This window comes from Oppia nitens, unplaced genomic scaffold, assembly GCF_028296485.1.
Source record: "Oppia nitens isolate AA-2021 unplaced genomic scaffold, nextdenovo-longstitch-racon4-pilon3 scaffold20_pilon_pilon_pilon, whole genome shotgun sequence".
NCBI classification, from domain to species: domain Eukaryota; kingdom Metazoa; phylum Arthropoda; class Arachnida; order Sarcoptiformes; family Oppiidae; genus Oppia; species Oppia nitens.
The window spans coordinates 1,598,913-1,671,001 of record NW_026533200.1 but is presented as its reverse complement, the minus strand read 5'-3'; the positions used below and the strand labels follow the sequence as shown (position 1 = coordinate 1,671,001).

The following is a 72,089-nucleotide window of genomic DNA, read 5'->3' as shown; positions in this document are numbered from 1 at the left end:
CAAATATATATAAAGTTTTAACCAAATATCTAAATTTTTTAAAAATCAATGTCTATAGAATGTAGTTATATACGACTTGTCCAATTTAACTAAGGCTATAACGTATCGCATGTATGAGTGATATCGTCTGCACCTAACATGACATCACATTTTAATTGTAAAATTTATTTTGTATTTTAAATAATTTCAAGTAATCAATTTCAATAATGCTAATGTCGATAAATTGGCTATTCCTAATGAAATAGTTAAATATATTATCAATTGCAACAAAATGGAAAATCATGTAAAAACTTATGAATGCGCAAAATTTATCAATGAGTTGACAATAAAAACAAAATTTAAAAAAACATTTGGAATAAAGTTACTAATATTATTCTACTAACTAATATCATTAAGGATATTTTTATAATTAATTATTTTTATACCTACTTTTTAATTATGCAATTAATAATATTGTTATAACTAATTATTAAAAATTTATATATTTTTAGTCTGCTTAATTTCGATGATGAGATGATGATGGTGGTGGTGATGATGGCTGCCATTTTGGTTTTATTGTCCATAGCTAATCTAAAGATCGGAAAATATCATGTTCTAAATCATAACTTTATATACTTATCAAACTGTAAGGATATTATTATAATTAGTTTAAAAACAAATTTAAATAAAAATTAATTTATTAGTTTTAAATAACTAATTTCAAATTTCAAAGCCTAACTGTCTAGCAGTAATTGTAGTCATCTTAAAAGTATTTTTTTTTAATTTATTTATAAACAAGTTATTTAATAAAGTTTTTTTTAACAATTATTAATATTTGATATTATATTATTTTATCTTAAAAAAATCGATATAAATAATATTTAAAATCATATCCGCTAAAAAATTGATGTCATGTTAGGTGCAGACTATATCTATGTATTTATATATTATTTATTTGAACTAGCTAAAAAATATAATTAATCTATAAACGGTTGAAACAATCTCAATGAAAAGTCTCATAAAATGGTTACTAAAAAAACTAATTCTCATTAAATTTTTTATTCAATTAACATTATTATTCATATAATTTTAATCTATTATTTTTTTAGATAATATTGTTAAAAAAATTTAAAATAAAATAACATTGCATTAAAAAAATAATAAATGTAAAAAAACATATTTAATAAAGATTATAAATTATAAAAATTATAATAATAAAAAAATTAATTAGTCGTGGATGTCATTCATAAAACTTTTATTTTTTGGGTCAGATATTAAGTTAAAAATCAAAATATGTGTGACAACCGTTTGGGTGGTAAACGTTTTTTTAATAAAAAATTAAAATATTATTTAAATATTATAGAACAAATATTAGATGATGATAATGCAACCTAGACATTTTACCATATAAGCTAAAATTTTAATAAAACAAATGTCAATATATCTATATTATTTTTTATTTGAACTAGCTAAAAATATTTTTGTATTAGAAAAAATTATTCTATTAAAGTCGATACAGTCTATCACCAAAACAACAAATAAAAGTAAATGATTTACATTTTCATTATTTTTTAAAAATATTTTAATAATAATTAGTAATATCTATAATAATAATAATTGTTGTTAATAATAATTACTCAATTTATCTCAATACAATTTAATCAAATATAAGATTATTTTATAGTAAACGTAAAAAAACCTATTTAATAAAGATTTTTAACAATTAATATTTAAATTGATATTATATTAGATTTTTATATTAAAAAAATGATATATTAAATTATATCCGATAAAAAAAATTGATGTCATGTTAGGTGCAAACTATATCTTAATAAATATATATTGTTATAGGTAGTCACTGCCATTTCAATGCTATACTGATTGGTGTTTTAATGCTATAATTATTTCAATACAAAAGTGATTTTTGTTTGTGTTTAAATTTACTAAAGTGAATTTAACACAACGCTGTTTTATTTTTATTTAAATAATTATATTTGCTTAATACTAAATTCTAGAATTCACTTTTAAAAATGCATTGAAATGTTACACAGAGAAGTGAATAGTAAACACCTACTTTTAAGTAAAGTTTTATTTTATTTTTACTTAGTATTTCTCTATTAAAATAATGATTTGAAATGTTATACAAAACAGTGAATAGTATACTCCTACATTTTAGCAAAGTTTTATTTTATTTTTACTCTATATTTCACAGTTAAAATAATGTATTAAAATGTTATACAGAAAAGTGAATAGTTTACGCCTAGGGATTAAAGCTGACTCAATACGACCTAATTATTTCTCACGTACACTTTAGTATAAATAGTGGTGTCTCTCAGACATCAAAATCAGTTCTCTTCGGAGTTCTCTTTGGAGATCTCTTTCGAGAGTTCTCTCCCGAGAGTTCTCTTGGAGTGCTACAGTGTATAACTGACTCTAAGAAGAAATAAAGTATTTGCATATTACTTTGTGTCTATTACTTACTCGTCGCGGCTGGTGGACTTGGATTGCATCATGAATTACATTATAGATGTTATACTGATGGAAGCTGACCACGATTACATCATGGATAAAATTATGGATTGAGTCATGGAAATAAACCATGGATTACGTCGCGGATGACATTATGGATCACATATGGGTTCACTACAGGCCCAACGGTTCTACAGGCTACAGTTAACATAATGGACAGCTATCGAACGCCGCGCCGATGGAAGTCGACCACTAATTACGTAAGCGAATACTATTTAGAGGGGAACTCCGGTACTGTGTCCGCTACACGGTAGGATCTGACCGGTCCGACCAAAGACTAGTGTTGACACGTGACGACGTTGAGTAAACATTATTATTGGGTAACCTATTATATGGTATGCAAAAGTAAGCGCAATGATAGGTTAGCTCAGATATAGTAATAAGTGACTAGACACATTAGTCTACTGTCACACTGACCTACTGGCCTACAACTGGCCTACAACTGGTCTACTACTGGCCTACAACTGGCCTACAACTGGCCTACAACTGGCCTACAACTGGCCTACAACTGACCTACAACTGGTCTACTACTGGCCTACAACTGGCCTACAACTGGCCTACAACTGGCCTACTGACCCTAGGTCAAGGTCACATGTCCAAGGTCAAGGTCACATGTTCAAAGTCAAGGTCACATTTCCAAGGTCAAGGTCACCTATACAAGGTCAAGGTCATCGAGAACTGGAAATCGGGTTTTATGTACTGATGTCAATGGTACTTGTTGGAGATCAGTAGGACAAATGGTTATGGAGATATCAAGGAAAACATGTTTACCAAAACAGACCTTAAACTAGACTGTACCAATCAGTTGGATATCCGTACGGTAGTATTATACGGATAGTTTATGCAAGGAACAGCATAAACTAAAACAGTCGGTCGACTAAATACTACACAAAACAACACATAGCTTTGTACACAACCAGTGATAGGAGATCCGCTCGCTCCTTAAGCCACACACCGATAGAGATGATAATGCTGGTACGTACAAGGCACAGTAAGGGCTTAGTCTTAAGCAATAGTAGGGTTTACATCACGGGTTGATGAACACTCATAGAGTGTTCACAAGTAAAAATATACCCGTGATAACCCCACTTCCCTTACATTTGGTGGCAGCGTTGGAGGATTTCGAATACCCAAAAGAAACTTAATACGTATATACCAAATTTGGTGGAAGCAGTGGAAGATACGAAATTTTAAAAATAAACTAAAATTGAATAAACCAAATGTGCCTTACATTCGGTGGAAATGTGGAGGATACGATATTCCTCAAAAAACATAACACGCATAACCAACTGTCCCTTACATTTGGTGGCAGCGATGGTGGATACGAATCACCACAAAAATAAACCAAATGACTTACATTTGTTGGCAACGTTGAAGGATACGAATTTCATTAAACTAAAGACGTATAAACCAAATGTTCCTTACATTTGGTGGCACAGTGGAGGATACGATATTCCACAAAAAACAACACGCTTAACCACATATTCCTTACACTTGGTTACATCGTTGGAGGATACGAAATCCTAAAAGAAACAAAATACGTTTTAACCTAATGTTGCTTACATTTGGTGGAAGCTGTGGAGGATGCAGATTTCCACAAAATACAAATTGATGGATTCACCGATATGTTATACAAACTACTGAAATGAACTAACCAAATATCCGAATAATACGTAATTACTAGATACGTATAAACCAAAAGCCACTCGCATTTGGTGACAGTACTAAAGTATTTGATTAAAAGAGATTAACATAACCAGACTGGCGCTGAGTCCGAGCCATATGGCTTTGGGCGTAGCTGGTATATACATACATTGAACTTCAACCTTTCGTCGTGGATCGAATATACTGATTAAAGCACATTGGTAATTTTTAAACCGTTTACATAATTTGGTTAAATCAGTATAGCTATACATTTGGTATATCGGTTATACATTCACGTATGTTATCGGACACATAGTTTATGACAAAACGCTAGTCTATGGGACGTGAGGCATAGTTCTATTGCACTCCCAATATACAAAGCAAAGTAATCATAAACTATAGAACTCTATTGTAGTGGCCGATAGCGCTGTGTAAACATGTATCACTGCTTATATTCAATACATTATACTGAACTGATAAACCATTTTATGTACTCAATGCTCATTTAAACGCATGAGCATCAAGATGAAGCCATAACCTATCAACCACATTACGTTAAAACATAAGTAATTATTTTAATAATGGCTGACGATAACGATACCATACAACTTGTCATGAGAATAGTAAATGTAAACACGAATGCTACGAAGCCATTTACTGGTACATCAACGCAAACTACATTTCCCGTACTAGTTAATTTGGACCTGCTCTTATTTGGACTTGATGTTGGTATACGACTTGGTTTAACTGTAAACTTCAGCAGTCGTAACGTTACCGCTCGCATTATGTAAACATAGACGTGTTTTCACACAGCACGACACAGACATTTGAAGAATTCTAATTGTTAAGCACAAGATTATTACGGTTTCGCAATTTGACTCAGTCCTTACCGACGACATTAAAATGAATACGACGTGATTGTAAAAATGATTCGAGAGAAGGCAAAGAACGTAAAATTAAGAATAGCCAGTATGCTTTCCTGGTTATTATGGTATCAAAGAAAGACGGTGGAGAATAATTAAGCATAAATTATAGAAGACAACGATATTGCTATAGATGACAAATTGCGGATAACGAATCACTGAAGTGTTAGACCGCCTTAAGGTGCTCGTTATTTTAAAACATTTGATGTGACTTGGGATTACTGGCATATCGAAATGGTTCATACGACTTAACAGATTTTGGCACACATGAAAACCATAATGAATATCTGCTGACATATTAGATACTAAGATACGTGAAGAAAAACTAACATTAAACAAAAAAGCTAAACATTTTACAGCATTAACAAAGAAAGGTATTACAATTCTTTGCGTAGCAAAACACGAAAAAACATTCAAAATACAATGAATGGGATTCAAAAGAGAAATAAAAGAAGCTTCATCAGACGAGATTTAATAGAAGAAGATAATCATGATTATTAAGAGATTTTAAAAGACAAATCCTAAAAGATTAACATGACAATGAGTAATCCGGAACTCAATTAGGATTTTATGACATGGAAAATTAAAAAGTTTTGAACTCACTGTGTAGTCAATCATAAGATATTAAATAACTGAGTCATGTCAGTTAAATGAAGAACTGCTGCAGCTGATGGATACCACTTATTATTTGAAATAATCGGAGCTGACATATTGGGCCGTCCCTCCGAAATAGAATTTCAAAATAAAAGATTTTAATGATTGACCTAATTTATAAAAATGAAGACATAGTGAGAAAGAGTGCAAACCTAGTAAAGTAAAATGGTTTGTTGATGAAGTTCTGACGTGATATGGCGCCATAACGAAATAAAGTTGGTCAGATACTTCATTGAAGATTTCATAAGAAATCTTAGTTCCTCCATTTGCATACACCATATAATCAACAGTAAAATAAATTTGCGGAAAAAAATTTGAAACTGTACATCGCAATTTTATCGATATATGGATGTGAAACTAGTACTAATAGACGTATTTTAATAAAGTCCGTTTGTATTTGCTTTTGGTATTATTATTTGGAGGATGGAAGATAATTGGTTCAAAGAAATATAATGAATGCGTTTAACGATGATAAATCCCGTTATAGCGCTGACATCGCGATGTTACACACAAGGAGTAGATTTGGTGTCTCTACACAATCCTTCGGAGTAGGGTCTTAATACCCATTTATGGAACCAATTGGTAGGCCCATACATGATTAAGAAGCGGCAAATTTATACACCATCGAGATGACAATTAAGAAAAAATGTAATTGTGTCGATCGACGAGTTTTACAATGCAATTACAAATCATTGAGAAAAATAGATCGCCGATAGAGGCAATTCAATGAGATTTAACTTTCACGTGATAAAAATGACAATTGTAAAAATAATTGTGTTGTTCGACGAGACTTGAAATGGAATAACAAAACAGTGAGAAAATAGATCGCCGATAGAGGCAATTCAATAAGATATAGATTTCACATGGCTTAGAGACCATGATGATGATTAAGAAAATAAGTTAATTTCACTCGTCGAGTTTTGCAATGAAATTACATAACATTGAGAGAATAGATCGCCGATAGAGGCAATTCAATGAGATATAATGAGAATAAACAAGTGATCACTATTTAGAATTCTAAGTTATATAAGATGAGTTAAAAATGTTATGAAAATGAATTTGTTATAGGAATCATTTGTTAGAGAAGTCAGTACATTAATACATTTCTAGGCCTAGTAAAATGTATAATCGTACACAACTTTAAACTATTTGATTTGTTAAAACTATAACGTGATCAGTAAAAATTAAATTTAGATTATTAATAATTAAATTTAAAGTTAGAGATAAAGAGATAATTGTTAACATTAGTTGTTAATTAAAAAATGTTATTAAGAAATAATAAAAAATAATAATGGTCAACCAAACGACACCTTTGGCAAATATGGGTCAAGAATCAAGCACAAGAAGCCAACGCTTAATTCAAAATCGTATTACAGATGATTTCTGTTATTTGGCTAAACCATTTAAAGCAACTAAAATGAAGTTTAATAATCCAAGAATATATGTTAATGGATATTTGAAAATTGAAAATTCGTAAAATAATTGGATTAGGATTTTATAATTATAATAAATTCTGAAAAATAAACTGGTGAATATTTAATAATCACTGACTTGAAGATGACTGCAATATTATTTCAAGACATTCGCAATTGAAAGAAATTGGTATTAAATACCGAATATAGAGTCAATTTATTATGAATAACGATACGAAGACAACTACAAAATAATTTATCAACATAGTCCACTTTTATAAACTGATTGAAGGATAATTTAAGGAATCAAATGAAAAACAAGTTTATTATAATTAAGAAAAAGAAAGATGATATTGGTGAATTTATCAAATATAGTTGGTTTATTATAAAATGAATAAACCGATACGAAGCTGAGTAAGAAATCGAATATTATATTGGTTGGTAATGGGTATGAAGATGTTGACTAGAAATTATAAATAAAATGAATAATGAAAGAGGCAACGATAACAAACAAACGGACAGCATGTACGTCATTAAATAAAATAGCTTAAATTTATTTATGTAATGCTTGAAATTTTGAAATTTGTAATTAGTTGATAAAAATTAATTGTAAACTATTGTGTACATGAGGGGTAGTTATGAACCAGACGTAATTTCTTAATTACGCATCTGAGGACAGATGCAGACTTGAAGGGGTGGAAGTGTTATAGGTAGTCACTGCCATTTCAATGCTATACTGATTGGTGTTTTAATGCTATAATTATTTCAATACAAAAGTGATTTTTGTTTGTGTTTAAATTTACTAAAGTGAATTTAACACAACGCTGTTTTATTTTTATTTAAATAATTATATTTGCTTAATACTAAATTCTAGAATTCACTTTTAAAAATGCATTGAAATGTTACACAGAGAAGTGAATAGTAAACACCTACTTTTAAGTAAAGTTTTATTTTATTTTTACTTAGTATTTCTCTATTAAAATAATGATTTGAAATGTTATACAAAACAGTGAATAGTATACTCCTACATTTTAGCAAAGTTTTATTTTATTTTTACTCTATATTTCACAGTTAAAATAATGTATTAAAATGTTATACAGAAAAGTGAATAGTTTACGCCTAGGGATTAAAGCTGACTCAATACGACCTAATTATTTCTCACGTACACTTTAGTATAAATAGTGGTGTCTCTCAGACATCAAAATCAGTTCTCTTCGGAGTTCTCTTTGGAGATCTCTTTCGAGAGTTCTCTCCCGAGAGTTCTCTTGGAGTGCTACAGTGTATAACTGACTCTAAGAAGAAATAAAGTATTTGCATATTACTTTGTGTCTATTACTTACTCGTCGCGGCTGGTGGACTTGGATTGCATCATGAATTACATTATAGATGTTATACTGATGGAAGCTGACCACGATTACATCATGGATAAAATTATGGATTGAGTCATGGAAATAAACCATGGATTACGTCGCGGATGACATTATGGATCACATATGGGTTCACTACAGGCCCAACGGTTCTACAGGCTACAGTTAACATAATGGACAGCTATCGAACGCCGCGCCGATGGAAGTCGACCACTAATTACGTAAGCGAATACTATTTAGAGGGGAACTCCGGTACTGTGTCCGCTACACGGTAGGATCTGACCGGTCCGACCAAAGACTAGTGTTGACACGTGACGACGTTGAGTAAACCTTATTATTGGGTAACCTATTATATGGTATGCAAAAGTAAGCGCAATGATAGGTTAGCTCAGATATAGTAATAAGTGACTAGACACATTAGTCTACTGTCACACTGACCTACTGGCCTACAACTGGCCTACAACTGGTCTACTACTGGCCTACAACTGGCCTACAACTGGCCTACAACTGGCCTACAACTGGCCTACAACTGSCCTACAACTGGTCTACTACTGGCCTACAACTGGCCTACAACTGGCCTACAACTGGCCTACTGACCCTAGGTCAAGGTCACATGTCCAAGGTCAAGGTCACATGTTCAAAGTCAAGGTCACACGTCCAAGGTCAAGGTCACATGTCCAAGGTCAAGGTCACATGTCAAAAGTCAAGGTCACACGTCCAAGGTCAAGGTCACACGTCCAAGGTCAAGGTCACACGTCCAAGGTCAAGGTCACATTTCCAAGGTCAAGGTCACCTATACAAGGTCAAGGTCATCGAGAACTGGAAATCGGGTTTTATGTACTGATGTCAATGGTACTTGTTGGAGATCAGTAGGACAAATGGTTATGGAGATATCAAGGAAAACATGTTTACCAAAACAGACCTTAAACTAGACTTTGTACCAATCAGTTGGATATCCGTACGGTAGTATTATACGGATAGTTTATGCAAGGAACAGCATAAACTAAAACAGTCGGTCGACTAAATACTACACAAAACAACACATAGCTTTGTACACAACCAGTGATAGGAGATCCGCTCGCTCCTTAAGCCACACACCGATAGAGATGATAATGCTGGTACGTACAAGGCACAGTAAGGGCTTAGTCTTAAGCAATAGTAGGGTTTACATCACGGGTTGATGAACACTCATAGAGTGTTCACAAGTAAAAATATACCCGTGATAACCCCACTTCCCTTACAATATCTATTATTATTTAATTAAATTAATTTAAAAAATATAATTAATGTAAAAATGGTTAAAAACTCCTAAAAAGGATACTAAAAAAACTATTTCTCATTAAATTTTTATTTAATTATTATTAATATATTCGCCGCCGCCGTTATTTTAGTATATACTTTTTTACACATTTTTTTTAATTTTTTTAATTTAAATAACTGAATTTTTTATTTTTAAATAAATTATAATAATTATTATAAATAAATAAATTTAAAAAAAAATGTGTAACATGCCGTGGATTCGATCCTATATACTGGACAGTTTCATATACAAAAAAAAATTGTATTGCAGTTAGAAATAATATATATAAAAAAAATAATTAATTAAAACTTAATGACAAACAAAAGGGTTAAAAAAATATTTTTTTTGTTTCCAATGTCATTTGGTAAACTACTTATTCAAAGGTAAGTACACATTTTTTATAATAAAAAAAATAATTTTTTCTATTAATTTTTTTTTTAAAAAACAAAGCCTAACCGTTTTAAGGAAGCCTAACCATCCCGTTGATTGAAAAAGTAAGTTTTTATTTGTTATTTTAGTAACATTACATATAAAATAAAATTATAATATTTAAATATAGATCATTTAAATCTATTCAATGCAATGTGTGTGCGATAACTTGATTTTTTAAAAAAAATTTGTTTAAGTAAAATATTCAAAAAAATTATTGTTATATAATATGATAATGATATCATCAGATCATGGATATTAAAATTAAAATCATAACACATATGTTATGATTAATAAAGCTATATTATTTTAACTTATATATATAGTGCTAAATATTACATAAGTAATTAATAACTATTTACTATTTTATATTATATATATTAAAGCTGGGCATTTGTAAGTAAGAAACACATTAAATAATTAAGTAAATATATACAGATAAACGGATTATTATTTACATACAAAGATTTTATATCAAATAACTTTTATTTAAATTTATAACAAAAAAATTGCATTAATACTACACTAATAAATTATTAGTAATAATACAATATGTGGATAAAATTTTCACACTTCTATGCTAAATCCCCTGATTAGTAATAGTACTAATAGTACTAATAGTAAAAATAATAATTATGGCAATTATTATCATAAAATTACAAATATAACAAATTTTTGTATACTTAAAATCTACTTATATTGTATATATGAAATAAATAATTTTTGTCATAACTTTCTTACTTTGCCTAGCTGTAATATATATGTTTGATATTTAATATGAATTTAACCTCAAAAAATATGTTTATTGAAAAAATAAATAATAATAATGTTGTTGTAATTTACAAATCACTACTTAATATATTTATACTACAGTATAACTTATTATAAGCACCAGTATTTTAATCAAAACTAAAACATGACTGTGTGCTATTGTAATTATTAATTTTTGAAAAAAAAATTATTTAAATATAATAATAATTTTTATATATTGTAATTTTTATTCTATTAGGATATAGGATAGATATTACATAAGTAGAAAAAAATAATAAAACAAACATTTGTTCACAAAAACAATTAATTATTTTTACATTTAACTGAAAGATTAAAATTATATAATATACAGTTGTTTTATATGTTTGCAAAATAAAAAAAAAATACAGTAATTGATTTGTACAAATATTTGAACAAATATATATATATATAATTATAATATTATGCACACACACACATACACACACACACATACATACACACACACTCAAATTTTATTTTTTATTTAATTATTAATATATTTTATAAATGTGTTTAAATCTCCTGTTTATATATAACATTTCAATACAGTGTGTGTGTGTGTGTGTGTATTACATTCTAACTGCAATACATTTTTTTTGTATATGTAACTCCAGTAAATAGGTTAAAAGTTATATAGGATTGAAATCCAGGGCATGTTACACATTTTTTTTTGATTTTGATTTTTTTGATTTTTTTTAATTCTTAAAAATTATAATAATTAATATATTTTATTTATAATTATTATAATTTATTAAAATTTATAATTATATCTAATTAAGTATATACTAAAATTACGGCGGCGTCGAATATATTAATAATTAATTATGTTAGGTTAGGTTAGGTTAGGTTAGGTTAGGTTAGGTTAGGTTAGGTTAGGTTAGGTTAGGTTAGGTTAGGTTAGGTTAGGTTAGGTTAGGTTAGGTTGTGTTAGGTTAGGTTAGGTTGTGTCAGGTTAGGTTAGGTTAGGTTATGTTAGGTTAGGTTAGGTTAGTTTGTGTTAGGTTAGGTTAGGTTAGGTTAGGTTAGGTTAGGTTATGTTAGGTTAGGTTAGGTTAGGTTAGGTTAGGTTATGTTAGATTAGGTTAGGTTAGGTTAGGTTAGGTTAGGTTAGTTTGTGTTAGGTTAGGTTAGGTTAGGTTAGGTTAGGTTAGGTTAGGTTAGGTTATGTTAGGTTAGGCTAGGTTAGGTTAGGTTAGGTTAGGTTAGGTTGTGTTAGGTTTTGTTAGGTTAGGTTAGGTTTAAAAAATTTACTTACGTAATATGTCAATGACCGGCCATAAACGATCAGTCAAATCGATCAATGTATGTCATAACCGGTCATTAACCTCGGTAGTGACCGGATTTGATCTTACATAAAAATTAGGTCACATAAACTCCTCCCCTTTAACTCCTTCCACCTCTAAGCCCCTCCCTCTTAAACTCCTCCGTTTTATAGCTCCAGCGGACCATGTACTACTACTAATTCTAATTTTTTTATATTTAAAAAAATAAGTATTACAAACTGTTAGTCTATAATAAATAATTAAAGTATTGTTATAATAATTTATTTTATTAGCTATATAATTAGAACAACATCAAAGTAATCAATTTTTAGTATTTATTATATAAAAATTTCATTTTTTTAAATTAGCTATTTTCAAATGTAAACTTATTAATTAATTTTAAGTATATATTCTGTATAGAAAACTATAATAGAGTATTAGAGTATTAGTTTTTTTTGTTATTTTATTTATAATATAATGTAATTATTATACTATATATAAAATTACTTAAAAAAATTAAAATGGCAAATATTATTTTAGATCAAATTTTTTATATTTTTAAATTAATTAATTAATATTTATTAATTTGTTAGTAAATAAGTAAATAAATAAATAAAATTTAAGTTTTCTAACGTTTAATCATATTATTTAAAAATATTAGCTTTTGAAATTATTATTATTATTTTTGTTAATAGAATAACAAATAATTTAAGAGACTGTAAATTTTTAATATAAATTAACTAATATATTAAATTTATAAATTATATATTTTATACTATTAGGATATCGCATAACGCATATATATATATTTAGTTTTTATACAAATTTTTAAGCAAACAAACTATTACTAGTATTTAATAATTTTGATATTAAAATTTTAAAATCATTTTTTTGATCGCAATTTCTAAACTATTAATTTTAAACAAATAGAATAATTAGTTAATATATATGTAAAAAACTGTAATTTTTATAAATAATATAATTTTAATAATATTTAACTTAATAATTTTATAAATTATAATTAGATAGTATGTCGCTTATAATTTAATAATTTAATTTTTAAAAACAATTATTGTATTATATTTAGCTATTTATTTAAAATGAATGTTTGCAATAAAACTGTAATTTTTAATTTTTACTAAAAATTAGAAGATTTATATAAAATTAAGCTATTTTTAATTAGTAGCAAACGTTTCGATTATTTAATAAATTTATTTCTATTTTTTAAAATTATTATTTAATTAAAATAAAATTTTAATAATATATTTTTGTAAACTAGAATATAACTTGTTTTTTTATATTATATTTGTTAATAATTTGATTTTATATAAAAATATTTTTTTAATTTTTCAGTAATAATAACCGTGCTAATAATTAATTACAATAATGTAGATAATTAAAATAAAACTAAATTTATCTAGATATTTCTACAGTAACAATAAACATTTATAATTTTATTAATAATTTAAATATATTGAATAAAATGTTAATTTTTGAAAACTTAAAATATTTTGTTTTAGTGATAGTATTGACATATATATAAAAGTAATTTTATAAATATAGCTAAAAAATATTATGGATTTTTAATATTATTATAATTTTATTTTCTAGATTAAAATAAATTATTAAATAAATCTAATTTTTGTTGTTTTAAATTATAATAAATTAAGTGTAAAATATAATAATAATTGAGTATAAAAAAGTAATTTACTTTAAAATATTAGTTTATTATTATCTATAACTTATATCTATAATAATAAAAAAAATAATATAATAGACAGTATTATAAACTTTTATTTATAAGTTAATTTTTTTAAAAAAATTTTATTGTGGATTTTAAAATATTGATTTTTAGGAATAAATCTTAAGTTATTAATGTTTTTAAATAAATATTTAAACTTTAATATGTAAGCTAAATAATTTTTTTCATAATAAAATTAAAAATATATTTAAACAATAAACTATTTTTTATAAACTGTATATTTATAATAAATAATTATTTTATTAATTAATTTACAATTTGTATTATTGAACTAATTAGTAATCTAATCAATTTTTGATTACTTTTTTTAATAATAATTTTATAAAAAATTGTTTAGCAATTATTAATATAATATTTTCTAATTATATTTTTATCATAATATTTATTAATATATATTTATAATATTTTTTTATCAATTAAAATTAATTATAAATTATTATTATTTGTTGTTAAAAATTATCAAATAATTTATGTATTTACAATTTTTTTAAAAACTGAAGTTTTAATAATTATTTTTAATAATGTTATTTATAAAATGTAATATATTTATAATTACTAGCAATTCGTCTATTGATGCAAAAATTATTATATAATTTTATTTTTGAATATTTTATTTTAAGTTTGTTATATATATATATATATATATATATATATATATATATATATATATATATATATATATATATATATATATATATATATATATATATATAGATTATTAAAACAAACATAAAAAACCCGTTTTCTTATCATTAATACTATTGATTATATAAAATAATTTAAAATTAAATCATCTATTATTGGCAATAATTTAGTTTTTTAAGTATAAAAATTTTACAAAAACTGTAAATTATTATCAAAATTTTTATAATATAAGATATATAGTTATTTTTGTAATAATATATATAGCCTGTATAAAATGCATAATAATTTTAATATTATTAAAATTTTCCCATTAAATAATATTATACAATAATTAAGGCTTATTTTACTAAAAAAACTTTTAAATTTATATTATAATTAATTTATGATTTATTAACGTATTTAATTAGATAACTTAGTGTATAATAAAATTTTATTATTATTAATTATTTTGTCAGTTTATAGATATTAAAAGTAATTATTTATTAAACATTATATTTGATATAAATAATTATTATTATTTAAGTTTTAGAATTTGTAAAATTTTAACGTCTACTAACTAGTATGTTATTTAGTTAATAACTATAATGTTTAAAATTTTTGTTATTGTTTAAACTGTATAGTTTTATTAATGTAAATTCTCATAATAAACATATATAAAGTTACAAACATTATTTTTTTTTTAGATATTATGTGTATTAATAATTACTTTAAAAAATTAAAACTAAAAGCAAAATATTATTACTTTAAAATTTTTTTATTATAATAATCATAATAAGATTTATATTAATAAATAATTATATTAATAACTTATATTTTAAAATGCTACTTGTAAATTATAATAACAAAATAATATTAAATTAACATAAACTATACTAAAAAAGTGTTAAAATTTTCATTTTTATTTAAAAACATTATTTAAAAAAAAAATTAGTATAAATTTTAAATTAATAAATTATTTTAATTTGCTATTAAAATTTTAACTAAATTATATTATTTAAAAATTTTATAATTTTGTTGTTGTTGTTTAAACTGTATATTTTTACTATTGCTGATTCTCATAGTATATACTGTATATATAAAGTTAGAAAAAATAATTAATTGATCTAATAATTAATTTTTTAAAATTATAAATAATAACTAAATAATAATCACATTATAACTTAACTCATAAAACTTATATTATTTTAAATGCTACTTGGTAAAATATAATAATAATATTAATATTATACTAATTGTTAAAAAAAATTGATTTTTATTTTATTTATAAACATTATTTAAAAAATACATTATTATAATATGTTATTTATATGTGCATTGATTTAGTTATTTAATCGATTATTATTATTGTTAAGAAAATCTGTAAATTTTTAATACATAATAATTAATATAACAATTTTAGAAAATTATATACGTTTTACTATTAGTCATTAAAATGAAATTCATATCTAATTTATGTATTTTTTTAGGTTTCAATTTATTTTTTATGCATTATTTTAAAATTTTTAGACAAACAATCAATTAACTAGTAATTAATATTTTGATATAATATAAAATTTTAAAAATCATTGCAATTGCTATCAGTTTTAATTTGAAACAAATAGAATAATTAGTTAAAATATTTGTAATAAACTGTAAATTTTTAATTGTATACTTTTAATATAATTATTTTTAAAAATTATTTTACTAATAATAATTATATGTCGTCACCTGTTTATTTATTTTTTTTTTAATTATTAATAACTAATATTATTTAAATTGTTTAATATTAAATTAATATTGTTAAAAAAAACACTGTTATTGACACTGTATATAAATTAATTACTTAACAAGTGTGTATGTGTATATTATACTAATAATATTAATTAAATAAATAAAAAAAATATAAAATTAGATTAATAAGATATTCAATTACAAAAAAAATATCCACATTTTTCTAAAATAAATAAATAAATAAATAAATAACTTAAATACTTGATATTGTTTTTAAAAAAATATTTAATAATAATATTTAATAAATTGTTTGTAAAAATATGTGTTTAATTTTTTTTCTGATTCCATTAGGAGATAATAGATAGGATATCAATAACAATATAAATATTTTTAAAAAAAAAATATCTGTAGTCTAAAATAACTAATCAAATATATACTTTTAAATATAATATATCAATAGTAAGATATATGATATTTTATTTAACAATAATTTTTATTTAAACTGTAAGCAAATTATTTGGTTAAACATAATGTAATTTAAATAATTATATATTAAAATTAGCATTAGATGGCTATTAACGAGATTTTTTTTTAAAAATAATAATAATATACTCATTTTATAATATATATATTTATAATTGTTTGTTTTATATTAAAATATTTGTTTTACATACTTAGATAATTTTTTTGAACATAGAATAATAATAATAATTTTTTTATAATTTACTAATCTATATAATTAGATTATTTAAAATATGATAAAATTTTTGTTATTTAATTATTTTATTACTTTATAGATATTAATAGTAATTATTTACTAAAATTTCCTAATTATTAAGCATTATATTTGATATAAATTATTATTTTTTAAATCTTTAAAAGTTTTAGAAAATGTAAAATTTTAACATCTACTAACATTATGTTAGTGACATTAAATTAATTATGAAAAATTTTTAAAATAATTCTTATTTTTTTAATTTATATAATTAAAATTTTATAATAACTTAGCTAATAGAAAATAAAATTGACATAGTAATTATTTAATCATAATATTTTTATTTTAATTATCATTATTTAAAAATAAAATAATAATTATAACTAATTTTTTTTTAAAAATTATTAACTATTATAGTTATTTTTTATTATTAGTTATTATTATTTCAAATTTTTAATTATTAAATGTTATTATATAAATATAATTTTAAAAATTAACTACATAAGTAAAAACATAAATAATGGATATAATTTTTTTTTATAGACACCATTAAAAAAATATGTAAACTATTTTTTAATAATTAAATTAGTAAATTAGTATAATAAACTAACAAAGTAATTATTATTATAATTAAAATTTTTATTCATATCACAATTAAATTATATGAGTTATAATAGAAATATTTATTTCATATCTTGAATATATTATTATTATTAAAGCAAATTAAATTATATCATATATTAAAACTATTTAAAAAATATAATACGAAAAAAAATAATAAAACTTAATCTTATTAAATAACATTTATAATAATTATTTATATTCGTTTAAATTGTTTATATAAATAGTGTTAATATTTGTTTAATTTTTTAAAATTAATATAATAAACATTATGTAAGCTGTAATTTTACAATAGTTATGTATGCTATTAATATATTTAAAAATATTTTTATATAATTAGCTAGTACATTACTCAAACAATTTGCTAATATTTAACTAAAAAGTAATTTATTATATTTTACTAAAACTGTAAACATTTATTATAAGCTAATAAATAATTTATTTAGATATAATTAATAATCAATTTATTAGATTCGCAAACACAATCATAATTTTATTTTTAATTTATAATAGCAATAGTTTTTTATTTGTTAAATTATTTTTGCAATTAAAGCTAACTATTGTAATTGACTAAATATATTTTCACCATGCTAATTTATGATAATACAATTTTGCTGTCAAATTAAAAACTGTTATTTAGTTATAAATTCCTATATTATTAAGTTAAAATAAAATTCTAAAAATTTATTTATAAAATAAATTTAAAAAACTGTATATTTAAATTACATGCTTTTATATTTTTAAAATTTTCTTAACACTTTAACACTATTGATAACTAAAACTAATCTAAACTATCAAATATAATATAATAATATATTTTTTGTTTTTAATAATTTTTATCAAATTTTATTGGACATAGAAGTTAGTATGTGTTAGATTTTGTCAGATTATCTAAATTTAAAAAAAAATATATTTTTATGCAAACTGTTAATTATGAATTTATACTAATTTTTAATGTGAGTTATAAATGTAATATATTAGTTAATATATTATTATTTTAATAAAAATGCTTAATTTTCAAATAATCTATGTATTAATTTTTTATTATTATAGTTTTAAAATTTTTTAAATGAAACGTATCTTATTTTATATATTAGTATGTTATATATTTTATTTTAACAATTATTTTATTTAGACTGTAAGCTATTATTTTGTTAAACTTTATTCAATTTAAATAATTATTTATTAATACTAGTATTAGAAGAAAATAATCAAGATATTTAAAAAATATTTTTAAAAATTATATACCTATTTAATAATAGATTTTTAAAAGATTAATATATTATATTTCTATTAATATTTCTAATTGTTATATAAAAAATAAAGTTAAAATAAATATTATAATTGTATTTATAAAATTATAATTTAAGAACAATTTTGAATTTTAATTTTAAAAAATAGAAATAAATAAATTTATATACATTTATAGATTTTGTTTATAATTTATATCTATTATTATTATTATTAATTGTTGTTGTTATTATTAATTTATTTAGTTTGGTTTTATGGTCTACTATTTAATAAACTTTTCAATATTTGATCATGGTCAATCTTTAAATGTTTTGTTTGATTTGTTAATATGGATTATATTTTTTGGCCAATAGTTGTCCAATCTCATTATATTAAAATATATTGTTATTAAAAATTTTTTAAAAATAAATAAATAATTTATTTATTATTACATTATTTAACAATTTTGAACATTTAAATTATTTTTAGTTTTTTTCAAAATAAAATAATATAAATAAATAAGATTTAATAAACTTACCTTTAATAAACTTACTTAAATATATTAATTAATTATATTATTAATACTGTATGAAATAAATGGTACAATAAATTCATTATCATTATCATAGGAAACTATATGATAAAGTAATTTTAATCATAAATGAATAAAATGTATATTTTTTCATATTTATCATAATTATTAAAAAAAATGTTATGTCTAATAAAAAATATTAGTTATTAACTAAAATAATATAATGTTAGTTATTTATAAATTTTTTATTTATTTTATATATTTGAAAATTTGTTTGTATTTTGTTTACCAAAACATTTGAGAGAATTGGTACTATCAGATTTGCACGGATCTCTTACATCTGGACATATGGGAAGGGATCGTACTATGAGTGAAGTTTACAGGCGATTCTACTGGCCAGAGAGAAAGAAAGATGTGGATAAATTCGTCAGAAGCTGCAATTGTTGTCAACGACGAAAAAATGAGACGACATACCCAAGAGGTCTATTACATTCAATCTCGATTGAACACCCTATGGATCTCATTGGTATGGATCTGGTTGGACCGTTACCCCGTAGTAACGACTACCGATATCTCGTGGTTGCCGTCGACTATGCTACACGATTTGTAATTTTGGGAAAAATCAAAGACAGACAGCCGCAAGGAATAGCTGAATTCTTTATAAAACGAATTTGTCTAAGATTTGGTTGTCCGACACGAATATTGACTGACCAGGCAAGAGAACTAATATCGCAAGCAATGGAAGTTGTATTTCAAAGCTTTCAAACACAACACAGTCTTTGCGCTCCTTACAAGCCATCAACACAGGGACTAGTAGAGAGAACAAACAGAACGATAATAAACTCTCTCTCATTATACTGTCATAGCAATCAAGATAATTGGTCAGCAGTTATACCTTATATTGAGTTTGCCATCAATGCGTCCGTCCAATCCTCTACAGGAAAATCACCATTTTATCTGATGCATGGTTTTCATGCCCGTAAACCTATAGATGTTGCATTCTGTCTACCATTCGACAGTCCAAAACAAACAACTGGCGATTATTTAGCTGACGCCAGGGAAGTAGCCCGAGAATTTCTAAAGTCAGCACAGGACAAACAAAAATTCTATTACGATCAAAAACGAAGTCAACAATTTTTCACTATTGGAGACATTGTCGGAAGTTACAAACTTTTACGACAAAAAGGGGTTAACACTCAAATGCAATTAAGATATTTTGGACCATATAAAGTGGTCAAAATACACGGTGACCCCCCAAATAACTATACAATTGAAAGCCTCTCAGACCCAAGAGATAGGACTAAAGTGCCAATAGAGCAATTAAAACAATGGTATTTAAGAGACCCTATCGAAACAGAATATTTAGATGAGAATAGCAGCCCAAAGATCAACGATATCTCGAATGAAACAAATGATGTTTCACGTATACATGTCAGTCTGCGAACTGATATTAATGATATAGAGGAAGATTATAAGACCCCTGATGAAAAAGTGGTCGTCTGCGAGCTTCCACAACCTGTTAACCATCTGGCAGCAACAAATGAAGACATCATTTCGTCGGCTGCTGTATCGACGTCACCTATCCAATGAAGAAAAGATGTTCTACATTGGCGGTTCTGAATTACTACACGTAGAAAATTTGGTTTCGCGTTGGTTACCCATTTGGTGGTCAATTCGACTTCAAATATTAAATCTAAGTATAGCTTAAACTATTTATCCGCTTTAGATATTGTAACAATTTAAGCAATTGATGTTATTTTATTATAGTTAGAATTTAGATGTTGTAATAAGCATTATAAAATACCAAAAAAAAATTTGTAAAATGAAATATAAGACTTATGTAAACTCAGCTCGAGGGTCCGAACTGTCGGTCAGGATGCCGATAAAATAGATTTGTTTATACAAAATTTAGTTGATATAACCAGATGGTTATATCAACTAAATATAACTTAAAATAAACACCGCATACCATTCCTATAAGGAATGGTATGCATAAACAAAACATTTTTCTGTATCGCATCCAATGGGATGCGATACAATCGGCGACTTTAGCTCGCACCCCACCCAAAACCGCACACACAAAACTAGTTGTGTGTGCGATCCCCGAGCAGAGTGCGAAAAAGACTATGTATTAATAGAGTTGAAAATAATTGAAAATAAAGTAAAGAAAGAAAAGTATATGAAAAGTAATGAAATAATTTATAAGATAGTGATTGAAATAATAATAAGTGATAAAATAAAAGTAATATAAGAAACAGTGAAAAGAGAGGAAAGAGGACAACACTCGGGAGGACAACAACACACACTCGGGAGGAGAACAACACACTCGGGAGGAGGACAACACACTCGGGAGGAGGACAACACACTCGGGAGGAGGACGACACACTCGGGAGGACAACGCACACACCCACACACTCACAACACACACTCGGGAGGAGAACAACACACTCGGGAGGAGGACAACACACTCGAGAGGAGAACAACACACTCGGGAGGAGGACAACACACTCGAGAGGAGAACAACACACTCGGGAGGAGAACAACACACTCGGGAGGAGGACAACACACTCGAGAGGAGAACAACACACTCGGGAGGAGGACAACACACTCGGGAGGAGAACAACACACTCGGGAGGAGAACAACACACTCGAGAGGAGAACAACACACTCGGGAGGAGGACAACACACTCGGGAGGAGAACAACACACTCGGGAGGAGAACAACACACTCGGGAGGAGAACAACACACTCGGGAGGAGAACAACACACTCGAGAGGAGAACAACACACTCGGGAGGAGAACAACACACTCGAGAGGAGAACAACACACTCGGGAGGAGAACAACACACTCGAGAGGAGAACAACACACTCGGGAGGAGGACAACACACTCGGGAGGAGGACAACACACTCGGGAGGAGAACAACACACTCGAGAGGAGAACAACACACTCGGGAGGAGAACAACACACTCGAGAGGAGAACAACACACTCGGGAGGAGGACAACACACTCGGGAGGAGGACAACACACTCGGGAGGAGAACAACACACTCGAGAGGAGAACAACACACTCGGGAGGAGAACAACACACTCGGGAGGAGAACAACACACTCGAGAGGAGAACAACACACTCGGGAGGAGGACAACACACTCGTGAGGAGAACAACACACTCGGGAGGAGGACAACACACTCGGGAGGAGAACAACACACTCGAGAGGAGAACAACACACTCGGGAGGAGAACAACACACTCGGGAGGAGAACAACACACTCGAGAGGAGAACAACACACTCGGGAGGAGGACAACACACTCGGGAGGAGAACAACACACTCGGGAGGAGGACAACACACTCGGGAGGAGAACAACACACTCGAGAGGAGAACAACACACTCGGGAGGAGAACAACACACTCGAGAGGAGAACAACACACTCGGGAGGAGAACAACACACTCGAGAGGAGAACAACACACTCGGGAGGAGAACAACACACTCGGGAGGAGAACAACACACTCGAGAGGAGAACAACACACTCGGGAGGAGAACAACACACTCGGGAGGAGAACAACACACTCGAGAGGAGAACAACACACTCGGGAGGAGAACAACACACTCGAGAGGAGAACAACACACTCGGGAGGAGGACAACACACTCGAGAGGAGAACAACACACTCGGGAGGAGAACAACACACTCGGGAGGAGGACAACACACTCGAGAGGAGAACAACACACTCGGGAGGAGAACAACACACTCGGGAGGAGGACAACACACTCGGGAGGAGAACAACACACTCGAGAGGAGAACAACACACTCGGGAGGAGAACAACACACTCGGGAGGAGGACAACACACTCGAGAGGAGAACAACACACTCGGGAGGAGAACAACACACTCGGGAGGAGGACAACACACTCGAGAGGAGGACAACACACTCGGGAGGAGAACAACACACTCGGGAGGAGAACAACACACTCGGGAGGAGAACAACACACTCGGGAGGAGAACAACACACTCGGGAGGAGAACAACACACTCGGGAGGAGAACAACACACTCGGGAGGAGAACAACACACTCGGGAGGAGAACAACACACTCGGGAGGAGAACAACACACTCGAGAGGAGAACAACACACTCGGGAGGAGGACAACACACTCGGGAGGAGGACAACACACTCGGGAGGAGGACGACGCACTCGGGAGGACAACGCACACACCCACACACTCACAACACACACTCGGGAGGAGGACAACACACTCGGGAGGAGRACAACACACTCGGGAGGAGGACAACACACTCGGGAGGAGAACAACACACTCGAGAGGAGAACAACACACTCGGGAGGAGAACAACACACTCGGGAGGAGGACAACACACTCGAGAGGAGAACAACACACTCGGGAGGAGAACAACACACTCGGGAGGAGGACAACACACTCGGGAGGAGAACAACACACTCGAGAGGAGAACAACACACTCGGGAGGAGAACAACACACTCGGGAGGAGGACAACACACTCGAGAGGAGAACAACACACTCGGGAGGAGAACAACACACTCGGGAGGAGGACAACACACTCGAGAGGAGGACAACACACTCGGGAGGAGAACAACACACTCGGGAGGAGAACAACACACTCGGGAGGAGAACAACACACTCGGGAGGAGAACAACACACTCGGGAGGAGAACAACACACTCGGGAGGAGAACAACACACTCGGGAGGAGAACAACACACTCGGGAGGAGAACAACACACTCGGGAGGAGAACAACACACTCGAGAGGAGAACAACACACTCGGGAGGAGGACAACACACTCGGGAGGAGGACGACGCACTCGGGAGGACAACGCACACACCCACACACTCACAACACACACTCGGGAGGAGGACAACACACACACACCCACACACTTACAACAACACACACTCGGGAGGATACACACACACACTCAGAAGGACACAAATTCATTCGGGGGGACAACACACACTCGGAGGACAACACACTCACTCACAACACACACACTCGGGAGGACACATTCGTTCGGGAGGACACACATTCACTCAGGAGAACACTCACACACACACGGTGATTATGATTATAAAACACTTAGTATTTTATATGTAGTAGCACGCTTGAAGGTGCACCACCCAATCTATAATTATTATTTTATGTAGTGTCTCACTATAAGTTTCAGTAGCCAATCAATAATTATTTTTCGTAGTAGCACACTATTAGTTTCAGACGCCAATCAATAATTACATTTAAGTAGTATCTTACTATAGGTTTCAGTAACCAATCAATAATTATTTTTTTTTGTAGTTGTACGCTAGAAATTTCTGAAATTACTTAATAATTTGTTATGAATCCTATTAGACCGTTACAATAGTAAAAAGGATACAAATTATCAAATTTTAGTTAATCGAATAGAAAAAATAGATAAATATAAAAATGAAATATATTATAAATTTTAATATATTTATTTGATGCTTAAATTATGTGACATCGATCATAATGCGATATCATATTGGGTTCTAAACAATATTTAAACATTTAATTGTTATAATTAAATAAATTATATGTATAGTAATATCATGAAAATAATTGTCAAAAAAATACTATACTATGTAGATTATATTTAAAATTATTTTATTTATTTTTGTGTGTGTGTGTATTAAGTGTGTTATGTGACATATATCTATAACATCAATGCATAAATTTAAAAAAATCATTAAAACATATTTTGCAATTAATAATTAATTTGATTGATTTTGTAACATTTAATTGTTATATATGTCTATTAATCAATACCTAAGCTACTGTATATAGACATACAGCATTGGAAAAGTGATTATTAATTTATTATTAAAAAATTTAAAAAATAGACATTTTAGTTTATAAATTTATCACAAGATATTGACTTTGAAACTGATTTCAATCAAGATATCAATAAAAAACTAAATATATAAAAATTAATAATAATATAAAATTTTCTATTACTTTAACATGTCTGTACAACAAACACAGTGTATACACAAGTAATGGGATATCATTTTGAAATTAAAATCCAAACAAAATACAAAAACGAAACAAAATACAAAATCCAAATTAAATTCTACATGTTATTATTATTAATGATTTTTTACAGTAGGGTTTAATTAATTATACACAAATATTAATAGTGATACTATTTAAAAAAAATATTAGAAAAATGTGATAAAATAATGTCATTATTAATCATTATCAACAAATAAATATATTGCAATTTATTAAAATATATGTTTGTTGTTTATTAATAATAAAAATAATAATTTTTATAATTACTAAAAAACTAATAACTAACAAAAATAAAACTTAATGTTTGAATACTAATGTGAACTTTAAATTATTTTGATATTATTTATTAATTAATAAGATGAAACTTTTAGTTATAAAATTTGTGATGTTATGTTAGGTGCAGACGATATCACTCATACATGCGATTAAAATGTGATGTCATGTTAGGTGCAGACGTTATCACTCATACATGCGATTAAAATGTGATGTCATGTTAGGTGCAGACGATATCACTCATACATACGATTAAAATGTAATGTCATGTTAGGTGCAGACGATATCACTCATACATGCAATTATAATGTGATGTCATGTTAGGTGCAGACGTTATCACTCATACATGCGATTAAAATGTGATGTCATGTTAGGTGCAGACGATATCACTCATACATGCGATTAAAATGTGATGTCATGTTAGGTGCAGACGATATCACTCATACATGCGATTAAAATGTGTTGTCATGCTATGGGGGAAAGCTATTTTATTTCCCCAAAATTAGGATAAAGGGACCCTGTACTACTTTTTATTTCAAGAAAAAAAATTAAATGTATGATATAAATTAATTGAATTTAATTTGATGATAAAATAAATCTAAATTAAAATAATTTTTCATATCATATTTATTTTACGCTTAAATGAGATGTCATGTTGGGTTCTAAAAATTTTTAAACATTATTGTTATAATATTTTACTCTATTTTTTTTAAAAACAATTTCACGTCTTTATATACTATTATAAATTTAAAAAAAAATTAAATATAATTTCTAAATGTATATAATTAAAATTTATTATTAGAAATTTACTTTATATAAAATATGTTTTGTAATGTTTTATGTGTTTTGATGTTATAATAATAGATGATTATAAAATTATAGAAATAATTTTATTTTTGTTTATCTATGCATTCAGTATATTACCAGTTAATAAATATTTATTTATGTTTTTTTAAATAACAAATATTATTATTGCAATATACTATATATAAATAATTTATTATAATTAAATAAATTATATGTATAATTGCATATAAACACATGTTTATCATTCAAATAAATTTTCTAAAAAAAATGTCACAAAAATACTATTGTATCTATAATATATTTATAATTATCCAAGCTATTGTATATAGACATACAGTTTTTTTGGTTACATACCTAAGCATTGGAATTGGTATTTATTATTTAAAAATTTTTGTAAAAAGTTATAACGTTTATAAATTTATCACATGTCTTTGAAACTGATTTATTATAAGATATCTAAAAAAATAAATAAATAATTTTTATAATATAAAAATGAAAAAATATTATCTAAATATTAATATTGATATAAAATTTTCTATTACTTTAACTTGTCTTTAATATGTCTGTACAACAAACACATTGTATATACAAGTAATGGGATATAATTTCTTAAAATTAAAATCCAAACAAAATACCAGTGTTTACTACTATTACTACTCATAATAAATTTTATTTAAAATATTATTTGTTTTATTAACATTTTCGTTTAATTTAAATTTTACAATATATATTATATTACAAAAAAAAATTTATAATAGAAAAAATAAAAAATAAATATAATAATATTTCTACATATTTAACTATTAACATTTATATACAATAATATATATAATTACTAATATAAAGCAATTTTTAATGCTTAATGTTTTGAGATAATATTATATATAACTTAAATACAAAATTTATTGTACATATGTTATTATTAGTAGTTTTTTTACAGTAGGGTTTAATTAATTATACACAAATATTAGTAGTACTACTATTTAAATATATATATAAGAAAAATTTCTTAAAATTAAAATCCAACAAACAAAATACCAGTGTTTACTACTATTACTACTTATAATAATTTTTATTAAAAACATTTTCGTTTAATTTAAATTTTACAATATATATTATATTAAAAAAAATTTTATAATTGAAAAAATAAAAACAATATATATAATAAATATATTAATATTTCTACATATTTAACTATTAACATTTATTTTCAATAATATATATAATTATTAATATAAAACAATTTTTTAATGTTTAATGTTAATTTTTTGAGATAATATTATATATAACTTAAATACAAAATTTATTGTACATATGTTATTATTAGTAGTTTTTTACAGTAGGGTTTATTATTAGTATATTAGTAGTACTACTATTTAAATAAATATATAAGAAAAATATAATAAAATAATGTCATTATTAATCTTTACAGCAAATAAATATATTGCAATTTATTAACAAATATGTTTAATGTTTTAAGTTACTAAAAAAAGTTATCATGATTTTTTTTATCTTTGTGTACTATGATTAAAAATACATGACAGGAAAAACAGGATAGTTTTTAAGAAATATATTTCTTATACATAAAACGGATAAATAAAAATCTGAAAATTTTAAACGTAGTGTCGTAGCTCTAACACTGCTTAAAATCGTGTGCTCCTTTATGGTTTGTCCAGTAGATAATTAGCCAGTTTTATCATCTAGTCCATTGCTATTTATAATAAAATATAAATAAGTTATAAATATATATATATATTTTTAAAAATTTTAATACAAACCAAAAATATTGTTATTAGACATAAATGTTTTAACATAATTTTGTATGGTTTAAGATATCAACTGAGGAATTTTATATAACTTTGATTTACTCAAACTATCTTTTTTATTTTTCCTAATAAATTTTGTTTGACACTTGTTTTACATTTTTTTTGGCGTATAAAACATTTCTAAATTTTCATTATTAGTTTATTTATTTGTTTTTTTTTCTAATTCTTGCATAGATTTTTCCCAAAACAGTTTTATAAATATTAGAAGGTACAGAAGTTTTTTTTGTGCAACATATGAGTCGATAACATTTTTTTTAGTGAATTAAATATTTGTCTTGTTTAAAATTTTCGCATCGTCTAAATCTATTACGTTTGTAATGGTACAAATGTAAGAAAAATATCACTATTGTGTGATATATAGTTAAATGTTTTTGTGGTAAAATTATTTGTACTATTATGTTGTTAGGTAAAATTATTTTTTTTTAACTAGCATCATCTCTGTGTAACAATGTATAGTTATCATTAACAACATCAATTTGTTTTTTCTTTCATTAACATAGAAAAAAACGCTTGTTAAGGTTTAGGTAAAATTGGTGTTTTTTGTCATATATATAAAAAAAATTTTTTAATATTTTGATTTGGTTAAATATTTTATTGATTTTATTAATTTGAAATTTTTTTTGTTGTTGTTTTGAATACAAAATTTTCGTTATCTTTAAAAGATTCAAGTAAAATAAAAATAAATATATTTTTTAAATATGTATATATATACTTAATTATTATAATTATATATTATTTATAAAAATAATATATATTTTGACTTACCTTCTAAAACGTTAATGTCATTTTCAATAGCATCCATAAAATAAATAAAAATTATTTTTAAAAAAATTTTAAAAATATACATTTTTCAATAATTTTTTTATTGTTTGTTATTATTATATAATAATAAAAATGTCTAACAATATTATATAATTGAATATTAGAATTAATTTAATATATTAACATATGTTTTTGTTGCTTATTATTATTTATTATAGTCTATACAGTAATATTTTATATTTATATATTAAAATTTTTTAAAATACATTAAAATATACAATATTTAGTTTGTATATTAATTTTATTTTTTATTTAATATATTGCTGTTTCATATTATAATTTTTACATGTAATAAATTATTTTCTAATTTAAATTTAATTAAATAAAAAAAATTCAATTATTATATATAGTTTTATAGATTTAATATTATTAATGTTAATGTAATTTATTTGACTATATTGTTTTAAACGATAAATTAATTTATAAAAAAAATTATTATTAGAGTTTTGAATTTGTTAAATATAAACATATTAAAGCAAACAATATTAGTATAATTTTTGCTAAAAAAATACATAAAATGTATTAATTTCTAATTTTAAGTTTCTTTATGTTACTATCTTGAAGCTATAATTGTATAAAAATTTATTATTTTTGTTAGAAACTGTAAATTTAATATTTATTAAAAAATTTTTAATTTATATAACTTCTTAAAAGTTTAATTATTTAGTAATGGCTGCTGATTTATTTAAGTATTTATATTAATTATTTAAATTTTTTGTCTTACTAAATTTATTGATAAAATTATTATAATATTTAAATAAAACATTTAAAATATTAAAAGTATATTTACATTTTTTAATAATATACATTAATTTATTATTAAGTTTTTAATCTTATTATAGTATTTATTGGTAATTATTTTTTCAATGAATTAATATTTTTAAAATTATACTAATTTTTTAAAATTTATTTATTTATAAATTGTAACAATAAATCTTAACATTATTTTGATATCAAATTTTTAATTTTTTTCAAAATACGTATAGTTAGTTATTTGTAAATTGTTAACTATCTTATTTAATAATTATGATAAAAAATAACATGATAAATTTATAATATTAAAATTTATCATACTATTATTAATAATTATTAGTTAATAACAAGTATATTGTATTTTAAATTAAATATTTTAATATATATTTATTAAGTTTATTTTTATAATATAAGTTTAATAATACAGTAATTAATATTAGATATATATAAATTTAAATACTTGTTTTTTTAATTTATAGTTAATTTAACTAACAATTATTATAAAATATTAATCAATATTAATGTAATAATTATTTTAATAAAAATTAAAAATTTGTAATAGATGATTAACAATTTTTTGTTTGGTTTTTAGTATTGTTTTATTTCTACAAATGTTTTGAACAATTAATTTTAATATTTTATTTTTAGCAAACTGTATATATATATATATAAATATATCAATAATTATGTTATTTATATAAAGTTAACAATTAGAAAAATTAACCTACGAAAATTTTTAATTATAATACATAAACTAATTTTTTTAAATTAAATAATTTTTAATCTATTATAATATAGAAAATATTTTTTGTTTACTAAAGCTATCATATAATTCAAATTCAATGTAAATTATTAAAGATATAAAATAATTATTGAAATTTTATTGCAAACTAAAAAAAATGTAATTTTTTAATGAAAACAATTTCATTTATTATTAGTTTATTATTAATAAAATATCTTTAATAAATTTAGCATAATTAAACTGTTACATATTACTATACTATATAAGTATATGTCATATTAAATATAGCAAATAATTTTAAACAAAAATTTAGTTTAAAAGTTTATACAATATTTTTATAGATTAGTAATTTTTGTTTATAATTTAATTTTTAGTTATTATTATTATTATTATTTTTTTTTGAGTTGTCTATAAGTTTATTGTTGTTGTGGTTTATGGTATAAGATTCAATAAACTTTTCAAAATTTGATCATGGTCAATCTTTAAATGGTTTGTTTGATTTGTTAATATTTCTTTAATTAAATATCTAAACTTATATGGATTAAATTTTTCGGCCAATCGTTGCGCAATCTCTTTATATAAAAATATTTGACCCTTGACGGATGCCAGACCCTAGATGGGTGCCAGACCCTGGATGGGTGCCAGACCCTAGATGGGTGCCAGACCCTAGATGGGTGCCAGACCCTAGATGGGTGCCAGACCCTGGATGGGTGCCAGACCCTAGATGGGTGCCAGACCCTAGATGGGTGCCAGACCCTGGATGGGTGCCAGACCCTAGATGGGTGCCAGACCCTAGATGGGTGCCAGACCCTGGATGGGTGCCAGACCCAGGATGGGTACCAGACCCAGGATGGGTACCAGACCTCAGATGGGTGCCTGTCCCAGGATGGGTCCATGATCCCAGATGGATGCCTGTCCCAGGATGGGTCCATGATCCCAGATGGATGCCTGTCCCAGGATGGGTCCATGATCCCAGATGGATGCCTGTCCCAGGATGGGTCCATGACCCCGGATGGATACCTTGCCCATAATAAACATTTAACGAGTCTGTAATACTGGACGTGTAGCTCTTAGCATTACTTAAAAGATAGAAAAATAGAATACTCAGAGTTAACATAGGAAAGCCGCTCGTTCCTTAGCCACGTATTACTATAGGTTATCACTACAAGAGTCAAAACCGTAAGGTAAGTGGTGTATTGCCGAGTGTTTGGTTTACATAAGTAAGGTTAGACAAGATTAGATACCCGTAATATACCCACTTCCCCTACATTAGTATGATAATTTGTCGGCAAATGTTTAATTATAATAATTATTATTAATTATAATTTATTGTTTAAAAATTAGTTATTGTATTACTGTATATATATTTATCTATTTGTAAAAGTAAATTAATGTTTTCGAAAAAAAACTGTAATTTTAATTATTTGCTAAAAGTTAGTAGATTTATATAAATTTTATTAGAATTAAAATTATTAGATAATAATTATGAACGCATTATGAATAATTATATTTATTTATATTTATTATTTTAAATAAAATTAAAAAACTACTAAATAAATTGTATTTAATACTTTACATGTTTTAATAATTTTATAAACAGATATTTTTTAAAATTTTATAAAACTAGAATATATAATTCTCAAATATTGAGCTTTTGAAATAAATATAAAGTTATTGAATTGTCTATAAATAAATATTTTTTATTTTTAATATAACCTAAATAATTTTTTATTCAATTATTAGAAATTATTAGAAATTTGAATATATTAGAACAATAAAATATTTATTAAAAACTGTTATTTTTTTATTAAATAATTTGTAATTCGTATTTTAAAATCTAAGCTGTTTACTGTCAATGCTCGTAACTTAACTAGATATTTTTTACAATATTGATATAAGAAAAAATATTAATACTAATAAAAGTTATTAATTAATAGTATTAAAGATAATTTATAAAAACTTAATATTTGGTTTTACTGATAGTATAGACATATATTTATGTCTAAAATTATGATCTTAAAAATACGATATGTGTTTTTTAAAAATTAAATTAATCATTTTATTTTCTAAATTAAAATAATTTATTAAAATATTTTGTTGTTGTAGTAAATTATAGTAAATAAATAATAATAATTTTAATTTCAAATACTTGTTTAAGTGTAAAATATATTAGTAATTAAATTAAATAAATCATTCAATCTAAAATATCTAATTGATTATCTATATTAACTAATAACTATAATAATATAAATTTAATATAACATTATTATAGTCTTTTATTTATATATATATATATATATATATTAACTATAATATCAATATATATTTTTTAAAATATTGAGCTTTATAAATATAATTATAAAGTTACTAATGTTATATTATAATAAGTATTTAAATTTTACAATAACCTAAATAATTTTGTATTCAATTATTAGAGATTATTAAAATTAGAATATATTTAAACAATAAACAATTTATTACAAACTAATTTTTTTATAAATTTTATTATTTTATTAATTAATTTGTAATTTTTATTTTTACAATTAGTTTACAATTTTAATAATTATTTTATTAATAATGTTAACATTAAAAAATAGAATTAAATAATTAATTATATAAAGAAATGATTTAATATTAGCAATGCTTTGACTAATTTAAAAATTATATTTTAATATTTTTTTATAAATATATTTTATTAGTATTATAAAAACAAACACAATTAATTTAATAATAAATTATATAAGAATAATTAAATATGTTTTCTAATTAATATCATTGATTATATACAAAAATTTTAAATAAGATTTTATTGGCAATAATTTATTTTTTTTATGTGAAAAATTTTATAAAAACTGTAAATTTACAAAAATAATTTTATAATGTAATTTATATAATTATTTTTGTATTATCATTATTAGAGACTTTGGAATTCTTAGTGACTTTTATTATTATTAATAAAATTTTTACATTAAATAATATTATGCAGTTATTATGGCTTATTTTAATAATAAAAAAATTTTATTTATAAATCTTAAATTATTAATAGTAATAATATTTTTATATATAATATGATTTATTACATATAATTAATAACAAATTTTGTATCATAAAAATACTCATAAAATTTATTTTGCTGAGACATTTTTTTAAAATAATTTTTTTTAATGTTTATAAACAAATAATTACAAATAAATTATTTTTTAACGTAATATTTTTAAAATTAATATATATATATATTAATAATTATTAAAATTCTTTAATTAAATTTCTTATTCATATTATATTAATTATTAGAATTATTAATAAACAATTTTAATTTATTAAAATTATAACTTAATAGTGATTTTCTATTATACATTTTATTTAAAATTATTTTATTTTTTATAACTATTTGAAACTGTAAATTTTTAAAAAAAAATTAACAATAATGTTAACTATAAGTTGTAATATATTTTAAAATTAGGTGCGACACATGTGCTGTATTTAAAATAAAAATAATTTATTTGAATGGTATAAATAAATTATTTTTTAACGTAATATTTAAAATATTCTTTAATTAAAAGTATTATTCATTTTATTTTTATAATTCATTTAATTTTTATTTATTTTATATAAAAAACTATATTTATATACAATAGTTATATTTATTTTAATATAATTATAGTATTAAATAATTATAATAATATTTTTAACTGTTATTGATAAAAGTTTATATTATTATAATAATTTCATATACTATATACAAATCAATAGAAAACGTTTTGATTTATTAAATTTAATTATTAATGGCTATTGAATCATAAATTAGAATTTGATAAATATACGATTAAAATAAATTACAAAAATAACTAAAAAATTATAGATATTATTTATTATTAATTTAATATTTTTTTTTAGTAAGCATTTAAAGTTTTAATTAATTATAAATCTAAACAAATATTAATATTTTTTTATTATGAATTATAAATATATTATATTAGCTTATGACGTAAACATATTATTATTTTAATTTTCATATAATTATTAATGTTTTATTATCCTATTTTTAAAAAATTGCAAAAATGTATCTTAATAGATTATCTAAAAATTAATAATATTATTGTTTACTTTTTTTTAGAAATGTTAAACTGTAAATTATAATTTTATGTTAATATTAATTTTTAATACTATTAATGTTTATTATTTAAAGTTTTTTGATTTGATAGATTTTTAATTTTTTTTTATTGTTTTGGGTAATGATATAAAATATTATTTTGTTTAGTTTATTATAATTTATTATGATATGTTAAGTTAATGTGCTAGTTAATGTTAAGTTAATTTATACTATGTATAAATAATTAGTTTTCTATTTAAAAAAAAATATTTATTTATATTATTATATAAATTATAATAAGCTGTAACTTTTTAATTGTCATATAATTATTATATATTAATATATTTATAAACTAATAACTTTAGTCAAAACAAGTTTTTTCAATTTAATATTAATATAAATATATGAATAATAATTGTTTATTTTATAACATTTTTATTTCAGTTATAGTAAATTATAACAAACTGTAAATTTTTATTTTATTGCTAATAATGTTTTATATATAAATCTATAAATATTTTTTATAGCTTCCACCGACATAACATTATATTAAATAATTTAATTAGAATTTTTTTTTATAAATATTTAAAAAAAAAATTCAATTATAGTAATACACAATTAGTTTGATAAGATATATAATAATTATATACACAGTTATATTAAATTATAAAAAACTGAAAATTTTTAAATTATATTTTCAATAATGATTTATATAAATAACTAAAAAAATTTCTTAATTCTCGTTACAAACAATAATATATTAAATATTTATTATACCTATTTTTATTTATTAAAAATATAAAATTAATTTAACATAAAAAATATTTTTTATTAGATAAAATCTATTTTAAATTTAATGTATTTATTTTATTTTATTTATCTAAATTATTACTTTAAATTTTTCTTAAATATATAATTTAATTAGAAATTTAATTGATTAGAAATAGATTACAAAATTTAATATAGTTATTACTTAATTTTTTTAAGTAATACAAAATTAATTTAATAACATATATATAATACTAATGGTTATGTTTTTATTATTGAGATTGAAGAGAGTTTTAATAAACCAAAAAAAAACTTGAAAATATATAATAATTATTTAACTTTTTTATTAATTAAGAAACTGTAAATTTTTTAATTATATTTCTAATAATTTTTTATATAACAATCTATAAATGTTTTTAGATAGAAACTGCTGACCCTACCATTACATTAACTATTTTTTATTACTTATAAAAAAAATAATTTAAATTAATTAAATTGTATAGAAATTAATAGTAGTTTTAACAATTTGTATTATAAAATAATTTAAAATTAACTAATTAATTATTGTTTTCGTTAATTAAACGTAAAAAATGTAAAATCATAGATCGATGTCTTCAAACGGGACACAAACATATTAAATCCCGATTTTATTAATTACCGAAACGGTATATACGGGTGACAGAGAATTAAGTAAACATAATTAGAGGTGTTATTAATAATAATAAAGTTTTTTGTTGTTGTTGTTAAAATTTTTATTTATAATTAGGTTAGGTTTTTTTTACATTTTTATACAGTAATATATTATATTATAAATAACTGTAATATTTTAATTTATATTATTAGTTATATTTTATATATAAATCATTAAATATTTATTATTGATTTACACAAACCTCAATGTTATATTAATTATATTTATTAGTTATAATTTTTATTAGTTATTATAATTTTTATTTGTTATTATAATTTTTATTTGTTATTATAATTTTCATTAGTTATTATAATTTCTATTAGTTATTATACTGTATATTATATATTTTATATTAAAAATATAAAATTAATTTAGCTCTATATAAATAGAAATAATTTTTATTATTAATTAAAATCCATTGTAAATTTTGATTAATTAATAAATAATTATTTAGTTATTTAAACGTAAAATAACGTGAAATCGGCTATAATATTAACAATATGTGGACCTCAATCAGGACCCAAACATAATTATTTGAAAACTGAAAAGTTTTAATTATTATTTTTAATAATTTTATTAATTTATTATTAATTTTTAAATTATATTTCTAATAATTCTTTTATATAAAAATATGTTTCCCTAACATTTCATTAACTATTTTAAATTAAATTGCTTAGAAAATAATAGCAATTTTAACAATTTGTATAATAATATAATTTATAATTAATTAATTAATTATCATTTTCGTTAATTAAACTTAAAAAAATGTAAAATCATAGATCGATTTATTAATTACCAAAACGGTATATACGGATGACAGAGAATTAAGTCAACATAATTAGAGGTGTTATTAATAATAATAATAAAGTTTTTTGTTGTTGTTAAAATTTTATTTATAATTAGGTTATTATTAAATACTAATTAAACCACTTTTTTCATTATTTTAAACAATGCAAAAATTTTAAAGCTTATAATTTAAAAAGTATTAGATTTATATATAGATATATATTATACATTATATCTTTTAAATTCTGAAATTTTATTAAAATTTATGAAATAAATAATTTAAATGCAAAATAGTTACTTAAAAATTAAAAACTGTGAATTATTATTAAATTATAATAATAATTAGAATTATTGGACAATTAGTTTAATTATAATTTTTTTTGTAATAAACAATTAATTTAATAAGATATATATAATAATTATTTACAGAGTAATATTATATTACAAAAAAAAAACTGTATAGTTTTAAATTATATTTGTAATAATTATTTATATAAAAATCTATAAATAATTATTTGTAGCCTATCAAACCCCGAGATTATATTAGCTATTTTGTTACTTATTTTAATTTATATTTAATTTATTAAAATATATAAAATTAATTTAGTTTTATAAAAATATGGATATTAATGTTTTATTTATAAAAACTATTTGAAATTTAGAATAATTATGTTATCAAAAAAAATAATAAATAATTTAAATTATAATAATACTAATCATTAAATCAAAATTTATATATTTGTTAATTAATTAATTTATATTTATTAATTAGTCAGTAAATAAATGTACTACAATAATTTTTTTTATTTACTAACATTTTAAATATTACTTATATTAAAAATAATAATTAAATTGTAAAATTAATAAACACTAAATATATAATGCAAAATAGTTACTAAAAAATTAAAAATTGTGAATTATTCTTAAATAATATTAATAAATAGAATTATTAATTAACAAATGGAAGTTGTATTTTTAAAATTATTACTTAATTATTATTTTCTATTATACATAATTAAACTTAATTAAAATTACATTAATTTATTTTTTAAAACTATTTAATATATATTATTATTTTATATTATTAAATATTTAACTTAATTATATATTTAATCTAATTAATTAAAATAGATAATAATATTTAATATAACAATTATAATGTTTGTTTTGTAATACACAAATAATTTAATAAAATAAATAATTATTATTTAGATTTTATATACAGTAAAATATTATATTACAAAAAAACTGTAATATTTTAATTTATATTTCTAGTTATATTTTATTTATAAATAATTAAATATTTATTATTAGCTTACACAAGCCTCATTGTTATATTAATTATTTTTATTAGTTATTATAATTTTTATATAATTTATTAAAATTATATATTAAAAATATAAAATTAATTTAGCTTTATATAAATAGAAATAATTTTTTTTTATTAATTAAAATCCAATGTAAATTTTGATTAATTAATAAATAATTATTTAATTATTTAAAAGTAAAAGTTTTAATTTTATTTTTAAAAAGTAATGTTTTTTTACTAACAATGCTTCAAATAATTTAAAAATTATTACTTATTATATTTTTGTTGAACATTATATTTAAATATTTGTTTGTTATATATATATTGTTAGTATTATAAAAACAAACAAAAAAAAATATTTAATAATTAATATTATTGTTTGTATACAATAATTTCTATTCAAATCATTAGCAATAATTTATTTTTTTATTTAAAATTTTTTATAAAAACTAATAAATTATTGAACAATTTTAATAATGTAAGTTATAAAGTTATTTTTGTAATTAAATTATTAGTGATAATAAAATTCATAATAATATTGATATAATTATTATTAAAATTTTCACATTAAATAATATTATACAATAATTAAGACTTATTATATTATTAAAAAAATTAACAGTTTTTTTATAATAATAACATTATTGTAACTTATTTTTTAAGTTAACTATATTATAATATGGTTGAGTCTTATCCGCCTACCCTGCCTACCCTTGCCTACCCCTAACTTTTTTGCCTACCCCTAATTTTTTTGCCTACCCTTAACATTTCTGCCTACCCCTGCCTACCCCTGCCTACCCCTAATTTTTTTGCTACCCTTAACATTTTTGCCTACCCCTGCCTACCCCTAACTTTTTTGCCTACCCTTAACATTTTTGCCTACCCCTGCCTACCCCTGCCTACCCCTGCCTACCCCTAACTTTTTTGACTACCCATAACATATTTGCCTACCATTGGGTTGGGTCTTATCCGCCTACCCCTGCCTACCCTGCCTAACCTTAATATTTTTGCCTACCCCTAACTATTTTGCCTACCCCTGCCTACCCCTATCATTTCTGTCTACCCTAACATTTTTGCCTACCCCTGCCTACCCCTACCTTTTTCTTACCCCTGCCTACTATTAACATTTTAACCTTACACAAACCTATTATTAATTCTAAATAAAATAATAATTATTAATATTAAATTATTTAATTAAAATTATGTTTATTATATAAATAATTACAAAAAATTATTTTATTTTTTATTAAAAATAAATTAATAAAAAAATAAATTATAATTATAAAAACTACATATTTAAAAATAAATATTTTTTTTAAAAAATAAATATATTTTTACTTAAGATAAATTTTAAAATTTCTATTATTATCCAATTAATTAGTTATAAATAAAAATAATTAGAATTATTAATATATATATATATATTTGATTTTTGTTTATAAAATAAAATTCATATTATATAACATAAAAAACAGTTTTAGTTTATTTTAAATAATAATTTTAAATAAAAATTTATAAATAATAATAAATAAAATATTAAATAATTATTAAATAAATTATTAAATATTAATCTTAGTATATTTAGGTAGGCAGAAATAGTTAATAGTTAAGTGTAGGCAAGGGTAGGCAAATATGTTATGGGTAGTCAAAAAAGTTAGGGGTAGGCAAAAATGTTAGGGTAGTCAAAAAAGTTAGGGGTAGGCAAAAATGTTAGGGTAGGCAAAAAAGTTAGGGGTAGGCAGGGGTAGGCAGAAATGTTAGGGGTAGGCAGGGGTAGGCAGAAATGTTAGGGGTAGGCAGGGGTAGGCAGAAATGTTAGGGGTAGGCAGGGGTAGGCAGAAATGTTAGGGGTAGGCAGGGGTAGGCAGAAATGTTAGGGGTAGGCAGGCGTAGGCAGAAATGTTAAGGGTAGGCAAAAAAGTTAGGGGTAGGCAGAAATGTTAGGGGTAGGCAGAGGTAGGCAAAAATGTTAGGGGTAGGCAAAAAAGTTAGGGGTAGGCAGAAATGTTAGGGGTAGGCAGGCGTAGGCAGAAATGTTAAGGGTAGGCAAAAAAGTTAGGGGTAGGCAAGGGTAGGCAGAAATGTTAGGGGTAGGCAGGGGTAGGCAGAAATGTTAAGGGTAGGCAAAAAAGTTAGGGGTAGGCAAGGGTAGGCAGAAATGTTAGGGGTAGGCAGGGGTAGGCAGAAATGTTAAGGGTAGGCAAAAAAGTTAGGGGTAGGCAAGGGTAGGCAGGGGTAGGCGGATAAGACTGTATTGATTTTTATAATTTTTTTTCTTTAAGTAATAGTGATATTTTTTGAAACTGTAAAATTTTTAATAATATTTTCCCCAATAATGTTAACTATAAGTTGTAATATATTTTAAAATTAGTTTACACAGCTGCGACTTTTTTTTAGGTCATAACATAAACATATTATTATTTAATTAAATTTACGTAATTTTCATATAAATCTAACATATTAATTTTTTATAAAATTGCAAAAAATAAAAAATGTATCTTAATAGGTTATTTAAAATAATAATATTTTTGTTTACTTTTTTCAAAAATGTTAAACTGTAAATTATAATATTATGCTAATATTAATTTTTTATACTATTAATGTTTATTATTTAAAGTTTCTCATTTTTATTATTTTTTTTTTATTGTTTTGGGTATAATATATAAAATATTATTTTGTTTAGTATATTATGATTTATTATGATATGTTCAGTTAAAAAAAAATTATAATTAATAATAATAATATATATATATAGTTTTAAAATATTAGATATATATTGTTTTATTTTATTGCAATAAAAACTGAATTTAGCTAATAATCAAATAAATTCATTGCTAATTATAACAAATTATAACAATTAATTTATATTAAAAAATTATACATTATTTTATTTTTTTATAACTTTTATATAAAAAAAACATTTTAATTTAAAATTAGATTAAACCACATTTTTAAAGTTTTGTGTAGTTGGCACTTATTTTCATAATAAATAAATAAATTTTATTTTATTTTATCTAATAACTTAGTTTTTTTAGGTTAAACTTAGGTTAACCGCTAATAACTAGCGATTTATTTGGACACATATTTTTGGGACAATTTTCGTTAAGCATTAGCAGCACTGGTCGGTCAACTGGATATATATATATATCGGTATATGATATATATCTCAGAGCCGTGTGTTTACCATTTAGTTAGGGTAAGGATATTGTGAATGTTTTTATTTTTGAAGATTTCATAAAAAATATGAATATTTTTTCTCAAAAAAAAAATCCGAAAACCCTAACTAAATGCTAAACATACGGCTCTTGAGGTATATTACCAGTTGACCGACCAGTGCTGCTGATGCTGAGGGGGGGGGGTAGTAGTCCCGAAACATGTGTCCAAATATATCGCCAATTATTAGCTGTTTAACTAAGTTTAACCTAAAAAATAAGTGATTGAATAACACAAAAAAAAATTATTAAAAAATTTGATTGTTTATTAAAAATTTAATAAAATTATTGGTTTAATTTTTTTTAAAAAAAATAGTAAACAGTCAAAAAAGTTTTGAAAAACTAAAAAAAAATTATATAATTATTTTTTTTATTCAAGAGTAATATTATATCAGAAAAAAACTGTAAGTTTTTAATCTATTTTTTTAATAAATTTTTATATAAAAATCTATAAATATTATTTAGTAGAAGCTGTAGCCACAAACATTATATTAACTAATTTTTTTACTTATTTTAATTTATTTTAATTATTTTTAAAAATATTTATTTAAGAAAATTATTTATTAACTTAGTTATAATCTAATTAATTATATATCTATTTTTTGTAATATTCAATTAATTTAATAAGATATATAATAATTTTTTTTATAATAATTTTATATTAAAAAACTGTAAATTTTTAAATTCTATTTCTAATAATTATTTTATATAAAATTATATAAATTTTTATTAAATGCCTTCTCAACCTATTATTCTATTAGCTATTTTTATTACTTATTATTATCTAAAAACAATCAATTATTAGTAATTAATATATATATATAACTAAATATAATTAAATAACTTATGTAACAAAACAAAAAACTTGAAGTTATTTTTTGCTATAAACTGTAATAAAACAATAATAATAAATACTAGTAATTAATGTTAAAAATATCTAAAAAATTATTTATGTGTCATATTAGGACAACAAATTAACTTTATTTTAGTAATTATTTATATAAAGTAATGATTTAATTTTAGCAACTTTTACAATTAAAATGTAAAATTAATAATCAATAAATATAAAATGCAAAATAGTTACTTAAAAATTAAAAACTGTAAATTATTATTATATTATATTAATTATTAGAATTATTAATAAACAATTTTAATTTATTAAAATTATAATTTAATAATTATTTTCTATTATACATTAAATTTATTTAAATTTATTTTATTTTTTATAACTATTTGAAACTGTAAATTTTAAATAATTTATCTTACAATAATTTTAACTATAAGTTGTAATATATTTTAAATTAGGTGCGACACGTGTGCTGTATTTAATAAAATAATTTATTTTTAATATACATTTAGTAGAAAACTGCTTATTTAATTTAGTATAATTTTTTTTTTAAAAATAATAATATTAGTAATACTGATTTTTTTGAAACTGTAAATTTGTAATATTTTTTCTTCTAATAATGTTAACTATAAGCTGTAATATATTTTAAAATTAGATAAGCCAGTTGCGGTGTTTTAAAAAAAATAATTTTAATGTTTATAAACAATTAAATTATTTGTATTAACTTAATTTAAATAGAAATAATTTTTGCTTAAATTTTTATATATATATATAATTCTTAAAGTTATTAAATTAAATTTTAATAGTAATATTGATAATTTTTTAATTTATATTTAAATAAATTACCATGTTCAGTTTGGTCAGAAATTTAATTTTTAAAATGTTACAAGGGTGCGAGACATCCAGTAATAATTTAGTATTTCTTTTTATTCTAGGTAATATTATATTATTAAAAGCTGTAAATTTTTAAATTATATTTTAAATATTGTTTTATATAAAAAATTTATAAGTATATATTTCTAGTCGCTACCAATACCAACATTATATTATCTATTTTTTATATTTTATTTATTAAAACTATATATTAAAAAATAAATATAATTAATCTATCTTTATATAAATGGAAATAAATTTTTTAATGATTAAAATCAATTGAAAAATTTGAATAATTGTATTTGTAATTGTATTGAATAATTAGTTATAGTTTGCAACAAATTAAATTAAACTTATAATAATAATAATAAGCTTTACATATGATATATAGTAGAAATTAATTAAATTGAATAAAAAATAATTGTTGTCTAGGTTTTAACACTTACCTCCTTTGACCACGTTTTTAAATAAAACATACACATCAATTTTGAAAAAAAAATTATTTTATTAATACTATATAAAATAAACATTAAAAAATTAATTTTATTTATTTTGAATAACACAAAGCTCCTTTACCAGAGTTTTACCATAATATATAGACATAAATTTAGAAAAATTAATATTTTATACATTTAATTAGATTTATTGGAGATATATTTTTTATTGTTTCATTGTACAAAAATATAGTATAAAAGCAATTGTATAATAAATTTTCAGTCATAATAGTCTTTATGTGAAAGTAGTGAACAAGTGAAATGGATGATATAAATTACAGTGACTTAAATAAAAGACTAGAGTCATATAAAAATTTTCAATGGACAGAAAGGATTACAGTAAATAATTATCAACAATTTGCTGAAGCAGGATTTTACTCAATTGGATTACAAGATTTTTTGAAATGTTATGAATGCAAAGGTGGACTATGTCTATGGTTACCTGGTGATGATCCATGGATTGAACATGCGAAATATTATCCACATTGTGCATTTTTGCGTGAAAATAAAAGCTTAGTTTTCATAGAAGAATGTACTAAAATTCATAATGAAAGACTAAATAATGATAAAATAAAATGTTTTGATATAACTAATGTAATAATGAATAATAAGATAGAAAATAACATGTTATGTAAAATATGTTATATAAATGAATTTGATATTGTATTTTTTCCATGTTCTCATTTATTAACTTGTTATACATGTTCAATGAAATTAACTAATTGTCCAATTTATAATGCAATTATTGTATTAAAACAAAAAATTTTTATTTCTTAATAATATTTTACATGAATAAAAAATAACATTATTTAGTAAAACGTTCATTAAAAATTTTTTCTCTAAATTCTTTTTCTAAAACATAAGATATATTTTCTCCAATAAGTTTACATTTTATTTCATGAATACGTCTATCCCATACTATCCAATGCCAATTAGAAATTCTTGCTTGTTTAGAAGCATATGGCCAAACATACATTATTTTTACTTGTACATTATCACAGAATCTAACCGATTTCATGTTTTTTTTAATTTATTAATTATTTTAATAATTATTTTATCATTCAATAATCTATTACGTAAAAAAAGTTTAATATTCTTTTAAGACTATAATTTCTTGTTCGCAGTAATATATAAAATATAGAATAATAACCACAAGTAGTTGACAAATAATGTTGTAATGGTATTTGATTAAATATATATTTTTTACCATTTAATTTAATAAAGGAATATATTTCTGGGTGATAAGGTTTTCTTCCAAATGAATCAAAATATTCAATTGGTCCAGTAAGTGGAACATATATAGCAAACCAGTGTTCTCCAGGTTGTGATGATTTATGTGTGTTAACAATCAATGCACACGGTTTAATAGTTTTTATATAACTTATCTGATTTAAAGCTAAAACACCACAAAATTGTTTTTTTGCTATTTTATCTCTTTTAATAAAACTTAATATTTGAATAGAATTCATGTTTAGTAATCAGTAGTTACATTTCTATTTTCATCAATTTCTATAGTATTATCAAATACAGCATAACAAATTAACTTTATAGCATTTGCTAAATTTTCTGAAAATTTTAAATGCACATTAATATATCCACTTTTAGGTAAATTTATATATTTGTTAGTAAAACTAAAATCATTATTTAAATTAAAAGCATATAAACATAATCCATTTTTATAATTTTTAACGTCAATTGGAGATGGGTTATTAACGTAATTATATCCTAAATTCAATAATAAATCGTGGTATTCTCTAGCAAATAAATCTGTTGTATAGTTAGGTTGATACGGTACTTTAGGTATCATATCTCCATTGACATTTAAACTTAAACTATTTAAATTAAAATTTTGAAATCTTAAAGGATCTCGATAACTATTTCCTCTGTAAGCTGCATCGTCAACCATACCTAAAATAATTTTACTAGGTAATTGACCTAGATATAAATTATCTATATTAAAAGTTGATTGTCCTTGAGTTAAATTAATTACTTTAATATTAGGTCGTTTAACTGTATATAATGCATTAGAAATTCTTAATGCTTGTGCGTGTGCATTAAGTAAATTTGGTGTTACTTTAACTTTTCGAGCAAAAACACTCATATCTGTAATTTTTAACAAAGGATATTGATCTGCTGTCATTGCTGCTGTTTCAGAAACTGTTGGCCATCTTTCATTTGCTTTAGTAAATTCTAATTTAATTGGTACACCACTAATTAATAATTTATTTGTTGTAAATATTGGCCCATGTAATTTTCCGTAAAATTGCATTACTTTACTAGCATTACATAAAGTTGCTAAGTGTTCATTTGGATTTTCATAATTATATGCTGGTGTCCAAAAAGTTGTAACAAAGCCAGATGATGCAACAGTTGAGTTAGAATAATTTGATTGCTCAGTAACCGCTTCAATAAATGACATATAATTATAATTTTGAGCAGCTTGGCTCACTAATGTTGATCCTAGATAAATAGCTAATTGATCAAATGCTGTGTTTAAAACGTAATTAGTCGGCGCAAAATTATTAATTGCTGCTGCAAAATTTGTTCCGTCTCTGTTTGTTAATTTACAAGTCAAATATAAATAAATATTTCGCATATCAATATACTCATCAGCTGATGCTTGAATTTCAAAATCAATTGTGTTTGAATCTATTACATTTGATTTAGGTCGATATTCAAGTATTTGTTGACTCTCAATTGTTCCTTGATATTTTACTTTTTCAAATAAATCTAATTCATCTTTTAAAATTTCAGTTGCCATATTTAAGCAAATATATCCAAATTACGTTTTTGTTTATTTTTACCTTTTTTTGATTTTTTAATAAATCGTTTTTTATTTTTTTATTAGTTCTGGGTTTTCTTCTTAAACCAGAAACTTTGTTTTTATAAATTTTAGTTTTTACAGATTTTGATTTATGTGGCAGAAAATCAATATTATTAGGTTCAATTTGATTTATACCTTGAATTGGTATTCCTTCACCTTTTTGATTATATTTTGCTTGTGCACAATAATATGAATTATAATCCATTCTGATAAGATGTACACATGTTGCTATTAAAAATACAACTAAGTTATATTTTGTACTGAGGTCTTATTATAAGCGTAGCAAATAATTTTCCTTTTCTAAAAATAAGATTGTTGTTTTCTTCATCAGTGATACGCAAAGTGATTGTATTAAATTCATTGTATTTTAATGGTATAAAATTTTTAACGTTGAAATCAATTTTTATAACATCATCTTTTTCCGAAATATTTGTAGGGATAATTCTTAATATATTAGATTTTTTATTTTGATAATTAGATTCAATAATTATATTACAATAAACAATTAAATAATTTATATTTCTCGAGACACTTAATGGACGAACATCACTTTTTATTTCTTCTATATTATTAATAGATGTTTTTAAAGCGTTAGGAATGTCAGAATTTTGATATGTTAAATTAATTTTTTCATTGTTTATTATTTTATATAAGGAAAAAATATCAAATAAATTATTTATATTATAATTTTTCAAACCTAATAGTTTTTTTAAATTTTCGTTAAAATCAATATAAAAAACACCTCTTAACAAATAATATTCTACTTTCTTTTCATTGTCATTTATTGCTTTTTTATTTGTTGGTTTTATTTTTTCATATTCTTCTTTACTTATTAAAACATCATCATCATGTAAATTATACCAAAATTTTGTTGGCATATAAAAATTTCCATTTTTAATTTTATAGATATTTTTTGTACTATCAAAATCAAATACAATATTATTAATTTTCCATTCTAAACCAGAACTGTATTCTCCATAATTACCAATTACCTTTGTTGAAGGCATTTTGAATGTTTTTGGATATCTTTTTTTAATAGTATTTTCAATGTTTCCATTAATTTTAGTTATTATTTCTTTTATATGGTCTTTCCAATGAATATCTTTGTTATGTAATATTTCGTAATTTTCAGTTATATTTTCTCCTAATGAATAATTTGAATCAAACTGCACAACAAATTTTGTAATATTACTTAATCTATGTTTATCGTGCTCAACAATATCATTTTTTATGTCACCATAAAATGATTCTGGTACCCATTTGAAATTATAAGTAAGAACTAAATTTTCTAAAGGTTCTTTTAAATCAAGCCTTTTAGGAATAATTAGCTCAGCTAAAGCACACTCTTGTGGTTGTTTAAAAGATATGGATGGATTATAATCTACTTCTACAGTACATTCGTTATTATTATTAGTTAAATAAAAGTATTTATCATCACTTTCAAAATAATTCATTTTTAATCAATTTTTATTAATTCATTAGAATAATAAGAACCTCTTATAATTACACCTTTTTTGTCTTTTACTTTATATTTATAATAAGGTGATGTATAAAATATTTTATGTATTATAAATATTTCATTGCTATAATTAGGAATATATCCTTTTTGAAATATATTTCTCTTTAATTGTATTCTCACAAAATCACCAATTTTGTAATTTTGATTTTCTTGTGAAACTTTTATTTTGTATAAATTATTATATACTATTTTTTCATTATTTTTATTAACATCAACTGGTTTATATTTTGTTCTGCTGTGTGTCGTGTTGTTATAGTTATTAATAATATTTTTTAATACATTAATAAAATTTTTTGTTTTGTTATAATACATATATTTGTATAGTTTAACTTTAATTGTTTGATTCCAGCGTTCAACTACTCTGGCTTTAGATGAATCTTTTAGTACTAAATGTTTTATTTTTCTCCACTTTAAATATTTTTTAAATTGTTTATTAGTAAATTCAAGACCAGCATCAGTAGATAATATACTAGGTTTGCGTTTAGATAATTTAAATATTTTAATAAAAGCTGCTTTTACTGTTTTAGCAGTTTTATTTTTAAGTGGAATTCCCCATCCAAATTTTGATAAATTATCTATTACCATAAGTACATATCTATAATTCTTATTTATTGTAGGATATTTAATTTCAATTAAGTCTGCCTGCCAATTATGATCAATATAACGAGAAACAATTGAATTTCTTTTAAATTTATGTTTTACTGGTCGATGAATTCCATATACATTTTGTTTTGTTAACCATCTTTTAATTTCATTATATGTTATAAATGGATATTCTTCTTTAATTACTTTATATAAATTATTAATTCCACTAAAACTTGATGATTTTGTAATATTATAGTATGCTTCAGATATAGTTTTATTAATATTTTTTCCATTCAAATGATTTTGAGACATTAGGTAACTTATAATTTGGCTTTTCTAAATTTCTTAAGTTGTAATTACGTTTAGCTGTAAATAATTGTTTTTTAATTAACGATAAAACATTAGGTTTAATATTTAATTTATTTTGACCAAGTTTATTCTTATTTTTGAAAGTAGTAAATGCTTTTCTTCTTAAAATTTTTGGAGTTACATAATCATCATCATTATCTTCTATTTTTTGAGGGATTCTATTTATGGGAACATTATCTTCAAATACATTATTTGTTACATTAATATAATCTTTGTCTTCAATATTGTTAAATTTCCTTTTAAATATCAAAAATCTTCTTAAAGAATCAGCATATAATTTAGCTTTGTCACGCTCTGTATAATTTGTGTTTAAAATTAAATGTATTTCTTTGTCCAAGTCATTTAATCGTAATAAATTAGGTTCAGTTTGTAATTTTTGAACATTTAAAAACTCTGAAATTTTATTATTGGAATTATTATCATTCATTAATTTAAGTTTTTTAAAACTCATTTTACGTATATTTTTCTCTGACTTTATTTATGATTTTTTTACCAAAATGACTAATTAAATGAGATATTGCTTGTTGAACAAGTATTTTTAAAAAGATATTGCCACCTTTTTGTATTAAAATATTTTTTCTTTTAATTATAGGAGATTTTATAGAAAGTTGTCGCAATTTATTTTTATAAATTTTAAGTTTATTGAAATCACAAGTTTTTAATGGTATATTTCCAAGTAAACAATTTTTAGCTATTTCTGATATTGCATTTATAATACAATTATTAGCTTGTTTTAATAATTGTTTTCGATCTTTTTTTGTTTTTGCTGTACTTAATTTTTTTAAATATGAAACACAACGTAAAATATTTTTTAATTTATTTGTTTTTAATGTAGACGCATTGGTTTTCATTTTCATGAAAAATGTTAGATCTAACTCTTATATTATCAGGTGTGTTTTGGTCAAAATCCAATAATAAATAACTGAAAGGTTTGTTTTTTGTTGCATCAATATAAGAGTCATATATAAACTTTGGATTACTGCTATCAATTTGATTACTTAATATTTTGACAGAAAGTGTTTCCCTTGGATTACTCATTAAAATAACATATGTGGAATTAGTTGAAATATCACGCATATATTTATTTTTATGAAATAAATTTTGTATTAACAATATAACTGTTATATTTTTATGATGTGATAATTTAGTAAATAAATCACTTATAAATAAATCATTGCCTACAGTATGCATGTTATCATCAATTATTAATAAATTATTTTCGTTAGAATCAAACATTTCAATATTGCTTTTATCAAAAGTATTAACTTTTTTAATATTTATTCCATGAACATTGTTTATTATAGGAAAACCTTGTCCAGAATAATATACAATTTTGTCAAAATAAAATCCAAATAATTCATACATGTTATTTAACATTTTACAAACAAATTCAGTTTTTCCCGAACCCGATGGACCATAGATAATAAATCTTCTCGGGTGTTTAAATGTTGCATCATATGTTGCCATTACAAATTTTAAAATATTAATATTTAGTATTAATTAATATTACACTATATATTTATTAATGTCCTTGAATTTAGTTATAAATAAAGAAACTTTTTAAAATTTTGTTTTAGTTAATATTCGTTTATTATGGCTTTTCTTTCACCAAGTTTCAATGATTTAAAAATTATTATATGTTCTAATGGTTTCAAAATTGATTGTGAATTTATTTTAAGAGAAATTGGATTTTGTTTTAACAATATAAGTGGAAGTGTACCATTTAATTGTCGTATAAATCGAAATAAAATTGATGTTTCAAATCAATATTTAATTGACTACCTTGAAAATGAATTTCATGGATTAAAATTCAACAAAAAGTTTGAGTATGGATTATCAGCAAGTGAATTTGTTCCTGTTATTAAAGCAATATATCATTTAAATTCCAATACTAAAGCAAAGTATATTGGAATAACTAAAAATGATGAAGGGATTAAAGGACTATTATATAAAGCAGGATTTGGTCATTTAATTATTGAAATTGATAACATTAATGTTCTCAAAATTTGTGATAAAACTATTCCTACTGATGGAGAGTTAATGGTTATTCAACAAAATGATATAAGTATTCAACCTTGTAATATTCATGATAGACTTAAATCTATCTATAAACCTCTCTGCGCAAAAACTAAAGCTGAATATTTGTATAAATTATTAAACGACAATAAATCGGATTTAACTCAAGGCCAAGTTTTATATTAATATAAATAGTTGAAAAATTTTATTTTAAATCATTAATAATGAAGCCATTGAATAATGATATACCTTCTTTGAATAATCTTTATAAATCTGATAGTGTTAAACAAACTATATATAGTATTTTAAGTGAAGAATTTGACTACGTTTTTGATTCTCTATTAAATGATGCTAAATGCATCAAATCATTATTAGTTAAAGAAATAATTCGCAATAAAATTGACATTAAAGAAATGTATATTCAATATGGATTCCCTATGGAAAACTTGAAACAATTAAAAATTATATTGGATACAATTAAAGAATGGAAGACTAATGAAGATTGTGACAATGTATTTACCAATAATTGGGATAATGAGGTATATAATTCTAAAACTAATACTAATAACTAATTTTTAGTATTTTATAGGAATAAAAGAATTGTTCAAATAATCATCATTTGTTGGCACATATTATAATCAACTAGAAAAAACTTATTTTAATATTATTTGTACTGTACTTAATTTAATTAATAATTAAAAAATAAAAATGTTTTAATTTAATTTTTTTTTATTTTTTAAAATAAAATAATTACAATATTGAAAATATATATATATAAAATTATATAATGATATATTTTTTTTAATAAATTGGATATATATAGTTTATTTAAAATTTAACAATGATTAAATAATAGTATAAACATTATAATCTATAATTAAATATATAAAATAAAAATAGTTTTAAAAATTAAAATTAATAAACGTTATTATAATAAAATAAAAATATTAATAATATTTAAAATAAAATGTATTATTTTCCAGTAGAACCAAATCCTTTGTCAGCTCTTTTTGTTTGTTTAAAAGTTGCATTAAACATTGTCACTTTTTTCAATGGTAATATAATAATTTGTGCAATTTTATCTCCATGAATATAGGCAAAATTATTAATGCTATTATTAATCAATAGCACTTTTATTTCACCAGTATAATCTGAATCGATGACACCAGCTCCTATATCTATACCCTTTAATGCCATTGAACTTCGTGCACATATTTGCCCATAACTTCCATTCGGAATTTGCATTTTTACACCAGTTGAAATTAATTTTCTTTCATTTTGTTGCAATACTCCTACATCATTTGCATACAGATCATAACCTGCACTCTGTTCACTTCCTTTTGTTGGTATCTTTCCATCATTTATTAAGTTAATTTTCAATTGTTCATCTAAACAAAAAATAATCTTTATAATATTTAAGATTAACAACTAAATATATAATCTTACCATTCGGTACAATACATTTTGGAAGTGAAGATATACATTCAAATGATCGTTCATTATAATATTTAATATCTGCAACTATTGCATTGGCTAATAAAAGATCTTTTCTAAACATGTAATTGTCTAAAACATTTTCGTTAATTATTTCTATCTTAATATAAGTATCATTATTATCAACCCAAAAGCAACGCATAATTAAATTTACATTTTTTAATTCAATTATATCAAAAAATTTTCCAGCTGAAAATTTTGGTATATCATAATTGTTTTTAATCTTAATAATACATCTATTCATTGGCTCAATTATATAATCAAACAAAGGTATTATATTAATAATACCAAAAGATGACAATTTAATTAAACTTTTTTGAATATTATCTTGGGTAATGGGTAGAGATTTTTCAGTTATATAGGCTCCATTAATTATGTTATTAGAAATTTTTGCCACAGAATTCATATTTAATAACTGGTTTAATTGTTGTGGAGAAGTTATTTTTTTAATAACTATTTTGCTAAATTTTTCTAGAGATAATGGGGGAGTTGATGATGATGATGATGATGATGTTGATGCTATCTGATCGTTTAAATGAATTGATGAATTTTGAGATGTATCTATAAAAATTATAAATAAGATTTATAATGACCAAACGGAAGACAATTCACACCATCATCTAAAATGAATGATTTGTCGTCAAAAGGTTGTAATACAAATTTTTGTAATTGAACAGATTTCAAATTATGATTTTTAGATTCAATTTTGTTCATCGTTGTATTAAAATATTTTTCTTCATTTAAAACATTTATTTAATGATTATGTGTCATATAATTATTTATAATATATTTTTTTACACCTTTAGCCACACGTTTATTCATAACTTCATCATATTTAATAGAATATAATTTACTTTTTAATCCAATAAATTCATTTACTTGTTTTTCTCCATATTCTGATTTTAAATATCCAATCATTTTTTGATGTTTGTCATTATATAAACTATGATTTTTTGAAAAATTTGAGTAATCCATTATAGGTGAGAAATATTTTTTCAAATCTTCATAATAGTCGTTAGTTTTAATTTCATAAACTAAACTGTCCGTATCTGTATATAATAATTTTATTTTATTATTATAATGATTTTTAAAAACTTTGTAATGCATAGAATACATGTAATATTTAGAAAGTTCTAAAACGGAAAATCCAATAAATATTGGTTTATCTAAAGTTACATTTGTCTTATTCATTTTAATCAAAGCAGAGTTCTCAGTTAGAATCTGTGCAGTATTAAAATTTAATTTTTGAATATATTTATTTGCTTGTTTCCAATTTAAAGCAAATTTTATATCTATATGTTTTCTTTTGTCTTCAATACTTTTACCAAATACAGAATTATTCATTAATTTATACAAATCTTTTTCAAAATCATTTGTTGCAATTTTTCTAAGATTTGTATTTATTGATATATAAGATTTTAAAAAATCGCTTTGATAAAACTCTATTCCGCGGTGAATTTTTTTTAATTTTAATCCTAATTCCAAATACAGTTTTAAATTTTTAAAATTAATAATATATTTAGTTTTATCATAAAATGTTAATAATAATTTTTCCGTAGCTGATCGATTATATCCATACATTTTAAGATCTTTCAATAAATTGTGTTGATAATCACTTAATAAATTGTTTGTAATTTTTAATTTTTCTGGAGCAAGTGGAAAATCATGTTTGTCATATAAATTTGAAGGATATTCTAAGTCACATTCTAAAATATATCCTTTGTCACCATTTGTTTCAATAGTATTCCAATTTATATTGTTAAGAGTAGTAATGTCAACCCAATTAAAATTTTTTAAAGGTAATTTTTCGCTAAGACTTTTACCATATAGATTATTTACATCTAAATGAGTTAAAAAGATAGTGTCGTTTTTATCATCAAAATTTTTACAATATTTATTATTAGCAATTGAATGTCTTTTAAAGACATTACAAATTCCTCCTCTTATTCCTTGTTCAATAAACATGTACATGTCAATATCTTGCATTAGTTCAATTTCTATTTTTGTTAATTTTAAAGCGGCGGCCCACGCCAAACCAGGTATAGAATAAAAATGACAAGGTTCAAGTTCATATTTATCAAATATCATTTTTCTAAAAGTTTGAAAAATATCACATAATAAAGCTGTATCCAATAAACAATAGAAATCATGATATTCTCCCAAATTTTTAATTTTCATTATTTTCCAAATTTTTTTAGCAAAATTGTAATCTTCAACACTGATTGATGTATCATTTAATTTAGAATAAAATTTTTCAATTGTTGGTAACTCTGGTTCATCAAATTTTTCCCAACTATCCATGTATTCATATGGATATACTCCTTTTTTAAATAACATTCCAATAAAGTCATTATTAATTTTATTACAAAATATTTGTTTAGTTATCGAAAAATTATTATTTGAAGATTTTAAATTTTTTACTAATACATCTAAACTTTCACTTAAAAATTGGCACGAATCAAGTACTTTTATATTATCCAAAGATATTGAAATAAATTTTTCTATAGATTGTGGTATAACAGTACAGCTTTTAAAATAATTTGATTGTAAACTTGCTATTATAAAATGCGAGTCGTAATTTTTTAAATTGTGAAAAAATAAAGGTATTTTATAAGGTAGTTTGAATCTTATGTTACACATTTTATGAGCAGATCCTCTATATTTTCCAGTTAAATGATCATGATCATAAACCTTATCTTCAGGTTTAATATAGTTTTTACATAAAAAACAAATAGTTGATAAATGATGTTCTTTTAATTCAGAATCAGTAATTATCATTGAATTTTCTTGAACTAATTCAGCATTTATTTGTGTTGAAATTAAAGATAATGTATTTAAAAAATGATTCATACAGTTTTTTCCTCTGTAAACTTTATAAAAGTAAATTTCATTTTGATTTTTTATAACAATAATAGAGTAACCACAAGCGACATGTTGAGCTGTTTGTTTAGTTTTTTTATTAAGTTGCGATTTTTCTTTTACTAATAAAGATTCAAAATCAGCATACATTACATATGGAAATTTATACATATACTCATAGTGTTCAAATTTCATAGTTGGTTTTTTTGACATTTTGACAGTAAGAGGTTTAAAGTGTAAACAATTTTTATAATGTTCGTTTAATTTAATTTTAGTTAAAAATCCATTTAAGCAATTAGAACAGAAATGTCGATAATTTGCTTGCATACTTCCACACAGTCTATTGAAATTTTTAATATAATAGAAATGATTATTATACAACAATAATTTAATAGAATGCTTTGCTTTATGTTTTGATATATAAAGTGGTACAATTGATTCTTCATAAGTTGAAATTTTTTCCCAAGTATAAATATTTATGCGAATATTTAGATGTTTATTATTAATTTCAAATTTTTTAATAGATTTTAAATTTAATGGGAATTTTAAATTTTTCAAATTTATATATTTTAAAAATGGTTTAAGTTGAGATAAACGTTCTAAATGAGGACTTTTTTTATTATTAAACTTATTATAATTATTAGCAATAAATCCTAATACAGACCAAATAAAACATTTTTTATCATTAGTTTTTATTGAAATAATTGCACGTTTTCTTAACACATGATCAGGTAGTTTAGTAGTTTCACAACCCCCTTTTAGTGGATTGTATTTAGCTATTCGTACATCTAATCTGTCTATTTCATTTATTATCCAACCGCTACCAAGTGATTCAAATGTATTAATTTTATTATCAAAATAATTTATTAGTCGATTTATTATATATTTATTTTTATAATATTTATTTATTATAAAATTATCACTTGTAAAATAACTTATTGTATAACTTCTAACGCCAGCAGTTTCTTTATAAAATGTACATTGCAAACAAAATTGAATTTTTGTTGATACAAATTTTTCCAAGACATAATCAATTAATCTTTTAATATCATATTGATATTTTAAGAAAAAGTCTTCACTGTTTTTGTAATCTTCAACTGGATATAGTTCATATTGTTGAAGAAAATGTTTGAAAGAATGTTTTGATAATTTGAAGTTTAGATTTTCTGGTAATTTTAGTTTACTTATATTTCCTGATCCAGTTTGGGTAAATTCTATTAATTTATGTTTAATAAACGAAAACATAGTATAAAATAGAATACCACAAAGTAAACAATTTATCGGCATTGTAATATTTGAGTTTTTAAAACAATTATCATAATGTTTCCTCACTTCGCTATAATGACTTATTTCTGATAAACATATTTGACATCTAGTACTTGATATGATTTTATTATGGTGAGCAAGTCTTTGATGATGTATATATAACCGATGTGAAGAAAAACTTTCATTACAGTCATTGCAATTGAATTGTATAGTTGACTCCTCCATAATGTCTAAATAAAATGAAAATAAAAATAATTAATTTTTACTTAATTATACTAAATATTTTTATAATATTTAGTTGTTTTCAATATATTTATAAAATATTAGATGAAATTAAATCTCAAAAGCAGATAGATTATATAATAAAAGATGAAATTGATAATTGTTATTTATCAGTTCATACAATAATTAATTTAAATGCATCTATATTATGGAATGAAACCGAATCAAAGTTTATTTGGCAGAGCAAATTTTCAGACAATAATATACATTCATATATCTCAAGTTACACGAAACCATATTTACTAGAACTAATTCAAAACAGTACAAAAGATTGTATATGCTGTAATTAAAATTTATTTTTTAAAAAACTATATTTTTTATTTAAAACTATTTTATTATTGTAACACTATATAATTTAAAATTTTTATTAAATTAAATAATTTTTAAAAATTAAATACATTTAGTAATATATTAATTATTATAAAAAATTAATACTTTGTAATAAATATATTTTTTAATTAGTTATCTGTACTATTTTAATAACTTGTATAAAATGAATTTTGATATTTATAAATAATAAACAAAATATAAATTTTAAATTTTATAATAAAATGCAAATTAATATTAATATATTAATTAATAATATAAAATCGTCACCAACATCGTGCTGCTACAATATAAAAATAATTAATAACATAATAGTAGCACGATTGATGTTACTGTCTCCAATAGACAAATTTTATTATAGCCAAACAGTTAAAATAAAAATATATTAATAATATTAATATAATAAATTATATTAATATAATTAATAATATAAATATTTTTAGTAATATTAATATATTTAATAATGTTAATATACTTAATAATATTAATATATTTAATAATATTAATATACTTAATAATATTAATATATTTAATAATATTAATATATTTAATAATATTAATATATTTAATAATATTAATATATTTAATAATATTAATTTATTTAATAATATTAATATATTTAATAATATTAATATATTTAATAATATTAATATATTTAATAATATAAAATCGTCAGCAACATCGTGCTACTACAATATAAAAATAATTAATAACATAATAGTAGCACGATTGATGTTACTGTCTCCAATAGACAAATTTTATTATAGCCAAACAGTTAAAATAAAAATATATTAATAATATTAATATAATAAATTATATTAATATAATAAATTATATTAATATAATTAATAATATAAATATTTTTAGTAATATTAATATATTTAATAATGTTAATATACTTAATAATATTAATATATTTAATAATATTAATATATTTAATAATATTAATATACTTAATAATATTAATATATTTAATAATATTAATATATATAATAATATTAATATATTTAATAATATTAATATATTTAATAATATTAATTTATTTAATAATATTAATATATTTAATAATATTAATATATTTAATAATATAAAATCGTCAGCAACATCGTGCTACTACAATATAAAAATAATTAATAACATAATAGTAGCACGATTGATGTTACTGTCTCCAATAGACAAATTTTATTATAGCCAAACAGTTAAAATAAAAATATATTAATAATATTAATATAATTAATAATATAAATATTTTTAGTAATATTAATATATTTAATAATATTAATATATTTAATAATATTAATATATTTAATAATATTAATATATTTAATAATATTAATATATTTAATAATATTAATATATTTAATAATATTAATAATATTAATATATTTAATAATTTGAATAATATATATATATATATATATATATATATAAATAATATAAATAATACTAAAAATTAAATATTATTAATAATATATTTATATTTAAAAATATAAATTATACTGAAAATATTTTTTATTAAATCAAAATTTTTAAAATATAAATATAAATAATATAAATACAATTTAAAAAATTATTACAAATACTATATAACTAAAAATTATGTTTTATGCTAACCTTCCAGCAACTGTTATCGAAACAGATCATAGTTATTAATAATTGTTTTAAACTATAATTGTCACATTGGAACTATGCCATTAGTAGACTAAGTTTAAATAGCTTTATTAATAACATTTGTCTGGATTAGAAAAACAAATGTTTTTTACAGCAATACTGTTTATTAATTATAAACAGTTATAAATAAACATAATTTTTAAAGTTACAATTAGACAGCTCTTCTAATTGAACTAGTTTTTATAAATTAAAAAGTTAAAGTAAATTAAAATAATAATAAAACATATAAAATGCATCAAATATTTATTTAAAATTTTATAAACAATAAAATACAAAGTTGATTAAATAAGTTTTAAAATACATAAAATAATTGATTAAAATATTTATATAATAAAATAAAAATTTGATTAAATAAGTTTTTAAAATACATAAAATAATTTAATATTATACTATATTATATAAATGTTTTCACAAAACATTTCACAAGCAGTAACAAAAATCTGATTTCATAATTGAAATCTAGAGTAAAAATCCTATAAAATTGATACCTCACACGATATCTAGGTCCCATCATAGAACCTAGGGCCCATTTTTTTTTTTTTTTAATTTTTTTTTCGAAAATATTAACCCACCTAAGACTTAATATAAACTCATTTAGACCTTAAATAAAGATTTTAGCATTTTTTAGTGTATTTTAGATAAATTTTAATATTTAATTTTCAATATACCCCCCTTTAGACACTTTGGTTGTCGTGAAAACACCCAAAGTCAAAACTACACCCAATGTCAAGCCACACCTGAACAACTATTTTTTATTTTTGTGTAAAAACCGAGTCACACCCGATTTAATTGCAATTAGAAGGTGAAATTTTCTGTATATATATCGTGAGTTTAGTTTAATAAATTTATCATTTAGTTTTACAATTACTTTTGTATAACTTTATAATATTAATAATATTATACTATGCCTAAAGTAAATAAAACTAAACTACATTCATGTGATGTCTGGTACAACAGAAAACAACTACCAAATTGGCCGTCTCCAACAAATGGTAAGTATTATTAAATAATTATATATATTTAAAAAATTTTATTATATTATATTATTTTTTTTTTATTTTTAATAGTTTGCGAAAACAATAAGGTCTATAGATGCAGCCTATGTGGATACGAGGATTGGATCATATCTGCTGTAAAAACACACATTGGTCGTAGGCACTCAAAACAAGTGCAAAATCATTTGGACGTTAATGGAGATGTCCGAACATTTGTGGAAGTTTGGGACCTTAAGACGGAAGCGTTGGACGCAAATATTAAATTGGAATAATTTTTGTATTTATTATTACTTATTATTGCCTTTAAATTAATAAAAATAATTTTTTTTTCAAAATTGATGTGTATATTTTATTTAAAAACGTGGTCAAAGGAGGTAAGTGTTAAAACCTAGACAACAAATAATAATATAGACATTTTGTAAATTTTATGTTAAAATAGTAATATTTTTTTATACTAGCAATGCTTCAATTAATATAAAAATTATTACTTAATCTATTTTAATTGAAAATTATATTTAAATATTTTTTTCCTATATATATTTTATTAGTATAATAAAAATATTTTCTTTAATATTATTGTTTATATACAATAATTTTAAATCAAATCATTAGAAATAATTTATTTATTAATTATTTCAATTTATTAATTCATTAGAAATAATATTATTGTAAAATAATTCAGATTATCTTAAAATTAATTTTTTAAATATATTTTTATATAAAAAAATATAATTTAATAATCTGCAAACTGTTAATTATAAAACTATACAAATATTATTTGATTTATTATGAGTTATAAATGTATTATATTAGGTCATAAAATAAAATTATTATTATTTTAATAAATATTTTAATAAATTTTCAATCTATTAATTTTTTATTATCATATTTTTTAATGTAAAATATATCTTAATAAATTATCTAAATTAATAATATATTTTATTTACTTTTTTGACATGTTAAACTGTAAATTATAATTTTATTTTTTTTTTTGGTTATAAATATTAACCAATTGTTAATTAAAATTGTTAATTATATATATATATAGTATATATATAATTAGTATATTTTAATTGATTTTTTAAATAAATAAAATAGCATATATTTACTTTTTAAAAAATTATTATTTATATTAACTTATATTATTATATAAAATATAATAAACTGTAAATTTTTAATTAATCTATAATTAGTTAATATTTATATATAGTATAAAATGATAACTACTAGATGGTCAGGAAATTAATTTATTTTAACTTAAATTTGAATTTAAATACTATAAATATAATTAATTAATTAATTAATTAACAATAATCAATTATTATTATAACAGTATTAGTAAATAATATATTATTTTATGTAAACTTTAAATTTTTATATATATTATTTTAATTCTACAATATACAATATAAAATTTAAACTATTTAAAACTAAATTAATTTTTATTTTATATATATACTTTGTATAAATATTATTAAATAGTTTTCAATTTTTTAGAAAATTAAATATCACACATTTAACTAAGAAAATAATATTAATTTATATTATTATATAAATTAAAATAAGTTGTAATTTTCAAATTATCTTATAATTAATATATATTTATATATTGATTAAACTTGAAATTTTAGTAAAAACATGTTTTTTCAAAATCAAATTTTCTATTTACTTTGCATGATATTAATAATATATTTTAGATTTTTTTAATATAAATTTTTTAGTTTTATCAGTTAGATTTTAGAAACATAAAAACTCTATTCAATAATTCAAACATCATTAATAAGTACATCGACTATTGTTTATCATCAAAACCAGATTTTTTTTACAAAAGTATCACATTATAAAAATTGGATTAAAAAATTAAAAATTTAAGATAAAAATTCGTAGAAAATTAAGTAGTAAGTTATTATAATGTAAGTATATGTCATGTTAAATGCAAATAATTTTAGTTTGTATTTTGTTATTAATTTCAATTAAGATTATAATAAATAATAGTTATTAATATATTTTCCAAATAATCATCTATGTTTAGATTATATTTTTTAAATTAGGATATTATTTTAATTAATATCACAATTATTATTAATTGATAAATTTTTTTAGTAAACAACTTGCTTGATAAATAATTAAAAAATATTCAAATAAGTTTTACCTAAATAAGTTTTTAATAAATCAAATATGATTAATTTAAATTCATGTTTATTTTAAATATTAAATATATTATAATAAAAATTAAAAAAAACAAATCTGAGTGTAATAATAGTACTTAATAAAAAATATTATCAAATTTCAAAAATTAAATCAAGTTTAAAATTATTGTTAAAATAATATATTAATCGATTTTTAAATAAATATTTATTATTTATTATTATTTTGCTATAGTATTAAAGGAGATGTCATGTTAGGTGCAAATAATATTTTAAAAAATAAAATGTGTGTGTTTTATTTAATGTGTTATATATTTTAGATAAAAAAATATGTCATATAACATATGTGTTATAACACACAATTAATTAAAGGGTAACTGTGTGTGAGTGTGTGTATGTGTGTGAGTGAGTGTGTGTGTGTGTAAAACTAGTACACTATAAAAAGTTTAGATATTGTATATATTGTATTATATTTTAAGTAATAAAAGTTCAAAAATCTCAATACTAGAAATAGTTATTGTGTTGATTGTGAAAAATTTATTGTTAAAACATATCATTTTATATAATTATTGCTTATTTTTTAGTCTATTATAGTCTGTCTCAATGTTACTCAACTCTTATTTTTTTTTACATAAATAAAAAATATTTTTATTATATATCATACATAAAAAAACCCGTATTGAAAAACTAAATATATTATACTAAATGTCAATGTCCTATAAAGTACTGTATAGATATTAAAATACAGTTTTACATAGATATGGAACTATTAAGTCTAACTTTTATAATAACGGCACCGATAATAGTCATGTTTCAGTGGACACAATGGAGAAAAAAAATGCAAATAATGAGAATAATTAATTATTAGTTAATGATAAATTTTTATAATTTTCCAATTTCTTATATATCATTTTAAAAAATATAGTCATAGATTAGTTGTTAAAAGTAATTAATTTTTTTTATAATTAATTATATTTTATAAAACATTTTATAAAACATTTTATAAAATTATAAAATATAATAATATATTTTCTATTAATTTGAATTTTTTTTTAATTTTTAATACGCTTACATTATATATATAAGTATATAATTTAGGTTTTACATTACATTACTTATCCAATTTCATTGACTCCAAATGTGATGTCATGTTAGGTGCAGACGATATCACTCATACATGCGTTTAAAATGTGATGTCATGTTAGGTGCAGAAGATATCACTCATACACGCGATTAAAATGTGATGTCATGTTAGGTGCAGACGATATCACTCATACATGCGATTAAAATGTTATTTCATGTTAGGTGCAGACGATATCACTCATACATGCGATTAAAATGTGATGTCATGTTAGGTGCAGACGATATCACTCATACATGCGATTAAAATGTGATGTCATGTTAGGTGCAGACGATATCACTCATACATGCGATTAAAATGTGATGTCATGTTAGGTGCAGACGATATCACTCATACATGCGATTAAAATGTGATGTCATGTTAGGTGCAGACGATATCACTCATACATGCGATTAAAATGTGATGTCATGTTAGGTGCAGACGATATCACTCATACATGCGATTAAAATGTGATGTCATGTTAGGTGCAGACGATTATCTCTCAGATATTATTATAATAATTTATTTCTATAAATAAAATATATGTTAAGCAATGTTACAAAATTATTAAATTATTTACAGACATTTTTTTAAAAAATAAATATTATAAATTATTAAAATTGTCACTTTGTAATAACTCATGATTAATTCTCCTCTACTTTTTTAAAAAAAATAATTAATAAATTAATATCCTATATTTTAAAAAATATATAATAATAGACCAATATTAGTATCTAATATCGATAATTCAAAATATAATAATAATATACAAACTAAAATTATTTGCACCTAACATGACATCTCTTTAATTTTATTTTAAATTTTATTTTTTATCAACTTTTTATAATAAGATAAAATCGGGTTTTTTTTTTAAAAAAAATCACATTAATCAATGTACTTATTAATTAATTGAATTATTCAATAAATTTATGTATATACCATAACAAATATTTTTTTTATTAATAATAATTGAAATTTTCTAAAACATAAAATCCAACCGATTAGTCAAAAACATGTATTAGATTTCAATGATATTTATTTTAATTACTAATTCAATTAATGCGATATCATTATCATAATTAGCTATTATTTTAGTAATTAAAAACTAAAATACATTTACTGTAAAATATATATATATATATAATTTACTTTACAGTAATTATACTTATATTGTACATTGAATATTTTTTATCCATATTTTGTATATAAATATTTTTTATTTTAAAATACAAATTATAGTTTTAAAATTATATGTGATGTCATGTTAGGTACAAATAATTTTAGTTTATATTTTATTATTATATTTTAACTAAGACTATATTTGTAATATAGTTATTGATATATAATATACTAATATTGGTCTATCATTATATAATTTTTAAAATATAGAATATTATAAAATTAATTTATCACTTTTTATTAAGACAAAAAATTTTTTTTTGTTTAAACAATCTCATTGGTAAAATAATTATTTAGTTATACTGAATCATTTGACACCTTATATAAAAAAATTATTAAAACTATTAAATTAGATTAACATTTAAATAGATAATTTTAATAAAAGATAATTATTAAACTCATGAATTTTTTTTTTACAAATATTACACATTATTGTATCAAAAATTAATGTTTTTTACGATCAATCTTTAGATTTAGATATTTATTTTTCTTGGAATTGATTTTTTTAATTTAATTTTATGATTATGGTTTAAAATCGATTTAAATCTAATATATCTGTGGCTACCTGATTGTTAATAATTATAGTAATAATAGTTTTCGTAAAGTTATATTTTTGATAATTTTAAAAAAAAATAATTATTTTTTACAAAGATATTGAATTATTAGAATTAATTATTTAAACATTTTAATAATAAATTATTTTTATAATTTTAATCTAAAAATAATGTTTTTGATAATTATATTATCAAAAAAAAAATAAATAAATTAGACGAACAATCTCTAGATTTGGATGATTTTTATTTTTAGTTTACTAAAAAAATTTTATTGCGTAATAATAATTGAGAAATTATTTTAAATAATATGTTATTTTTTAAAAAAAATATATAAAGTTAGACAATTATTAGTAAACTATATCAGTAACAATATTTAAAAAAAATAGTTTTACTTAAAATTAAATAATAAAAGATAAACTAAAATTATTTCCACCTAACATAACATCTCATTTAATTTTATTACAATATATTTGAATTTTATTTGTTCATTGATAAAAATAAATAAAATAACAGACATTTTTATTAAAAAAAATATATTGTTTAATATATATATATAAATATTTTTATAAAAATTAGTACTTAATTTTCTAGCAAATTTAATTTAATATGCTACTAGAAACTAATTAGACAATTCAACTAATTTTTATCACAAACTTTTAAATATTTTAATAAATACAATCAATTTAATTGATTAATATATATATATATATATATTAAGTTAATTATTAATAATTGATTTTTTTTAAAAATAAACTAAATAGTTTAAATTCTAATAAAATAACATAATTTAATATTATGTTTATTTTATTTCAACTTGTAAATTATAGTATTAATTTTTTTAATTAATTTATTATATAATGATATTTTAAAATGTTATATTAAAAAATATACATATATTTTACTAAATTAAAGATTTTGTATGAATTATTTGTTTATTTATAAAACTGTAAGCTTTTATAATATTCTAATTATTATGTTATTTATATTTTTTAAAAATTTAAATATCACTAGAATTCAAACATTGTTGGTTTAAATTTTTTAAAAAATAAAATTATTATTTTAATTTAATCAATAATCGAAGATTAATAAAACAAAATTAATGTTTAATTTTTTCATTAAATATTTATAATTTTATTTTTATTTTAATTTATAACATAAATTAAACAATTTAAAATAGTATAATTTATTTTTTTTAAATTGACAAATAAATAAAAATAATATTTGTTAAAATCTAAAATTTAATAATTATTAGTCAAAATAAATTACACATATATTTGTCAAAATTTATAATTTAAAGTTTAGCAGTTTAAAAAACAATAAAAAATAAATCATAAAATTTTTTATTAATCATAATCGAGTTAAACTAACAGCTAAAGTAGTTAAAGCATATTAATATTTTTAATTAAAAATAAAAATAAAATTACTTTTATAACATTTAACAAATTTTAGTTAATTTTTAATTATATGAATATTATTAAAATAAATCTAAATAAATAAAACAATTAATATCAAAATAAATTAGCAAGCAAAAATCCTATAATAAGATACATTTTACAGTGGAAAAAATAAAAATATATTAAAATTAAATATATGTAAAATATACTTGAACCCGTTAAATTAATTTAATTTATTAATATATATGGTATTTCATTATATAAATTTTCAATTTACATTTTGTCAAAAAAAATAAATATGTTTTAGATGTTTATATTGAAATAATAATTTTAGTATCATTTTTATTATTATTAATTCTATGATTAATAAATCACAAAAATAACAAAAAAAAATATTTTATTTCAATTTATTTCAACCAAGTATATTAAAACTAATTTTATTATAGATTATAACTAAGTTTACATTATAATTAGGTTAATTATACTAAAAAAATGTTTATATTATAAAAAAAATTAAAACTGTAACCTATCTTATAATGTTTATATTATTAGTTTATTTTTGAATAAATTTTTTAACAAATTTTAGTTATGCTACAAATGCTGGAATTTTAAAATAATTTTATATAAATTATAAAAGATTTTGTAAAAATTATATATTATTTATATTGTGTTTTATTAATTAGTTTTTTTATTATTTATTTAAAAATTAACTAGCATACATTTAATTTAAAAAATAATAATATTTATTTATATTATTATATAAAATATAATATATTGTAACTTTTTAATAAACCTACAATTAGATTATATTTATATATTTTATTAACTTATTATATTAGTAAAAAGTATTACAAATGTTGTTTTTATTTTATATGATATAAATTATATAGTTTTTAATTACAAAGTTTTATATAATTTAATTTATATGATATAGAAATTACAATTTTTTTAATTAAAACAAATATTATTAATTAAAACTCTAACTTATCTAATAATGTTTATATTATTAGTTGATTATTGAATAATTTTTTAAACTAACACTAGATATGCAAGATATGTTTGTTTAAAAATAATTTTATATAAAATAAAAACAAATAATTTTTATTATTAAATAGATATAAAATAATTATATTTTTATTCTACAATATAAAAAATTAAATTTAAACAATTTAAAATAAAAATAAATTTTATATTTTTTCAAATATTAACTAATTGTTAATTTTTACAGTTTACATTTAATTAAAAAATACTATTAATTTATATTACTATATAAAATATAATAAACTGTAACTTTTTAATTTACTTATAATTATTATATTTTTTAATTACTTTATTAACAAAAATTGGTAGTGATTATAACAATAATATTTTTATGATATTAAGAATTTATTTCTTAAAATTTATAGTTATAGTTTTATCAATTGAATTTATATTTTATAAATTGTAAAAGTATATTCTTATTAAGCCAAATATTATTTTTATTTTTAAAGTTTTTGAAAGTTAATTTGCTATTTAAAAAATATTTAATCAATATAATTTTGACTACTTAATTAGATATATTAATTAATATTTAAAAAAGATTACAGTATATATTTTTCAAAGTTGTTTATTGTTTATTAATTTTATTTTAAATTATAATTTAAATATTGTAAATATATTAATTTAATTAATTTAACAATTATTTTTTATATAATTTAAATAATTTTATTATAACTATATTTGTAAATAATATATTATTTTATGTAAACTGTACATTTTAAATATATAACAATATATTATTTTATTTAAATAAAGTTATATTTAATATATAATTTATAAAATTTATAAGCAATATGACACTTTTTTTAATTTATACAGTATTTTTAAATAACAGTAATACAATTATAATTAAATATTATTAGCTTATAAATTATTATACATACAATTAATTTTGAATTATAGTATTTTAACATATATTAATTAAAAAAATTATTATTATTATTATTATTTCCTAACAAGATAATGGGTCCTGATTAAATAAAAAATAAATAAACTAGCTAGTTAGCAAACAAAAAATACTACTAATAGTAATAAATTTATGTTTATTTTTGTAATTTTTCTATTCAATAATAATATATCTTTTAAGAAAATTTAACAATTAAAAATTAGTGTAAATAATTATTATGCTTTTAAAAAAATATAATATAATTTAATAATTTGCAAACTGTTATTAATAAATTTATGCTAATATTTGTATTTTTTATTGTAAATTATAATTTTAATTTTATAGACAAGTTATAAAATCAATATTTTATTATTTTAATTAATATGCCTATTTATATTGTATTATTATTTTATTTTAATTTATAAAATATATAAATATACCTTGAAAAATTATCTAAATTATTTATATTTATTTTTGACATTTTGACCTACTAAATTGTAAATCATAATTTATGCTAATATTAATATTTTTTATACTATTAATGTTTGTAATTAATTAGTAACAGATTTAATTTCGGTCTATTTTTTGTAATAGAAAAATTTATTTTATTTTATATTTAATTTTTTATATAAATAATAGCTGAAAAATATTTTTTTTAATTATTTTTTAATTAACATTTTAATAAATTTATTAAACAGTATTTATTAACAGACTCTTTGAATATACTCAACATTTTATTTACATTATTTAAACTGTTTATTATAAATTTTATATAATAATTAGATTTAAATGACATTTTAATAATTATTTTAATGATGTTTAATTAATATTAGAATTTTTTAAAAATTTAGTTAATAATAATAATCAAAATTATAATTATACTAAACAATTAAATAGAAAACTTTATATTACAATAAAATTTATGTAAATTTATGTTTATTTTCTTTTGTATAAAATTTATATATATATTTTTTTTATTTATACTAAATATAAAATTTATATATATATTTTTTTATTTATACTAAATATAAAATTTAATTTAGAATTATTTTTGTAATTAATATGAAAATAGTTTTCTCTAAAAAATTACAAATATTGTAAAAATTATAAATTTATTAAAGTGATTATTACTATTGTCATCGACACAATTAATTATAATAACTATAATTATTAAAAATTATTAAAGATTATAACTAAGTTTACAATATTATTAGGAAAATATAATAATAATAATATTTATTTTATAAAAAAAATGATTAATTAAAACTGTAATTAATCTTATAATGTTTATATTATTAGTTTATTTTTGAATAATTTTTTAAACAAACTAGCTGTGTAACGATTGTGAGAATTTTATATAAATTATAAATAATTTTTATTAATTATAATTTAATGTAATCTATTTTTTAACTGAAATATCAAACAATTTAGTATTATTTAGATTGTGTTTTTTAAAATTTTTTGTTGTAAAATTATTTTTTTTATACTCTCCCAATTTATATAAATAATTAGTTTTTATTATTTATTTAAAAATTAACTAGCATATATTTAATTAAAAAAATAATATTAATTTGTATTATTTTATAAAATATTATAAACTGTAACTTTTTAATTAATTTATAATTAGACTATATTTATATATTTTATTTATTTATAATATTAGTAAGAACCCTTTATGTTGTTTTTACTTTATATGATATTAATTATATATTTTTTAATTATACAATTATATATAGTTGAATTTATATCATATAGAATTTACAATTTATTTTTATTAAAAATTTTTTTGGGTGGAGGGATGTAAATGATATTCAAAATAAAGATAATTAAAACTGTAATTTATTAATGATTTAAAAATAACTCGAATTTAAAATAACTAAAATTTATTTATAATTAGAAAATCATCCCAGTATTTATCTAAAAAATATTAACTTAAATTTAATTAATTTTGAAATTATTACTTTTTTATTAGATCAAAATCTTTTAAAAAGTAAAAATAATTAGTAAATTATTTCGTTAAAGTAAATATTTTTCACAAAATATATATTTTTAAAAATTAAAAATATTATTTGATTTAAAATAATTTTGTTCAAACTGTTATTTGTTAACAAATAATTATTTTAATATCTTATAATTAAATTTTTAATTTTTAAACACAAAAGTTTATTTAAAGTTTATTTTATAATTACAATTTAATTAGTTTTAAACAAAATTTCCAGTACAATTATTTTAGTTTTTATAACACTTTAGTACTTAATTTGTAATTTTTATTTTAAAAATAATTAAACCAATGATCGATTAATTTAATAATAAATAGATACCAATTATATTTATAATCATTTAAGAAAATTAAAATTTATTAGAAATTTTCTATTTATTGTAAAAAATAATTAATTGCTTTATGAACTGTATGTATGTTATAAACATTAAATATTTTCTACATTTAATTTATAATTTTTTGAAATTTACAAAAAATTATTTCGTCCAAGTTTATTTATTATATTATTTTTATGTTATTTTTACATTCAATATATATATATATGTTTTTAAAACATGTAATTTAATATAATTAGTGTATTAATTTTTATTACAAACTATAAGCTAATAATTTTTAACATAAAATAATAATAAACTTAAAATTTAAAGATAAGTAAAAAAAAATTTTGAAAACAGTAAATTTTTAATTTGTAATAAGCTAAATATTATATTAGATTTTTTTTAATTGGATAAAAAATTGAATTTAATTATTAGTTTTAATATCAATTTTTAAGTAAAAATTAACTAATTTTTTTAGGCTCATCAAACTTTTAAATATTAAAGTATTATTTTTTTTCAATTGATAAAACTTGATTTGTTTTGCTATCAATCTTGAATCAAAACTTATAATAAAAACTGTATATTTAATATATATATACATTTTATTAATTTATTAATTATTAATAATATTATTAGTATATTAGGCGACCAACAAGATCATGTTATTTATTTTAGAATTTAATTGTTTGTTTTAATTAAATTATTTTTTAAATTAAATAAATTAAAATTATATATTAATTAATTGAAATTATAATTTAATAGTGTTTATAAAACTACATAAAAATTTTTATAACTAAATTATAAAAATAAATTAAATTACATTTATATTATATATTAAATCGGATTTTTTAAAAATAATTTATTATGATTATTAAACTAGTAGATTAATCTAAAAACTTTTAATTATATATAAATAAATATGTTTGTGTTTATTATATTTATTTATAATAAACATTGTACCACTTGTATTATTTTATAATTTTATATCTATTTTTAAAAATTTAAATAATTATTTTATTTATTTATTATTGTCATTTAAAAAAAATCTAGTAATATTTAAATATAATTTTTATAAATGATGTTAATCATTTAATTTTATAAATATTTTTTATTAGTACTAATTGTGCTAATGATTAATTATGATAGTATTTTAAACGAAAATAAACTATTTGTTTTTACAAATAGTATTGACATATATTTAAAGCTATAATTAATATAGTTTAATAAAAGTGCCAAGTTGATTTTTTAAATAAAATTATCAAGAATTTTCTAAATTAAATTTAATTATTAAGCTAACTTATTAAATTTTTAAGTGACTAAATTAAATTAAAATCTAAAAAATTAAATCAAACAATTATATTAATGTAACATTTAAATAATAATAATTATTATTTTT

At 21.1% G+C, this 72,089-nt stretch overlaps 2 protein-coding genes across 2 annotated transcripts; one reads left to right on the top strand and one right to left on the bottom strand.

Annotated features, from left to right (window-relative positions):
- The first annotated feature begins 21,103 nt into the window (after positions 1-21,103).
- LOC128953172 (filaggrin-2-like) lies at positions 21,104-51,760 on the top strand. The gene is made up of 5 exons (XM_054298646.1): positions 21,104-21,203; positions 21,772-24,349; positions 50,829-51,214; positions 51,541-51,704; positions 51,755-51,760. The coding sequence occupies exons 1-5, from the start codon at positions 21,104-21,106 to the stop codon at positions 51,758-51,760; spliced, it is 3,234 nt and encodes a 1,077-aa protein (XP_054154621.1).
- A 377-nt stretch (positions 51,761-52,137) lies between these two features.
- Positions 52,138-52,665, bottom strand: LOC128953171 (uncharacterized). Its single transcript, XM_054298645.1, has 2 exons — positions 52,612-52,665; positions 52,138-52,515 (listed from the first exon to the last, which is right to left on the bottom strand). Exons 1-2 carry the CDS (start codon positions 52,663-52,665, stop codon positions 52,138-52,140), a joined length of 432 nt encoding a protein of 143 aa, XP_054154620.1.
- Between the last annotated feature and the right edge of the window lie 19,424 nt (positions 52,666-72,089).

What these genes read in the sequence shown, in the direction of transcription:
- LOC128953171 (XM_054298645.1), bottom strand. Translation starts at nt 52,665, where the DNA reads ATGAACGATCATTTGAATGTATATCTTCACTTCCAAAATGTATTGTAC. An exon ending in AAAATGTATTGTACCGAATG is followed by an intron (nt 52,516 to 52,611) that starts GTAAGATTATAT and finishes AATGATGGAAAG; the next exon opens with ATACCAACAAAAGGAAGTGA.